The 69,042-nt window shown below is 47.8% G+C and overlaps 1 protein-coding gene across 1 annotated transcript; it reads right to left on the bottom strand.

Annotated features, from left to right (window-relative positions):
- Window positions 1–10,477: 10,477 nt before the first annotated feature.
- Window positions 10,478–65,015, bottom strand: LOC111150803 (immunoglobulin like domain containing receptor 2). The gene is made up of 10 exons (XM_022508413.1): window positions 64,907–65,015; window positions 49,096–49,428; window positions 48,053–48,172; window positions 29,826–29,882; window positions 26,961–27,107; window positions 25,675–25,851; window positions 17,661–17,774; window positions 13,686–13,902; window positions 11,789–12,473; window positions 10,478–10,539 (listed from the first exon to the last, which is right to left on the bottom strand). The coding sequence occupies exons 1-10, from the start codon at window positions 64,950–64,952 to the stop codon at window positions 10,504–10,506; spliced, it is 1,932 nt and encodes a 643-aa protein (XP_022364121.1). The 5' UTR covers window positions 64,953–65,015; the 3' UTR covers window positions 10,478–10,503.
- Window positions 65,016–69,042: the final 4,027 nt, after the last annotated feature.

The following is a 69,042-nucleotide window of genomic DNA, read 5'->3' as shown; positions in this document are numbered from 1 at the left end:
TGTGTGTGTGTGTGTGTGTGTGTGTGTGTACACACAGATATAGATAAAATAGAATATTACTCAGCCATCCAAAAGAATGAAATCTTGCCATTTGCAATGACGTGGATAGAACTAGAGGGCATTATGCTAAGCAAAATAAGTCAATCAGAAAAAGACAAATACGTGATTTCACTCATCTGTGGAATTTAAGAAACCAAACAGATGACCATAAAGGAAGGAAAGGAAAAGTAAAATAAGATGAAAAATGAGAGGGAGGTAAACCATAAGAAATTCTTAGGGAACAAACTGAGGGTTGCTGGAGGGGGAAGTGGGTGGCGGGGATAGGGTGATTGGGGGATGTGCATTAAGGGGGGCACTTGATGTGATGGGCACTGGGTTTTATATACAATTGATGAATCACTAAATTCTACCCCTGAAACTAACAATACACTGTATATTAACTAAATTTAATTTAAAAAGTGAAAGAAAAGAATCTTTTTTGTTTTATTAGTGGATACCTGTTGTTGTTACTGTGTTTTGCCTGCACAACATTGCATATCCCACTCCTATAAGTAGCCCCCTCTCTCCTTTGGAGAAATGTTCTCCCACTCTCTAGTCCTTCAAAGAATCTCACCTTCCTGGTCATAAGTGGACCTGCCATCTTCCTGGCCACAATGATTCGGTCAAAGATGGGCACATGACTCCCTGTGGGTCAGTCACAGCCTTTCCTCATTGTTCTCATGAGTAAGGCCTTTCACCTCTCTTGTCACATAAGCAGGAAAATTGTGACTCCTGGACTGCTAGTGTCTTTATTCCTGCCTTGTCGAGACAGTTTGTCCTCGTGGGGAGAAAAATATATATGTCAAAAATAAGTAGATGTGAGTGATGGACATAGAGAGACTCTGACCACATTAAACCCATATTTTCCCTCAGTTCCTAGAGCTCTTCTTCCAACTTATGAGCTACCCCAGGATCTTTCTAATAAACTACCTTCATCCCCTCTTTTTTTTTTTTTTTCCAGCTAGTCTGAGTTAGCTTTCTGTCATTTGCAACCAAAAGATTTTTGACTAATATCCGTGCCAAAGAAAAACTTCAGCTGGGACTTCATGTCTCTCTGGCATGAAGGAGTGAGAAAAGCCAGTTTCCAGGACCATAGCAGCAACACCAAGAGGCTATGGGGGAGGAGGGATGCTAGTAGATCTATTATAAATGAATTCCACAGAGTTAATAAAAGATCTTTTATAAGAACCATGGTAAACAGAAGTCACCATATCTATCTTTCTGGCTTTGTTCTGCTGGAGACTGATCATCTCCAGAAAAAAACAAAATGAGCCAGGAAGAAAGCATTGTTGCTGGGCTGTTGGGCAAGATATGTAAACAAGATATAAGAACACACCTCCTGAGAGCAAGGGTTGTATTTAAAAATTGTTGTAATATAAGAGACTATAGAGTTTTCTCTGTTTTTGTTTGTTTGTGTTTTTGTTTTGTCTTGTCTTATTTTGCTTTGTTTTAAAGAGAAGGTGGGGAGGGAAGAAGGAAGGGGGAAAGAGAGAGAGAGAGAGATTGATTAATCTTTTTACCACCAAAGGCCAGGGAATGGACTGTTTGGTTGCACATTTCAGTGACATAATATTTGCTCAATAATGAGAAAATGACTTCACTGTATCTCTGTAGTATCAGAGTCTGACCTGACTTCAGAAGAGACTTGTAACTCAATGGTGGTCAGAAGCACACTTTAAAATAGCTTTAAATCAAAGAAGGCATGTGCCTCGTTCTCACTTGGTCCCAAAGAAGAAGCCTGAGATTTTCCCCACATGGTCTGCACAGAAGTCTGCCCTGAAGATGTAATTGGACAAGGTCTGCACTTGAAAAACATACAGGAACACTCAGCACTTCTAAATAAAGATCTCCTAATGCACTTCAATTTGATTTGCCAAAAGTGAATTCATACATGGCTTTTTAAGAAGACACCTCATGAACAATGCGAGGAACACCTCTATCCAATACCTTGAGTCCTGGAAATTTGGTACCAGAGGTATCCCCTTGGATGTGGGCCACGAGATGGCATGTCAGGCCAACACACTGCCCTTCTCAGGAATGGGCCTGCTAGCCATGGCTTTACCTCCTGCCATGTTTTGTGAGTCATCTCAGACCACGTGACAAGCTTTCAGGAAATGCTTAAAACCAAATTCAGCAGAAAATCTTTCTCTTAAATAGTGTGATAAGTATTATTAGGATGTATCTGTCAAGATTTCTCAGAAGCTTTCCGAAAACCTAGTTAAGCCTAGTTCTTTATTTCATGAATTTTGATTTCATGAATTGATTTTGTATATAAAAATATGACTTCTACATTAGACAAATGGGAATCGATAGGGTGCAAACATAAGATAACATTTTCCCCCCACAAGTGCCTAATTCTAATCCATCCTATAGGTTTCATCCTTCTCTGCTTTTTGAATAAAATCTGGATCCATAATTTCTTTGGTCATTTGACTAAATATATGGACTTCTGTTCACTTTTCACCTTCAAATAGGCTTATTTCTAGAATTAAAATAGTGATTCTTTTATAATGATCAAAATATGAACAATAGGGGTGCCTGGGTGGCTCAGTGGGTTAAAGCCTCTGCCTTTGGCTCAGATCGTAATCCCAGGGCCCTGGGATCGAGCCCTGCATCGGGCTCTCTGCTCAGCGGGGAGCCTGCTTCTTCCTCTCTCTCTCTGCCTGCCTCTCCACCTACTTATGATCTCTCTCTCTGTGTCAAATAAGTAAATAAAATCTTAAAAAAAATGAACAATATGTAAAGTTAAATCTTCTTGTTCTCTTTTATCTTAGGCTCATTCTAGTCTGGAAGCTTGCATCAGAGAGAAATGCATGTACCTCTTGGATTTATCCCACTTAGCACTTCCATTCCCTCTTCACTCGATTACTCATTTCTCTTGGGCTTTCCAGAGTTACTGTGTATTTGTGGAGTCATTATGGAGAGACAGAGGACAGGTAAGGATCAACAAAGGTCTTTCTTGACTGGCATCAATGCAATGTGGCATTCTACCAAACATGAGTCCATAAAAAACCAACTACAAAACATATAAGGAAATAAGAAACCACAAATGAGAGTTAGCAAAAGTAACAAACTTCCAAAACCTCTGAAGACTGCACATAGAGTTACTGGGTATAAAGTATAAAATTAGTACACTTAAGGTAGTCAAGAAAATAAGAGGGAATTATCTATAAGAATAAGGAATAGCACAGTATCGACAATGACCATGCAAATCTGCAAAAGAACTAAACTGAGCTTTTAGAAATGAAAAAATTATTAATTAAAATTAAAACTCGAAGAAGGAGATTAGAGCCAATTGAAGAGAAAAATAGTGAACTGGAAGATAAACTTGAAGAAATTACCCAGAATACAGTACAAAAAGACAAAGAGATGAAAAATACAAAAGATAGCTTAAGCAGTATGGAGGATGGAATGGAAAGGCCTAACATATATTTAATTGGAATTCTCAAAAGGAAGCTTAGAGAGGAGACATATTTGACATGTTAATAACTAAGAATTTTCCATTGTTAATGGAAAATCCAATCCATAGGTTCGGGAAGCACAACAAGTTCCAATCTGAATAAGTAGAAAAGAAATCCACACCGTGTAAATTAAACCAAAGAACACTAGAGACAAAAAGAAAATCTTAAAAACAGCCAGAGAGACAAGACAGATTACTTACAAAGGAAGGATAATTAGATTGATAACGGACTTACAAGCAACAATAAAAGCCAGAAGAGAATACACTAATATCTTCAGTGTGCCAAGGGAAAATTGGTTTAAAATGGTTGACTAGTTTAAAATTGTCTACTCAGGGAGCCTGGGTGGCTCAGTGGGTTAAGCCTCTGCCTTTGGCTCAGGTCATGATCTCAGGGTCCTGGGATCAAGTCCCCCATCGGGCTCTCTGCTCAGCAGGGAGCCTGCTTCCCTTCCTCTCTCTCTGCCAGGCTCTCTGCCTAGTTGTGATCTCTGTGAAATAAATAAATAAGATCTTAAAAAATAAATAAAATTGTCTACTCAGTGAAATTATCTTTCAAAAACAAGAATGATGTAAAGACTGTTATAGATAAACAAAAATGGATAGAGTATCCTACCAAAAAACCACACTAGAGAAAACTTCCTTCAGGAAGAGGGGGAAAGATGTCAAAAGATGACCTGAAATGCAAAAAGAAGAGATGTGTAGAAAAAACAGGTAGGTGATTCTAAACACTTTATAAATTGATCTTTTATTTTTCTAAGCACAGTATTTTATAAAGCTGAAAAAGCAAGATAAAATTAAAACAAGGGACGAAATAGCAGCAAGTCAAAAGGAAGTAATCAGAATTATACTGTTTTGGAGTCTATCTTTAAGTTAAATCTACACATGAACATTTTTAAGTTCACTACTAAGAGAACTGAGTCCAGATGCTTCAAGCAAGTGGACAGGCTTTGTATTCAAGTTGGACTCTAAAATATAAGATTCCCTTGATAGGGCCTGGCTAGTAAGAAAGGAGTAATACATCCCTGAAGTACTTATCTCTTTTGCTAACAAAGGTTTTAAGTGGCCTTCTCTGAATTACGATGCTGTAGAATTTTTCAGATCTCTTCGGAACTTAAAATATCCTCCCACAGCTTTCTTCCCTCCTTTCCCCAAGTGCTGTTTCTAGCAAGCAAATACTTGTGCCCTTCTTGAAATGAGCTAGGTCCCATCACATTGTCCACCATCCTTCCTACTCCTCATTTCTCCCGAATGTTACGGTGTGGAAAGTAGTGAGTGTGGCAACAGAAACCCAGCCAGGCCGCAGCTTATGAAAGTCTGTGAAACCTACTTAGGGTCCCCTGCAATCCCACGGTATTTAACTCTCTGTTACAGTACTTAAAACAACCAGAGGCAGTCCTGTGTGATTTTTTTTCCTGCTGAGGTCATTTAATATCAGATCACGATTAAACATCGCCATGTTAATTATGAGTTCTTGATAACAAATGTAGGTGAAATACTTTATTTGGATTACAACATGACAGGCAAATTCACTTTATCTGACACTGAAAAAAAATCACGGGCAAGAGTGATACAACATTTTAGTTTTGATGCCACAGACAAGGCACAAGTAACTGGGCAGGTGACTCTCGTGACACAGATTTCTGACCCCTTTGTCTTGTTGCTCCTTCTGTTCCCCTCTTGTGTGTTCCCAAAGGGAAGGTTCTCATTGGAGAGTGTCTAATCCCTAAATGCAGTGAAGGAGCCGGATGGTTCACTTCGAAGCAGGTTACCCCGAACCCCGGCATCCCGAGTCTAGACGAGTTTGTAGTTTGGCTCAGAAATGCCTCCTCAGAAAGGGACCTGAAGCAGCTTGTTGTCAAAGCCTTTTCCCCTCGCAGCACAGCTAGTGAAAGAGAAACCGTCCTGGAGGGGGGCTGGCTCCCACGCAGAGCTCCGCTGGAGGAGGGGTGCTAGGCTGCCCAAGTTCACCGCCTGGAGGCGCTGGTGGGCGTGAGACTGAGCGCGGGGTCCAGGGCTGTCTGCACCAGGGACGGATCAGCCGGGTACCCGTCCCGGGGGTGTGGCAGCAGTCGTGGGGGAAGAACCCTAGACAGGCAGAGGGCCTGGCTGGACAACTTTAAAGACCTTTGGACTATGGGCAAATCGCTCAGCTTTTCTCGAGGAGACCACAGCATCCCCCTGGCCGCGGTCGCAGGAGGGTGTTAGGATCAAAGGATACAATGCCCGTGGAAGTGCTCTGTAAACAGTAATGCACCATGAGAACAACACAAATGCTGTCCATATTGAACTTATCGCCCTCGGGCAGGGCCAGAACTCAGGATGCTGCTTTAAGCAGCTCAACATTATGTCTGTTCCACTCTGATGGTAAACGCCTCTCCTGTCAGCTCCGCGGACCAGCCTCCCGGGTGACGAGGAGGTAGGACCCTAGCAGGAAAAAAACAGGCACTATTTTCCTCCAGGACTTTAAGTACCTGGGGCCCTATTTTGGTGAATTTGGATCTCCACATCCTATAAATCAAATTTTGAACTCTAGCGAGATTTTGGCAGTATCTAAATCTGATGTCGGAAGGAGGGTATATGATGTAGATTTTCTTATTCCTGCCCACCCCGCTTGGGTCGTTAAGTGGAGGTGGGAGTCGACCAGCCAGGCTGATCAACTTCAAAATATTTTTGAACACTTCAAAAAATGATTTGCCATTTCCCCAGTGGTCTCTTTTCTTTCTACTCATGATCTAAGTTTTGCTCAGCATGACATCAAGGGAATGAGAAAATTACCTGTAATTCCTGTTGTCAGATCTGAGATTGTCACAATAGATCATTATTCTAGGATTAGAAACATCTAGAACCGGCTCCTGGGGGGTATTTCCAGCCTTCCTTTCTCTCTGCCTCACAGAGTTCTCCTACCTCTGGACCCTGGTGAGCCAGTCACCACGCGGCAGCCAGACTGCTGGGCGCCGCACCACTGCCAGCCCCGGGGGAGTACGAGGACCTCTGCGGACGTCCCCCGAGCCCCAGGGAGCCTGAGGACCAGCTGCTCGGGGCACACCACAGGTATGACCCATCTAGTGCTGCATTCCCCAAATGCATCTGATCACAGGGCTCTGCTGAAGTATTTTTTTAAAAGAACCCATACTCACTCCGGACCCACCTAATCGATCTCCAGGGTGGGTGGGGCCCAGCAGTATTATTTTTAACAGCAATCGCGGAATTTGTATGGTTAGGAAATTTGGGGAAACACTGGAGATCTATAGGCTTGGAATCCAAAGGCCTAATGAGATTTGCAACTTCACTAATAGCAATTCGGGTTTATTTCTCCGTCTATAAAGAGAAGGGATGGATCAACAACATCTGATACGTCAGCCTCTGACCGTCATCAGGTAACCTAGTCAGCTCACCTGTGTGCTGTCTTTCAGAGTATTTAGAAATACTTACAGACAGGGCTAGGCGTTCTCCGCATGGACTGCCTCAGGCTAGAGGGGCAGGGCCCCCAGGTGCCCAGTGAGGATGACGTGAAGGGAGACGAGAGGCCCGTTATCTCTGCCAGACTTTCTTTGCGCTGGGGAGGGTGGCCAGCAGCACTCGCGGCGGCAGAACTGAGCCCCCGGAAAAGCAGATGCCGAGTTCCGCGGGAGTGAGCCTGGGAGGATCGGCTGACACGTACCCTCAGGTCCGGGGAAAACATTCCCAGCTTCCTAGTGAACCTATGCATGGCCTAAAGGAAGCTGTTCTAGGGGACACCTCTTGCCACCTGCGTCCACACCCCCTTCTCCAACACATCCCTGACTCAGCTGTGACTCAACAGGCACACAGCAGCTCCGGCATCATCGCTCCGGGCCCTCTGCCTCCTACCGCTCCCCATCCTAATCCATCTCTTCCAGTCAGATCTTTTTTTAAGACTGGCTTTTCAGAACATTGAGCTTATCTTTAAACACAATGGATAGACGAACACACACAACATTTAAATATCAAAATATACCCATTTAAATTTAAAAACTTTAATTCTCTGGGTTTGTTGTTATCCATAGCAATATCTCACATTATGTGCATAAAATCTCCTACTTCCTTCTTGGGCATGTCTTATTTCCGCTAGTCAACTGCCCGGTCCCAATGGACAGAGATCGCATCTTATGCAAGACATTCTGTACCCCCAGTAAAAGCTAGGAAGGAAGGTAATATTTATAAGCCCTTCCTCTGTGGGAAACACTATTCAGGGAAGAAAATAAAGGACCCACTGGGAAAAGCCGGGGTGCCGAGGATGGCCAGCTTTGCCTTTACTTGTCCAGCCAGTTCTTGTCTCTATCCTCCTACCCAGAAACAATAGTGTTCTCTCTCTCTCTGCAAGTTTCAGGGATTTATGCAGCCCTACAGGGGACAACCTGGTCCCATCTCCCCAGGTTATTTCAGGAGCCTGTTGTCTTCGTGTTTTCTTATTGTATGGTCTATAGTTTTGTTCTCTTTGGAATTGCAGGTTTCCAATTTTAGTAATTCTTTCTCTATGACTCCCTGAACCATCTCCAAAATCCTACATGCCCTCGGCTAACAAAAGCAATATGTCTGGTCTCTGCAGCTGGTGCTATGGGGCTCTTTGGTGGAGAGAAGCCTGACACAGTGCTCAGTTGAAGAGATAATAGCTCTGCAGCTACCCAATATTCTCCAGGATTGCCTGAGCAAGTTGGAATCCAAAGCTGGTGACTAAGAAATGATGATGTTTAGTCATCTTTCCCATCTGATGTGGGGCCCAAACAGATGGGACCTAGGCTCTCAGAGGCCGGGGACACCAGCAAGTCTAACACTCAGCACCAGGTTATGGCACGTGTCTTCCTGCCCTTGGAAGTGCCAGCACTGGGCTGAGCTGTCCCTGGTTCCTCTCAGGCCAAAGCCACCGCAAAGTCCTTTGGTAGGCCAGGTCTCCTCCAGGCAAGGATAGCAACTCATCCTCCCGACCTTCACCAGCCACTTCTTAATTTCCTTGCACATGTAGGACTGTTTTGGACAGGCCGCAAAATAAAGATCCCAGTGGAATGGTGCTCTGAGACTAGGGCCCAGCTCCGGTCAGGTGGCTCTGGACAAGACCAAGAAGATGCTGAAGAAGAAACCTTCAGAGGTTGCCCGTGGACTCGAAGATAGAAAGTTGACCACTGCTGGGAGGCCAAGCATCATTGTCTCCCAGTGATTTTTGATCCAACCATGTGTCCCACCATAATGGTGCAGGGTGAAAAGCTTTGGCAGAAGTTTGCCAAAGAAAGTGGAGACTGTGAGACACCTAAGGTTAGATGGAGTCGGGGATTAAGGGACGAACACCGAGACAAAGAGAAACAGCTTGTCCTTGAAGAGAAAGGAATATTTAAAGGGTGCACGCACTTCTCATGCCTTGGGTCGGAAAGAATTTGGGCTGGGCTCAGCTAGGCCGTTGTCCCATCGGGCTTGACGGCTCGCACAGCTGTTTGCAATCAGCTGAGACTTGACAGGCTGTCAGATGGGATGGACGGGGTATTGGGCCCGTTCTTCTCATCATGCGGCGGGACAGCCCAGGCTTGTTTACCTCGTGGCGATTGCAAGAGAAAATAGGCCCCATGCACAAGAATTTTTCAGGACTCTGCTTGTGTTACATTTGTTTTGGGCTACTGGCCAAATCAAATCACTTGGCCCATCCCAGATTGGACGGGTGGAGAAACGGAGCGCACCTCTTGCTGAGAAGGGAAGAAAGTGTGGCCATTTCTTGCAATCTGTACAAACTGCAAAATCCGGAAATAACTAGCTTTGGGATTTAGGCAAAATCTATCATTTAGGCCAGGGTGGGACCAGGAAGTGCTCCTTCCTGAGAGAACAAGATCCCTCGTTTCCCAACGCATCTGGAGCAGCAGCCTGGTGAGGCGAAGGGACGCACGTTCCACCCATCCCTGGGGTCCTGGAATGACAGAGCTGGGACGGCAGGAACAACTCATGGCCAATGAAGTATAAAACCAGAGAAGACTGGGGTCTGAATTTGTGGGGAAAATGGCCCACGTTCAAAATAGAGTGAGATCACAGATTCTTTTCCTCTTAAATTCTTTTGTCATTCTCTATTTTGCATAACTGCTTTCTCCTTCTTTTTTCCTTCCTCCTCTCTTTCATGTGTGTATTTTAAGCATTTTTCAAAAGGCACCTGATGACAATTTAATCAGAGTGCAGAGGGAAGTGGGGCTCTGTGGGTGGCACCAACATGTGGAAAGTCCAGGAGAAGGGAGGACGAGGAGAGCCCTTAACGTCTAAGACTCGGATGTCACTGTGCACAGCGGAAAGAGAAAAAGCAGTTTAAGTTCTCAGAATGGAAAAAGAAATAGCACTTACACCGCTTTTCAAAAAGGGATACTCTCTTTTGTCTTGTTCTAGCCACTCAAGAGCTGTCATTCAAAACAGCAAATTGAAGTCATTTCTGTGATTGTCCTGCAGGTCACTGTCACTGAGCTCACCAAGGGCCCTCTGATTTTAGTGTAACAATAGTCATTGCCTCATGACTGGGAGGAGATGGGGATAAAAGGTATATTTTGCCTAAAGCTATCTTCTGTTGTCAGTACAAGACCTTCTTCTAATAGTAGTAATGTTTTTCTGTCTCTAAGCACAGCACAGGAGGCATAGAAGAACATACTGGAGGATGAGGCAGTTTCTAGAGATCAGCAGTCCAGAGCTAACTCCCTTTCAGAACTGGAAAAGGAATCCTGGTTCAGCTATGGAAGAACATCAGGCAGGATGAACTCAGTGGGTAAGACACTCCATGTGTGGGAATGTTCTCACACACAGTCATCTTCTTGAGTTTCGCATACTAGTTGGATGTATGCTGAGGTTTGGAATCAGCCTTCCTTAAAGGCTGCCCCCCCCCATCCCTTGCCAAAGCAAAGATCAGCAAATCTTCTGAGGTGGTGGCCAGAGAAGGTCCCGGGCCTGCTGGCTCTTAGGTTTGTGTCTTGTCCCAGTGGTCTGCTTCTGATTTCTAGTCACCCAGAGAAGTGTCTTCAAAACAAACATCAGACCACAAGGGACATCCTGGTTGGAAAGTCACTCTGGAAAAGAGCAGAAAGGGCACAATGTTAAACCACGCAATGGTTAAAGAAACCCAACACAACGTAACAGATGGTTCCCCGGGCAGAGTCCACACCCTGTCCAGAATCTGGCACAGCCTGACTCCGGGCATCTCGTTAGGCTTGTGGTTATGGTTCCGAAGCCTCAGTTGGTGCTGAAGCCAACATACATCTGACAGAACTTAGTTCCACGGCCACAGAATGACTTCCCAGCCCTCTAGGGCTAGCCACAACATTCATGGCTCCACCAGAGCGAGTGTGGATGGAGCACACGAACCCGGCATGACCCGGACGTTCACTCCCTGCTCATGGTACTTCACGGGTCATGTCATTGTTCTCTTTAGAGAACAAAAGAGATCTGTTTTAGAGGGATCAGTACCTTTTTTCCATTTGTATTCTCTCCCCATACTACGTGCTAAAGAAAACGACCCGCTTGAAGTATGAAAAACAAAATGGTGGAAGAGGCAGGGTAACTGAGGAGGGAGCACAAGCACTTGGGCTCGCGGAGTGGCCGCCAAGGCACAGGGGGGAGAGGCACTTTGGCAGCCAGAGTGGACATCTGCGACTGTCCCCCAGCGTTTCTCTGAGCCGCGGAGCTCACATCTGGGGGCTGAGGGACGGACTGGGCTGCTCTTGGCATTTACAGAGACAGCAATCAAAGCTCCATAAGGCCAGTTACAGAAGAGACAGTTAACTGGGCAGCGGCCGAAAGGTTTCCCTCACCTGCTCGGGGCACAATTCACAGTTTACCTTCAGCACAGCGTCAGGGGAGGAGAGCGAGCTGTCCTTCAGACACAGCGGTAGCCCCTGAACTCCTCTGGGACGTGAGCGCTCTGGGAATTTACGCAAGTTATAAACCCTCCCGCAAGGGTGGGAGCTGGGGAGGAAGGCGCAAGAGGCACGCCTAGAACTTTCTGCGCGCAGAGCTCAGACGTCCACCCAGATGTCTGCGGCGGTCACGAGGCCCCGCAGCCTGAGGCTACCTGCTTCTCAGGGCTGGGCTTGGGGACCCGAGACTCCGCACGAAGCACCTGCTCCTTCTGCTTCTCGCCCCCGGCCAGGGCCTCCGCTCACTGCCAGCGGCTGGTGCCGGGCCGGGCGGGGCCGGGCCGGGCCGGGCGGGGCGGGGCGGGCCCCCGAGCGGCCGCGCTCCCCTCCCCGCCCCCCGCCCCCGGCCCCCGCCGCCCCGGACCGAACCCCCCTGCGCGGGAGGCGCCGGGCTGGGCCCCACCGTCTTCTTGGCGGGCTCCTTCTTGCGCTTCTTCTCCGAGTTGCTGTGGTAGGGCAGGTCGCGGCCGCGGTAGGACGGGCCGCGGCTCAGCTCGCGCTCGCTGTAGGGCGGCAGCGGGTCGTCGGCGGAGTCGTCGTCGTCGTCGTCGTCGTCATCGTCCTGCGGCGCGGCCGCCTTGTAGGTGGAGGGCGGCGACCAGGCGTAGTAGGAGGCGCTGCGGCGGCCGAGCTGCGCGCTCAGCCGGGACGGCGTCTCCAGGCTGCCGCCGCGGCTGGCGCCCTCGGGCCGCGCCTGGCGCTCCAGCCCCCCGGCGCGCGGCCCGTGCTCGTACTTGGGCGCGGTGCCCGGCGTGCGGCTCACCAGGCGCGGCAGCGGCGCGTCGTCCGGCCGCCGGCGCGGGGGGCTGGGCGCCCAGGCGCGGCCCGCGTCGCCCAGGGGCTCCCGGCTGCGGCCGCGCGGCCCGTAGTACTCGTCGGGCGAGCCGTCGGGGTAGAAGCCGCCCAGCGCGCGCGCCTCCGAGCGCTCGAAGCGGCCGCCGCCCCGCGCCTCGTGGCTGTCGCCGTCGGCCCGGCGGGAGCGCGCGGCGTACGAGTCGGCGAAGGCGGCCAGCTCGTCCATGGACACGGCGGGCACGCCGGCGGCGAAGTTCTTCCGCGACAGCATCTCGGACTTGGAGCGCTGCTGGCTGCGGGCAGAGAGCGGGGGCGGTTAGCCGCCGAGGCGGGCGCGCGGGGCCGGGCGGGGCAGAGCGGGGTGCCCCGGGCTGGCTGCGCGGTCGCGGGTGGGCACCGCCGTGAAGCGGGGCGACCGGGGCTCTCTCTGGACTCGTGCTAAGGACCAAGACGGAGTGGTGTGGGTAGAACTCCTTTGTGATTCAGACGGTGCCGAGGCGCACAGCGGGGCCTGGTGGTCGTGAGTCTGACTTCTGGTTGACCAGCACAGGCCTCCCTTCTCCCAGCCTCGAAGCCGGGGGCCTGGCGTGGCCGTCGTGACCCGCGTGGCCGGCGACCCAGGGTAACCCTGCAATACTCGGTGATGCAGAGAAGCCTCCTCCTGCCTCAGGGCCCCGTGGCCAACGTATCCCTGCGAGTTACCCGCAGTTGGTAAGTCTGAGAGAAAGGCAGTGTCTACTGTGCTTCAAGATAAAGGCCAGGTGAGTGGTGACCGTGCTATTCAGTGGGGAGCAGCCATACGAAACAGGGTGCACATCTTGGCCTCCCACACCACCGGCCAGGTGACTCTAGGGAACGTCTGTACTTTTCGGTTTCCCCATCTTAAAACGGGACAACAGTCCCCACCTTTTAGAGTCAGGAGAATCAATCAGTGTAACGTCTGGTATTTCACCTTTCACATAACGACGATCAAAAATGGTGGAGGGGCACCTGGGTGGCTCGGTGGGTAAAGCACCTGCCTCTCGGTTTTGGCTCAGGTCAGGACCTCATGGACTGTGAAATCGAGCTGATGCTGGGAGTCTGCTTGAAGAGCCTCTCCTGCCCCTTCTCCCGACTTGCGCGCACGCGCTCTCTCTCTTTCTCGCTCTCTCTCAAATAAATAAATCTCTTAAAAATGGGGGAGATGATGGATGGGAATTTTTAGAGGATGTAGGATAAAATATTATGAGAAAGGCAAGGAAATGTTAATAAGGTTCATTAAGGAGCACAGAGTCCCCATTTCAAAGGGACTTGGCTATGATTGCACATGGTGTCACAGGTGTCCCTTTGCTTAATAAACATGAGAAGGGGATGTTCAACAGCCCAAAGAGAGCTGTGGCAGGACAACCTAGAATGGGAGACAGCGATGCTCTCGGAAAACAGCTGTCTCAGAGCCACGCCTGTCTGCCAGCTCCAGACCCTTCACCCCCGGCCCCACAGCGGCAGCCTGGTGCGGCCACCTTCACCTGTACCTGAAGCTCTCCCGATCCTCCTTGTTATACTCCATGGCCGAGGGCCCCCGGCTGGCCCCGCTGCTGCCTCCCACGACCCCGGACCAGTAGTCAGGATTGCTCTCCAAGTCCCCGGACACCGGGAACTGCTTGCTTCTCATCTGGTGGTAGGCCTGGCGGAAATTGCTGTCGTCCTCATGCAGGGAGCTGAGCTCGGAGATGGTGTTGTTATCTGCAGGGACAAAACCAGGCATGACAGAGCTTTCTACATATTAGGAAGGGAGCTCTGTTAACGGCTCTGGGGAAACTGCCTCCCGAAGGCTTCAATCCTGTTCTGGTTTAGTTGTAACCTGAACTAACAGTGTCTGTGTTCTTAGCTCAGCAGGAACGGGCTCCGTCCAGAAGCCCACTGGCTTATAGAGAGGGAGGGTTCCTACATGCTCTGTTCTTAAAATAGGAAAATAATTGTTACTGCTCCACCTAAGGCACGTTTCCCAGAACTTGGGCTCTTTGCAGCTGGTTTCCTCCTAAGGCATCATCATCCTTGTTCCAGTGTTTTTCTTCTTGTAGAATTCTGTGAAAGCTACGATGATCCCGGGCATCTTGAGCCAAAAGGGGCAAAATGAGAGAGAACCCACAGGTCACAAAATCTTCCTCACTGGTGGCCGCGTCCCAGTATGGGCCTTCAAAACCAGTGCGGCCCCATGCTTTCGAGGAACCCCATTCCAGCCTCCTTCAGCTGTGCCCTTCGCCCCAGAGCACAGTCCACAGGGGCAAGGGGACTGCACACCTAGTGTCCTATCATCCCCTTTCTGGACGCTCATCCAGGAACGTGGACTATCCTTCCCAATTGGTACCAAGTCCATTTCCAGGGCCCACAAAGACTTCTTTGCCTCCCTAACGAATATTCCAGGTGTGCATGGCCATGGGTGGCTAGGACAGCCGAGTCGAGGTATGGGAAGAGAAGAGGGGCGGCTGCACTCACAGCCTGCTGGCCTCTGCTTGTATTCCTCCTACCAAGAAGAGGGTTGTGGTCACAGTTTTCTCATTTCCTACAAAGTGGCCTAAGTAGCATTTTGCAAAAGCACTTGTGAACAAGACAAGAATCACAGTCTAGAAAGGAAGGGGGGGGGGGGAACCAATAAAAAAAAAAACCACAACCATTTGTTTACAGAACTTTGAAATGGATTGAATATCATTTTACTTAAAAACACATCTAGTGAATCTATTTGTAATGCAATTGGATCCATTTGCTTTCTAAAATCCTTTGGTCAGAACTTCAAAATATTATCAGAATCAACATTTATAAAGTATAAGGCTTGGTTGTTGAGTAGAAGGTAAGCCAAGATGGGATGTGGGCAGCGCAGATCTGTGTCTCAGGTTCCCTCTACTTCTCTGCCCTAGCCCCGAGAGTTCTCGGAGGAGCACTCCCACCCACAGAGGAAAGGAAGGGCCTCCCCTCCCTCCCCCTGTTGCATAAACACAGCCTCCTGGTCCTGTTTTATCAGGGTCTAGGCTTACTGAGAATGCCAATCATTTTGGTCATGTAATCAGTTGGTTTTGAATTATAATTTTTAAACCTTTTCCTCCTCCTGAGGAGAATGGACTAGTGAGTCCCCATTTGAAAGGAAAAGAGCTCAGATGCTACTGATTAATACAATCTAGAACCTTCCTTTTCTCATGATCCCAGTGAATTCTAATCTCCTGGGAGCAGTACAGAAGAGAACTTTAAAATGCCTCAAGTGAAACTATTGAAACATCCCATTGTTGCCTCCGAACTTTCCTTAAACTTCAGGGAACAATGGATCTTTTCCATTTCTCCACATCCTGAGGGCCGTCTCAGTTTCACCATTCATAGCGACGGACTGTCTAGGCTGCGTGCCGTTCTAACGTTTCTGCCACATTGAATGTAAACGTCAACGTCCCTGCTTCACAAACACCTAATAATGTAACTCTAGAACAGGATAGGCAAACTTTCTCTGTACAGAGCCAGATATCAAATATTTTAGTCTTTGCAAGCCACACTGTTAGGATTATTCGACTCGGCCACTGCAGTGTGAAAACAGCCACAGACAACATGTAACGGAACCAGCCTGACTCTGTTCCAGGACAAACTTTCCAAGAACAGGAGATGGAACCTATTGGCCCTGGGAGGTGTCCTCTGCAAGATCACCACGCTGGGGTTCTGGACTAAAAATAGCCCAAGTGCAACCCCCTACTTACCAGGGGCAAGGAAATTAAGGGTCTTACTGGCTAGCAAATTCCCGAACCTGACATTCCCCGTTCATACAGAATCTCGTCACAACCAGAAACCATGAGATCCGTTTTACAATGAAATCTTCAAGACTGTCCCATGTCCATGATCTGTCCCAGGGTTTATTCCGCTCTTCAGAAAGAGAGCCTGGCAAAGTCAAGTGAACTGTATTCCCACTTCACCTCTATGCAATTATGGGACCGTCAACCTGCAGGTTTCAGATCTTGGTTCCAGTTGTGGCATGGGTACCGAGGTGCCAACACTGGGTCTTTTTCCTCTCTGCTTCCTTTCCTACTCTGTAAAATGAAGGAGGTGGAGTCAACCACCTCAGTCTCTTCTGTTCCAACATACTAGAAAGTCCTAGGAGGTAGAAGGCTGGGATCTCTGAACAGAAACAGCCGCTACAGCCACGGAGCCATCAGTCAGCTCAAAAACGTCTTGTGTAAAGAGCACAGGACTGGGAATCAGAAGAGCTGTGTTCTAATCCCGGTCCGGTCAGTCACTTCAGCCCTCTGGGTTTGTTTCCTCATCTGTACACGGTGCAGACTGACCTCGGCCACCACTAAGGTCCCCTTGGGTGTTCAGATGTCATTACCTTCTGACCAGCCAGTCCCTGGAGACCATTTCAATCCAGGTAGACTGGTGATGTCACCTAAATCAGGATCCATTCTTTAGTTTCAACCTCAGGTTTTAACTCTTTCCCTGAGCTGAGAGATTCCCAGATTTCCTCCCCAGGCTCCTTCTACTGGATCGCTGTCTCTGTCCCCTCCCAGGGCTCCATGACAACACATTACAACTAACTTGTCAAGTGCAGTGACATCTGCATTCCTGACATTCCAATCTGGAGATGGTCTTTTTATAGGCAGGCCGGTGGGAGGATGCAGCAAGGAAGGCAGCTCAGACAGGATGAATTTAGCTTTGCAAACTGGGAGGAATATGTTGTCCTTAATCTGAATACAGCGCCTCTAGTCTGGGACTGTTTCCCCAACAGTTCCATCAAGTCTCTCCTCGCTTCCAAGGCAAGGAGGGTTCAAAGAGAGAGAGAGAGAGGTAGTGACCTCACCACCATGCCAGCCAGCACCCTCCAATAATCCGCCCGTCCATGTCAGACCTGCCCTGAGCCGTCTCTTGTCACCGAGGTAATCTGGAGTCCACCCCAGCACTCAGCCGTGTCCGCTGCAGAGTGTCCGACGGCTTGTGAGTGAAGGCTGGGGTCCTGCCACCTACAAGCTCAGGAACTGGAAAGTTCTTTTGATAAGAGGGGCAGCCTCTTTCCTAGCCCTCAGTCTCTGCCGTTGGGCATCTCAGAGGAACACAGCCTCATTTTCTGCTGGTAGACTTGTCCTTCCGCTGCTTGGAGGCCTCCATGTAGCAAGTCGGCAGCTGGACCGTTGCTCAATGGTAGGGGTTTCCATGTTGGGGGAAAAACTTACGTCTTTAGTCATTATTTTGAATAGAAGGGAATGACCCTTTGAAGAAAACATCTGTAACCCCAGCACTGCCTGGGCCCAGCAAAGCAGACTGCCCCACGGAGAGAAACAGCACGAAGCAAGGTGGGAACGACTGTTCTGCCCTTCACACCAGGAGCCCTTTTTCTCCCTTCTGTGCCCTCAGAGCTACTCTCTTCAGGACATCGCCAGCACCCCTGCTAGTCCTAAGCCCCAAGAGCTCAGGGCTGCCCACGTTTGGGAATCCCCAAACCCCCTTTAGCCGTGAAGCCCAGATCACGTGCTCACATCTGCCTCTCATCCTTCTGGCTGGATCAAACTGAGCCAGCTCCTTCTCGACGTAGTACAGGACCTTCATGGAGTCTCTCTCTTTGTCAGCCTGAATCCGGTAACCTTTGCGAACTGTGGAGAAAGGACAGGAAGGGGAGCTGAGGAAAGCCGGAGGTGGCCTCTCTCTACTTTACCAAGTAAAACCCGCAGTTCCTGCTTATGACAACTCTCTTTGAAATCGCCAGAAATAATCATCTATATTTATACTTATGGAACCGTGACTGAGATCCCTTTTATCAGATGGTGGCCCTGGAATGGAAGAACAGCAGTGCACCACCAAGTTCTCTCACAGTAGATTTGGGGTCATTTGTTAACTTCTGCTTCCTACTTTCTGACCTCCTTAGCTCCACTTAAAGCTCGGGGGGGGGGGGGGAAGACAGATTTTCTGGACGGAGGACATAGATCATGCTATAGCACCTGCGGGTCACATCTTCGCTTGGTGGGAGAGCATGTAAATAAAACAGACACCCAAACATCGGGGACCTTGACGAGGGTGGCCTGAATGCCTCTGGTTTCACGGGGGATGGTGCAAAAATCCCCTCACAGGTGGTGCATATGAGCCAGGATGATAGACTACAAGAAGCGTTTGTGCAAAACGAAAACGAGGGGCAAAAATACATGGATTGCTAACTCTGGTTCCACTTTATTTCTTTGACGTTTTCCTTTCGGAAGAGGGAATACCATACTCCAGACACGATTAATTCCACCTGCTGCTGTGTGGTCAGAAGCAGGCGTTATTTTGGGGGGGCTCAATAAAGAACAAGACAAAAGCACGAGAGAGAATACCATCTCCTACGCTCCCATCACTCATACTGTCAGGAACAAAGGCTGTTTAAGCCCCACAGCACTTAGTATCAGTCGAGTCCAATACCAGCCCCAAGGGTGATCAGACACAGGCAAGTCAAATCTTCACAAATACGAGAAACAGAGAGAAGGACCCAACATGCCAGTGGTAAGAGACAGCATGCATTGAGCCTCTCAGTGTGCTAGGTACTGCCCTAATGCTCTGCAGGGACATTTGCTCCTCACAACCCCTAACAAATTTGCTGATAGCCTCAGTTTATGGTCGAGAAAACTTTGGCTCAGAGAGTTTCATGCCCTGCTCGAGAATAATGGACAGCACAGGCAGCACTAGACCTACATAACCTGACTGAAACTCGGGAGCCCAGAAGCGGAGGCAGGAGGGAGCCACCCAAGAGGAAGACAAGAAGGCCCAGAGTAGGAAATGCTCGTAGGTGTGTCATGGGTGGTGTGATGAGGGGCACAGGCCTATCGGTCCTGTCTTCTGGCCAGTCAGGACTACACAACGGGATGGAAGCAAGTAACCCAACTCCCAAAGCGCTCTTCTCCCACCGTAGGGCAAATACCATAAAGAAACCATATGGCCACGTGTGCCTCCAGAAGAGCCTCCGCTGGTCACGTGACCCTGGCTGTGGACAAAGTCCCACGTGTGCACAAACGACGCACACGGAGGATTAAAATACTGTACTGCTAAGTGCTCTCCTCACAGCCCTGGCTTTGAAGACCGAGAGAACGCCCCCACGCCCATTTGCAGGTGCACCGATGTTCTCTATGAGAACATTCTGGGCCCTTCCTATTCACATCCACTTGTGGGATTTCTTAAAAAAAAAAAAAAATCAGTGAATCTCTGCACACGCTTTTCAGGAGCACCTTCTCCTGGAGGTTGGAGCCATAATCCTTAGGCCAAAGCAATTATTAGTAGGAATGATTTTATTTATCAAGCTGCACAGCCTTCCATCTCTGCAGAGGCGTTTACAGAGTTGTACAGACAGTTCAATTAAAAGGCAATTATCCCACGGAAGTGCTATGTCTGTTCAGAGGCAGTGATGTCTGATGGATGAAACACAGGGATCGGAAGGTGGGGAGCCTGGCGTTCGTGGGTACATCTCTGGTTCATTGAGGGACCTCAAATAAATGATGACCTATCCAGGACCCAGTTTTCACATCTATCAAATGCAGCTAATACTTCTCAACCCTTCTCATCGTGAAAAAGACAAATATAGGAAAAAAAATTAAAAAAAAAAAGACAACAAAGACCAAATCACTAGAGTACTTTGAGTTCTTTGTAATTATTAGGGGCAGCTCAAATAGCACCACATCCAAAAAGCTTTCTCTAATTCTCACAGCTAGAAAGTTCTATCTTTCCTCCCTCTCTCTTTCCATCTCATTTCTCTCTTATAAATCATTTACTTGGAACTTTCATTATGACTCTCAATATATTCTAGTTTGTCCCAAATTCTGTGTATAAAGGTCCAATCTTCCCAAAGATTCTTGAAGGAGAAGAATTCTTATTCTAGATGAGTGTAAAGCCCAGGACACTGCTGAGTAGGCATTAATGTCTGTTGGAGCTGAACTGAGCCAGTCTGGGGACGGTGGCGAAGTTCATGATTCCTTCGGAAATAGTATTTTTAGTAGAGTTTCCTTCTCTAGCCTGTCAGCTTCCTGAGGGTAAGGACCAGTTCTCTCTGTTTATCTCTGCATCCCCAGCACTTAGCACAGAGCCTGGCACACTGTAGACTCTCAAAACGTGTATGTGCAGATGGATGGATGGATGGGTGGATGGATGGATGGATATCGGGAATAGAAACTACGAGAACAAGGGAGTACAAGTAAGACCGAAGCAGCCACGTGGTTGCTTTACTGAAGGGTTTTGACCAGGAAGGAGACGACTTGAATGGAAGCTCGAGGGAGCAGCAAGGCGTAGGCAAATTTTGTTGTTATTGTTGATGGTTATTTTTTAAAGGAGAAAACTAGCATTTGATAGGCATCAGGGAACAGGCCTGCTCTACCTGAGCTATGGCTTTATTGGGGTGTTTTTAAGATGTAAAGCTTCTAAGATAAAACATTCAGTCACACTGAGACGGAGCGGAAGGGGCTGTTGCTTTACAGAACAGCGGACCAGCTGTCCTGCGGGCGTCAGAGACCGCGGCCGCTCAGAGACAGCTGGACGCCTCTCAGTTAACTGCAACTCGGACCAAAGCTTAGATTGTTTCCTGTGTCATTATAACAAATTATAATCCTCATTATGAGACAGATTTGGTTATGTATGCGCAGGTTATCATGTCCCTGAGAAGTTATAATAACTACTGACAGCCTTGAATGAAGGTGGTAGGTTCACCTTTCAACACTGGCCTTATACAGGGACTCCAGCAGAAGAGGCATTTTCAGCCTTGACTTCTCAGTCCCTCCAGCGAATGCCTTCAGATATCTAAATCCCTCTCACTGGCCAAGAAGGACAGAGGCAAAGCATGGATATTTAGACTTTAGAGGTAACATCATTTGGTTTCAGTAGCCTAAAAGCTATGCAATTCTCCCAGTAAAAGGTGTTGGTTTTGGTTTTGGTTTTGATTTTAGATTCGTAATTTGTCTGAAAACCAGAGAACTCTGATGTATGGTGATATTTTAATAAGATGTGTCCTTGACTACTGGCCGAAGTCCAGCACTTTTTTGGAAAATGACCCCCCCCCCCGGGATGTTTCAGTTTAGGGCCCATGGATGATTTATCTTTCTCAAGTTCTGTCCAGTCCAAGTCCTCTGGTTGGTGTGGCCCCTCTAACTTACTAGCCTTGGCGCCTTTGGTTTCAGTGGGGAGGGGTGGGGAGGGGACTGGGCTATTCTTTTGATGCCGAACTATAACTTCAAAAATGTGTATTGTTAAGTGGTTGAGCAGATATTTTTGACCCAGTTAATTGAAATTAACTATTTTTCAGCTAATTTCTCCTTCACAGCCAAATCTAACTTATAAAACTTGCAAAAAAAAAAAGTCTCTAAGGCAGATACCTATGGATATAGCCTTGTTTTTCCTGTCCTATCTTAATGAGCTAAATCAGGCTGTTTATGGATGATGGAACAGCTGCCAGATTCCACCCCCAGGGTGAGAGCAGCTCAGTTGTGGGAGAAGTGATGCTTAAAATTTGCATATTCTCTGTATACATACAGTAGGCATATATATAGACACACATCCTTATTAGTTTTGAAAATGACATTTCAAAACCCTACTTGCCTACTCAATTCTTTTGTAAGAAGGATGAGTGGGGACCAGGTAGATGGGAAAATGACTTAGAGCCAGGCAAGAGAAGCTGTGGAAAGCTGAGGCAGGAGAGCATTACATTAATCAAGGAGGGAGATGATGGTAGAAAGGACCAGGATAGTATAATAGAGACGGAGTAAAGTAAATGGATTCAAGGTTATTTTGAGTACAGTCTGAAGGACTTGGTGACAAATCAGATGAGGGAAGTGAGGAAGAGATAAGGATGAGGTCCCCGCTTCTAGTTTGGGCTGCTAGGTGGACAATAGTGCCATCCACTACGATAAGAAATGTGGGAGTTCATTTGAAGTCTAAAAACAGCAGATTAATTCCATTTCCTAGAGTTTAAGTTCGAAATGCCTGTGAGATGTCCAGAAAGCAATTTGATATATGGGACTGGGGAGCAGAGGAGAGGCTGAAGATGGTGACTGGGAGTCATAAGCATGGAGAAGATGACAGAGCCATTGGAGTAGGTAAGATTTCCCAGGGAGAGGACCTTGGACAAAACAAGAACACAGCATCTGGGGTGTGGGCAGTGGAAGGAGAGCCAGCAAATAGCAAAACAGGTAGGGAAAATGACTAAGTGATATAGGAGGTAAATGCTTTTGAGAAGTCAAGGGTTGTAAGAATTGAGAAGCATCCATTAAATCTAGTGGTAGGACAGTCATCACAAGCACTGGTGTCTGGAGTAGGGAAAGTGATAGCCAGATGGAAGTTAGCTGAGAAGTTGGTGAAAAGCAGAGGAAATGGAGACAAGAACTACTCGAAATGCTGAAGGAGTTGGGCTATGAAGAGGAGAAAAGGAACAGGGAAGTAACACCAGAGGACTATGGGGGTTTCGCAGATTGTTATATCTTAATGGGCGAGATTTAAGCATGGTTTGAATGCTGCTAGGATGGAGACAGGGAGAAGGAAAGGCTGGTGATGAGAGCCAATCTTCCGACTGGATGGAGTGTGGCTGCTCCGTAAAGACAGAACCTTGACAAAGAGGAAGAGGCTGCATCCAGAGAAGGACAGGAGACGGTCTTCTTCTGTTGGAACAGAGATCGCAAATGAAGGTCGGGAAAAGGAATCAAGGTGACTCTTGTCGTTCCCATTTGGTAACCTTGCCTCTTCAACTACCGAGAGGGTCCAAAGGGGTGTTGTGTACAAATGTAATCTGAAAAAAAATCACTGTTGCTACATGATTACCCTAAAATCCCTAAAATTAAAGTAGCATATAAATATAAAATAGGCTAAATTTACATCTTTTCAGTCAGCATTTCCTAACATCTCTAACATTCTTTCAAAAATAAGCTACATGAAACATTGGCTTAAGCCACCTTTTTCTTAAAGGACACATAGCCAAATGCCATCAGTAAGTCTGGCCATGGGACCATGAGTACAGAAATGTGTCCATTGAGGGATCGTGAAGAATTCCTTCCTGACTCGAACCAGATAATGACACCCTGGGCCAGACCGGCTGTGGCCGACATCGGCTGTGCAGCTTCCCTTTTCCCCGCTAACGGAACCCTGATTTTGTTCATTTCCAAGATGAAAAGTGTTCCAGCCTAAGAGATGAGTCTTGATTAGTTCAAACCAATCAGGTATAGAAATGGGTTCGAGACACAATTCTTGCCAATAAAATTGCTAGGAGATGTCTGTTGGAAGGGGAGGGGCTTCTGGAAGAGGTATCCTCACTCTTGAAAAAAGCAGCACAAGGAAAAAGGATATGTTTTTCCATCTCTGAACGCATTTAGTGCCTGGAACTACGGCAGTCGTCATCGGATCACGAGGGGAGCCAGCTCAGAAGCACAGAACAAAAGATGGAGAGAACCAGGTCCTTCAGTGTTGCCACGTGAACTGATCCATCAACCAACCCCAGAGCCATCTTTCTTTGGGATTTCTTGCTATGCAAAATAAGAAAAGTTCCTATTTTTCAAGCCACCTTTTTCTTCTTTTTTAAAGATTTATTTATTTTGAGAGAGAGAGAGAGAGAGAGCATGCAGGGGGAAAGGGCAGAAGTAGAGGGACCCCAGCAGGGACCCACAACCCTGCGGAGTGTGGAGCCCGGCATGGGGCTCGATGTCATCAGCCTAAGATCATGACCTGAGCTGAAATCAAGAGTCGGATGCTCAACCGACTGAGTCACCCAGGCGCCCCCAAGCCACTCCTAGGTGCAGTTGGTTAGCACGGCAGGACGGGGCCGGAATGACAGAAGTGCGACAAGCAGGAACTAGAAAAAGGTTGAAATCAGGAGAGGAAGTATTTGTCATCCTATGAATAAGAATCATTTCATTATAGGACGCTGTTTAAAAAAAAAAAAGTAAGAGGGAATGGGTTCTGGTGGGAAGGAAGGATGAAAAGCCTGGAAAATGGGGAAGCTGCAAAGAATATATGAGACAAGTGCCATTAATGTCCCCTGGCCCCTCCACCGTTGGGGAAACGAACTGTATTGTCTGTATCTCTCTAATCCCCTGTGTGTCCTTGATCATTAACTTTTACTTCTCAGTCTGTGACTCATTCTCAGGCTCTGATGTCAGAATTCTACCAACTGTTCCAGGGAGAGAAAAAAAACACAAATACCAATTACTCACTGATGACATCCACTCCTTCCAGGGTCAAGCACTGACAGTTCATTCAGTGGGTAAGACACTCTTCCCTGCTCCCACCAGAAGAAGTCCAGACAGCTCCGGGGGGACATGCCTGTTTTACCAACCCTACTAGCTCATCCACACCTGGGAATTAAACAGTCATCTCCTAAAGATACTTCACGCACGTCTAACCTTCCTACTCTGTAATCCTGTTCAAGCATCTCCACGGAAGCTCCATTTGAATGCCCCCCCCGCCCCTCTGTCCCTCTGCCTTTGCCAATAACCACGAATTCATCCTGCTCTAACACACCATGGTGCATCTCCACCCAAATACGCTCTCCTTACCCATTACTAATTCTCTCTATGATGTGCATCACTGGACAGCCTGGGCTCATCTGAAGCCTCCCTTTCCTTCATTCCCAAAGTCTCATTTTGAAGTATCTCTCAGATTGACCTACTCATGTCAATTCCTGTGGCCTCTCTTGTGGCCCAACCGCTCTCACAGCCCCTGAATGGCTTCATTTTCATCTCAGCTCAGTATCTCTGATCCCACTCTCTTCCACTGCCACTCGCCTCATTGGCGTGTCACCTTTCCAAGAACTCAGGAACCTTCCAGTGGCTCCCACTCACTTATGGCACTGAACCTCGGGCTCTCCTGGGTGGGTTTCAGGGCCTTCCCTAATCTGGGTGAGGCTCCATCAAAGCCCTCCACTTCCTTCCAATGTCCAACACCCCCCCCTCCTTTTCTTCCAGTTCCAGGCTCCTACCACGTGTCCTTCCTGGGGGGTGCTCAGCACCTCCCTCTCTGTTCTCCTATTTCTTTGTGTTCCTCTAGGCCCAGCTCAAACCCACCTCTTTCCTGAACCCTCTGTAACCGCTCCAGCTCCTTCTCCTTTGAACGCCCAGCACCACACTCTTTGCAGCATCCAATCGTCCTAATAAAAATCCATTCTCTCTCCCTGGCTGGGCCATAGTGCTTCCTACACAAATCATGTCCTATACTTCTTAGTGTTCCTCACGGTGCCTTTGACAGTCCTGAACACTAGGTAGGGATGAGATAACTATTTATGAACTGGATGGTCAACATTCAAGGGGTACCTTGCCTCTTTTCCTCATCACTTCAGTTATCGGGGAGCTTGGGAAGGGAGCAGGGACAGCGAAATCCTGCGGTCCTTGGAAAGCCTGACATGCACTCCAGATGATACCTGGTACAGCTGGAGGGATCCCATATCTGGAATGGAGACCGTCATTTTCCAAAGAAGCATCACCGAGCTGACGGTTCCCATCAGTAAGGAACCAGAGCAGAAGCCAGAGAGGAGCATGGGGCAGGGCGGTCTGGAACTACATTTACCACTGTGGCTGCCTCCCGTGGAGTCACTTGGTGCCAGGGGGGGCGGGTGCGGCTTGTCCATCAGCATGCCGGCTGGGGGGTTTCCTCCCAGGGGGACAGAGGGGATGGAGTAAGGGCCGGGGACACCGGAGACAGAGGGAGGGTACCCGGCCTTTGCTGCTTTCCCTGCTTCATACACTGTGGAGGGAGATGAAGAGCAAAAGAGATTATATTATCGTCCCACCCTCCACAACCCTCACACCAAAACTGCCTGAGGATGCGCTTAAGGGAGCTCCTGGACGTGTGTGTGTGCATGTACGCGAGCGTGTGCGTGTGTTCTCCTAGGCCTGAACTGATTCATCAGAACCTCTCTCCCCCACTCCCTTGGACTCCTCTGGCTCCACCAAAAGGCAATGACATAAGGAGTTACAGGGTTCAGTAGCTGGCAACGGAGTCAGTAAGTGGTCCTAGGAGCGGCCATGGCGGCCTCCCCAGTGCCAGCAGCAGCCCACCCTTCACCACGCAGTCTGTAGGCTGCCTCAGGCCCCTGCAGGAAGCCTAGCGCCAGGCCACCCGGGGCTACTTCCGGGAGGATCCTAAGCCTCTTCTAGAGAGGCCGGGCAGGCACTGAGCTCGCACGTGGTTCTGCTCTGGGATCTCAAAGGCAGAGCAGATCACGGGACCCCTCCTGGAAGCTGCTTCATGCCTAAGGACACTGAAGATGCATGTATGTCTTTCCCCTTCAGGACGTGTCTGGTTTCTGGCATGGGGCGCCCAGCTTAGTGGCTGCACGGGCTCGGCCCTTATGGTACAACTGTGCATCCCCCGATGAGGACTGGTTTGGTGGGCCACGTTGTCTCAGGCATAAATAAGATTCCTCCCCGGCCGGGTGGTACGCCGAGCCTGCCGTCTGCTCGCTCTGCTTGTAGAAAGCGGAGTTCTCTGCCTTTGAGAGGCACGACCAGAGACGCTTTCCTCTAGCTTGAGTGCCTGAAGAGAGGGCAGAAGCCTGACCCACAGCCTGACCATCGGGAACCTGCCCTTCCCTCCGTGGGCTGCGCCAGTGTGAAATGCAGATGCGGGGGGACGGGTGTGGATAAGAAGTAGGAGAACTGCATGCAGGTGAGGAGGCGAACAGGGACGGGCAGCTCAGGGAGCCGGGGGCTCCCGGCAGAGGAGTGAGCCTGGAACAACCAGCTCCGGAGGTGGAAGGAAAGGGGGAGAAGAAAGTCGGGGCACACAGCTCTCTGACGGAGACGTGACCTCTCCTCCGGTCGCTCTGTCTCCCCGCCGGGCACTTTACTCACAGGCCTGAGGGCAGCAGCAGGACTCCGGACAACAAGGGCAGCGGATGTAGCAGCAGCAGCTGTGCGGGCAGCACTGGCACCAGCAGATCCCCACCAGCACGAAGAAGAGGAAGACTCCCAGGATCACCAGGCCGACGAACACCCACTCTGGAAGGACGCACAGAGAAACCCACGCTGGGGGCGGCCCGCCGCACGGACCGGGACGCTCTCCTCGCTGTCTCCTGTCAGAGGAGTGGGTAGTGGGGGCAGGGGGTCCCGGGGAAGGAAGCATCATGACAGGGCACAGAGCGCCCCCCAGCTCAGGGGGAACTCTGAGAGCGAGAAGTGTAGGCCTGATGGGGTGCGGGTATGGAGAGGAGGGAGGAAGGGTCCCTAGGGTCCTACTGAGCACAGTGTAATGACCAGCATGGAGTGGTGGCGGAGTTTGGGGCCCTTCCTGGGCAAAGGGCTTACCATATCCACTGTAGTGTCTGAACAAGGACGGGACAGGATCAGAAAGACTCCTGGCTGGGGAGCGGAATCTTGGTAGCTGAGCTAGGAAGTGGTGGGTTCTGTGAATATGGCCCTTTTGTGGGCAAGTTATTCTTACCTCTAAAAACATGAGTTCTGAGACAAAGTTCTGTGTCACACAGTCTCAAGATATTTAGGTGGTCCGGGTCTCTCCCTGCTGACCACCCCTGTAACCCCTTTCCTGTCCTCAGCATCAAAGCTGAGATCAAAGCCTTTTGCTTCTATCTGTGGAACAAACCAGGGAGAAAACTAGAGACAAAGACTCGAGGAGACAATGTGCTGTCCCCACGCCCCAGGAGTGGCTTGGTTTGGTCACACTCAGGCCGGCTGTGCTAAACAGCCAGCAGGCCCACAGCTACAATGGCTCCGGGCTCTGACGACTGTACCAGCTGTTAACTTCTGCTGTTTTCACACCTCTGCCAGGGGCCAAACACAACTTCTGGTTCATTTGCTTGTCCACAAGATTCAAGAAAGGAAACAAATTCCATCTGGCTTACATAAAAATGGCGTGACCCTCCAGTGACTCTAAGTCACGCTTTCAGGACTTGGCTATAGGACCCAGCTTCCCACTGGAGGTCTGGGATGGACTGGATGAGCCAGGATTGCCTTTGAAAGTCCAAAGATTAAAGTGATTCATTTTGACGGAAGGCCACCTACCAGAAGTCCCTTTACAATGAACTTTAAGTATATATTGTTTTTATTGAATTTTGGTTGTTAAATATTCCTTCAATTAAATGGACATTCAGTTGGAGCTTGAAAATAGGATATTTTTGTTATATAAAGGGTTTTGTCTTAATGCTAAAATTATCTTTGTTTAGAACATGACTTCCTCTGGACAAGAACAAGCAACTTATGTTTCCTGAATGTCCGTCCTCACTCTCCCTCTGAAATACACTCAAATTAACCAGGTCACCATCTCTTCAGTGAGGAAATGAGAAGGTCTCGGGTCTGGTGAGAATGGTCTGGAGAGCATTCCTGCTGAGGACAATAGGTAGCTGAGGGCTTTGTCCCAGTCCTCAGCTACAACACAATAACATTATATAGCCTGAGACAGACAGGAGCCCCGAGGAACAGAGCGGTGGTGTGGCTCAGCGGCTACAATGAGGCTCAGGCAGTCAAGGATAAAGACTGGCAGTTTTATCTCAGAGAAACAAAAGAATGCTCTCCATGAAAGGATTCTTGGGAGCCAAAAGGGAGGGATATTCAACAGACAAGGACCAGATATGAAAAATACAGTAACTCTTTCTTGGGACCGGGAGATAAAACATCTAGTTTGAAGTAATGCTTTGTAACGTTGTTTGTGGGTGTGATGAACAAATGGGTACAAGCAGACACAACTCTGGATAAGGGGGAGTCACAAAGAGGTGTCTTCATGTGTCCCTGGGATCAACATTTATATGAAGAATGTCCGTATTTGGGATGGCCAGCTAACGGCAAAACAGGAGAATTCATGGAAGAATAATTAGTGAAACTCAACTGTAAAGACTTCAGATGTTTTAAAACCTGAACAAAGTCAAAACCAATGGCCAGGAATATTCCGTATCTCTCTGTTGCTCCCAACACTTAGGCAGCTCTTAACCCTTCGCTAGAAGCCGTCTAAAGCAAGTCGGAATCATAGTCTTTCCCATTCCCTGAGTTTGCATATGTCCCTTCCCATAGCTCATTCTTATTTCTCTCCGAACCCGCTTCCATTATGGACTCTGGGGCTGCGGCGAGCTGAGGCTGGCTGGTTTCGGCTGGTGCGTTCAACTGAAGCTACAGAAAACGACAGGGTGCACATTTGGGTGTTTCCCTGACATATGGTCTATGGATCCCAGGAACTTAGGGGGCCCAAGAAGCTCCTGGAATTGCAAAGCAATGTAGGTGTTCACATGTGTACTTCTCAAGGGAGGTGGGGTGTGTTACTTTCATAAGGCTTGGAAATATGTTTTGATCAAGTTATGAAAGGTAGTTCGGAGCAACACGATTGTACCCTAATGAACAGATAAACATTTAATTTAGGGAATAAGGAAATGCGATAAATAGTAACTCCGCTAGGGATACTTATAGCTGTCTAGGCACAGCAGAGGTACTGAATGGTTCCGAAGATTGCCAAAGAGCCTGCAAGGCCCAACACTGAAGGGGCAGGTCCCCGTTGCAGCCCATTTTAATTATCATGATTCTTTTAGGGCCTGGTGACAGAAGAAACACAATCTAAAAGTCTTTTCCACTGGGCTTAGTTCATCCTGGAAAAGACCACAGAAACGTACAGACAAATGTGCAAATAAGTTAAAGGAGCAATTAGCAACTAATGCAGAAGCAAGACAGACAGAGTGACAGCAAATTAAGCAAATAAAGAGTGAAATGACTGAGTACCTGGCATAATTTCCACAGCAAAACTGGGCAAGAGGTCAGCAAGCAGCCCTGTCCTGCCTGGAGGAGGTAGAAGGAAAAGAAGAAGGGAAGAGGTTACTCCAAGGACAAACACAGCCTGAAGCCTGGCGCCATTGGCCCCGTCCCTCCTCTCTGTGGTAGGAAGGGGCAAGTCCCAGAGGCTGAGCTCAGTCAAGAGAAAAGCTTTCTCCATCCCTCTTCGGCAGCCACCTAAGTGAACTTTGCACGGAAACCAGATGGAAGCACAAACAGAACTTTCTCTCCAACTATTTATAGAAGGAGGAAATCTCTGCTTCCCATATGAAAAGCCCTGCTCGAGCAGACTGACATACGCCGTCTCCATTCATGTACACAGTCTTCTCCACACATGTGATCAGAGAGTCAAACCCATCTGTATCCAAATGTGCAATTTTCATACACATTTTCATACATCCATTCACAGTCCCGTGTCCATATCAAAGCACAAGTCCGTATCTGGTTTTAACCCGGAATGGTCTCACTACGTGACTCTATTTATAGCCTAAAGATGCTTCAGTGATTAAAATTCTCAAAGGCAAGGGGAAGCTGAAGCTAGATGACTGGCATGCTCCTCTACACCCCTTCTGGTTTCAGAAATACTCTCTACATATGTATCTGGTGCAGCTTTTCCATATGGGACCTGAAGCTGGCCTCGTATGAACCCAAGTGCCTTCTGTGTGGGACAGCCCGTGAGCTGATGGGCTGGTGTCAGAACAGGTGCCCGTCAGGGCTCTGGAAGGCGAAGAGCTGCGCAGGAGCCAAGACTGTGGAAGACGTGGGGGATCCGGAGGTTCGTCCTTTTAACCACTAGCCTGATGTATGGGAAGAAGCACCGAATGCTTTTGCCACGTTCTCCTATCACGCTAAACGTAAAGACACTGATACGACTTTCGCACTCGTCCCAGATGTTTCTACCACACTGAAGCCTTGCTAACGAGCAAGCTGCCCTACGAAGCACCCCTCCGGTTGCCTCCTTCAGACCCCTAAGGCAAAAAGTCACTGGCGTACCACTCAAGCATGAACTGAACCTTATGACTTCACTTATGTGCCTAACATACTCCCCCAGAATGGCTCTGTCCAACAGAAATATAATGTGAGCGACACGTTAACTTTAGCTTTTTTAGTAATCACATTAAAGAGTAAAAAAAAAAAAAAAAAGAAAGAAATTTAATACTATTTTTTTACTTATACCAATGAAGCCTAACTGTTAACCCTTCAAAGGCTCAGGAGCCTACTGAATACAGTTTGAGGGCGTCTGTTTCATGCATATGGAGTTGGTTCATTTAGAAAACAACGTAAGTTTGCTGAGTTGCGTTAGAGGAAAAAGTTACCTGTGTGTGGTTCATTTTTTGGATCTTAAGATAGGTCATGATTGCTCACTGATCCCCTCCTCTCTCAAACCACTCCATTGAAAAGAAGCACTGATCAAAGTCAAAGAAAAAGCAGCTCCTCTGGGACATTTACTTTTTCTTGGCTCTCCCTAACTAGACAAGGCCAATGTGGTAAAACGTGTCCTGCTTGCGCGTCCTGCGTGGGTAACGGCCCCTCATTTGAAAAATTAATTGGGACCACAAGACATTCCAAGGGACAAGAAGTATAGAACGAGGGACTTAGGCTCACTCTGTTCTAGGTTTTGGCGAGAAGGGCTTCTTTCTGTCTTTCTTTTATCTTGTGCAGCTAACGTGCCAAGGATAGCCTGCTGTTTGCAGGGTCTACTGGAAGAACATGCAGGATCCAAGTGGAACACTGGAAAAAGGCATCCTGGAGGAGAATCCGTATGCGAGCCTTTGGCCTAAGCCTTCCTGAAATGCCAAGAGGAGCCACTGAGGCTCACAGCAGTCCCATCCCGTTCCTGGGACGGAATACCAGACAGAGATTTGGGACCAGAGTCTGAGCCAGTGATAAGTGCAGGCATTGGTCTCATCTGGAGTGTTCTGCGCACAAATGCCTCTTGGAAACTCTACAAGGGAACAACCGGGCAAGGACTGGGGAGTTGGGGATGTTGGCCATCTCTTAAAGACATAATTCACACTAACTACCAGCCAACAGTCAATGACGTCTCTTGTTCCAGCAAGCTAGTTGTCAGAGAGTCACTTAATGGTGATTTTTTAAAAATCCAGACAATTAGCACTTCTGAATGCATCTCTTATTGTAGCCAGTGAAATGAAAAAGCTTTTCTTGCATCTACCTTTGAGATCTCAAACCTACCAATGTTTTAAACATCTCTAGATATGTGGTAGCCCATAATTAACCACCTTCATAATTGAAATATTATTGATGATATAAACTGCAGATCTGTACACCCTCACAGGGTATTAGCCATGTGATAATTATGAACTATAAAAAAATCCATGTATTTAGGTGCCTGGGTAGTTCAGATGGTTGAGCACCTGCCTTCAGCTCAGGTCATGATCCCAGGGTCCTGGGATCAAGTCCCACATCAGGCTCCTTGCTCAGCAGGAAGCTTGCTTCTCCCTCTCCCTCTTCTGCTCCCCTTGCTTGTGCTCTCTCGCTCTCTTTGTCAATAAATAAATAAAATCTTTAAAAAAAAAAAAGAAAAAATCCATATATTCAAGGAAAATATGGAGCTCATATATATGATAGAGATGACATTATACTGGAGAAAGCAGTGGACTGGGAGGCAGGGTACTGGGAGTCAACTCTGTCCTTTGTTTGCTTGGTGAGTGCCACAGGCAATCCTCTTTCTAGGTCTCCATTTTCTCCCTAGTCAAGTGAAGAGATTGAATAAAGTGATCTACAAAGAGGGAGACCATATGTCCGGGTGTGTGCCTGCTGTCCTGGTGTAAATATTAATAGCACTACTTTTAACTCTCAAGGTGTCCTATTTTGGACAATTAATTATATGGTCACCCTATCTATAATATTTTTGGCTCTCAAATCTGGTGCTTAATGGTTAGAGTTGCAAACTCAGCTGTTTACAGGGAGAGCAGGTAAGGCACATAAATGCAGCTAGCCGAGGGTAACGCATCAGGGAGCATTTAGGGGCGAAGCGAATGGCCGATTACGTGTCTCTGGGGCTACTGCTGTTCACCTCTAGCCAACCACTGCCTGACGGGACTCTGTCTCCCGAGTTGCAGGTCTTCCTGTTTCTCAAGATTAGCCAGACCACAGACTTTTTGTGCAAAATATCCTGATTTTCAAATGTTGGCAACTGATTCATAGATTTTTTTAAAACACTGGACAAGCCATACAAAATATATTTGGGGGCTGTGTAGGGCCCAGAGATCACATACTTGGAACCACTGACAGGTATAAACAGACCAAGATATTTGTGAGCACATAAAACACAAAAGGTGGATTTCCCCACAGGCTGTTTAGATCACTTTGCTGGTCTTCTGACATTGTTTCTACACACAACAGAACATCCGTGAGTGTGAGCTCTAAGAACCTATGTTCGAATGAAAATCTGAAAGCAAGAGTATTATACACCAAATTGTTGGCTCCTTATTTCTGGAGAGCTGGAATGGGCATCATGGAAGAACAATGAAGGGATTTTCATTTCTAGATTATATGTTTGCATTTGTAATTTAAAAACTTGAGGATAGGGTGGTATCAAAAATATGGACAGGAGATCCACAAAGCTTGTCACTCCGACAGAGAGACATACATCAATCTTCTCATTCTCCCTCAAGCAACAGTCAGTAGCTGATGCTTCAGGGAGAGATGACGTTTTCCCATAATGCACCTGTGTAGTGCTGGCCCTAGGATGGGCGACAGGATCTTGCCATATGGTGGGTGAAATGTAATGTCTTCAGACTTCAGGACCCTGAAGGGGTTTGGGGATAGCAGACAACATGACTATATCATGTCAGCAGCGAGAGAGTGCAAATCTCTATGGCTTTTATACCACAATTTATATTTTCCTGGGGCTAAGGACATTTTTAAAAGTAGATTTATGCTGGAGTCATATATTTCTGAAAATAATTTTGCTTCCAGCTTCTTGACGAACAGTTCCTAAGAAATGCTGTTGCCGGCTGGAAAGACTCTATCTTTTCTTCCTATTCTAACACATCCAATGAAGGTCTGATCTTAGAAAGTCCAAACAATTCCAGTAAATCCTTTCCAGCTTTCAGTAGCACTTTACCAACACTTGTGAATCATTGCCATTCTTCCAGGATTCAGCTTAAGAGGGGCAATTACAAGTCACTTTCATGTCTGAGAAAAGGGTAGAGAACAGACCTGCGAACAGAAGGCCACATCTATGCTTTTCAAACCACAGCTCAAACTATCAGTAGAAAATACCGGTCTTATGTAAGCACTCAAAACAGTTTTCCCCAAACCTTGCAGAATCCATTACTTTTAAGACATTTCCACATGAATAGACCAAACAAATTAGGCATACTAATAGTTTGCACATGTACACACAAACACAAGCGCCTGCTTCCTACAATCACCATCACAAACTCTGCAGCCAAAAACATCCTCATACGTGGGGTTGAACGATCAGGGCAGAAACATGCGTTGTGACCCAAACAACCTGTATCTTAGCTATGCAAGTCCCTATGTCAGCTATTTCCTGCCACTGGCACACTGAAGTGACCCCCACCTGGACTCTTCGGACATATTCCTGAAAACCACTTCTGGAAAACTCCCTCTGGAATGTCTCCAACTCAACTCGTTCATCATTCGGTCAACAAAGAAAGGTGGGCTGTGCCGGTGGACACGAACAGGAGAACGGCGGGAAGCCCGTGCCTGAGAGGCTCGCTGTCCAGCCCCAGCAGCCTGCCCAGCAATGTGGGCCTAAGAGTCGTAGTTACTGGCTGCTCTTCCGCAAACTTTCTAAGGCCAAAGGACTTTCCTCCTGCCAAATCCAATTATCATCAGCTTTTTTCTTTTTTTCATTTCTTTTCTTTTTCTTGACGTCCCATTCCACCTGGTCCAGAGGCCTTTCCCCAAAGACACAGTCCTTGCCTGGTTTCCCACTTCTCCTCTCCTCGGGGCCTTATCTTTGCACATTTCACAAGCCACATCCTGGTGGGACTTCCCCAAGGTTCCGATGCTGTTTTCTTGGTAGGCCAGGCTCCTCAAGGCAGGAATTACTTACCCTCTTTACTAATAACACCAGCTAATACATCTCTCAGTCTCCTGCTTTGCTCAAATCCTTACCACGCACACTCTCCAGTCCATTCTGGTAGAGCCCTGGAAGGAGGCTGCCCTGAGAGGGTGCTCCCTCCTCGGTGCTCCTGAGCACCCCGTACACAGCTTCACGAGGGCGCTTATCTCTCCGCTGTCACAGCCATTTTACATGGACCTCCACTAGCAGGACGGAAACCCCTCTGGGGCAGGGGCTGTAAGCCGTGCTCGGCATCCCCAGTGGCCCACCTCACCCAACGGGACCTTGAAGGGTTTCCAGTAGCAAATCCCCACCGTCTGGTGTGCTGAACTTCTGGCTGGACTTCTGGTTTCATAGTTCACTTTTTATCCCAGGCGGAAACAGGCTCTTATTAAGAACATGAAAGAGACATTCATTCATTCATTCAGTGCTGTTCTATGTACTGGACTCCGGGCTCACTGCCAGGAGCATCCTCTAGTCCTTGCAACAGCTTGCTATCTAGGGGAATGGAAGCACCACTCCACCCTACTCCCCACAAGTTACAAACTACCAGGCTATGGTGTTATTAAGGCAGACATTATGGAGAGAGACAGGAAGCCTACAACATTCAGCCAAAAAAGTTGTTTTTGTCACTACTCTTAAAACTTAAGTCTGAGCTCTGATTACTAGTCCAAACCTTCAAAGTGCAATGGAAACTACAGAAATCCTACTTTAGGACAAACTTGTTCTCAGATCCCAGATCTGTTAGTCACTTACTTGCTGAGAACAGACACCAAATTATTTAAGGCCCGGGAACTCACAAAAAGGAGAAAAAAAACAATACTTCCTTCATACTTATGATGTCACCACCACTAATAGCATTGTTATCTCCATTCATTTCTTTGGGTGACCTTGGAGTCCTCCTCAGGTTTGCCAATATTCATACTGGTGACCTTTCTGTTCAGGATGATCAGATGTTCAGAAGGGTTTTCTTCCCCAGTTCCTTGCAATTCCCCTCTTCTCCCTTCTGTTTAATGCACATCTGGGCTTCATCCCACTTCCAAGCTTTCCTAACATGTCCTATATCCATTTTCAGGGATGTACTGTACCCACCCCCTGGTCTCTCAGCTCCTAACCATCCAAAATGTTTCTCTCCTAAGTCTTTTAGGAGAGCAGATGGTTTTCTCTGGCCCCCTTGAGTATAAAGTTGTTTCTATGGCTATTTGGAATCCCAAATAGCCTGGAAATTTCCCAAGTGCACACACATCCCTGTTTTTATTCTATATTCCCATAGCAACCATGCATTCAATAAATATAATTTATGATTATCCATCACAAATGTGGATATAGCTTCCCTTTCTTTTACATATATTTATAAAGTGTATTTAAGCATTTCACGTGTGTACTTTTTTCTTTTTATATCTTTTACATTTTAGGTCACTTTATAGTGAATAATTCTGACAGTGAATTCTCTCCACAAAATGACTAGTATTGTACCATCTGCAATTAACTATTAATAAGTGCTTTAGGCTTTTGGGCAGTGATTATATGCTTGGCCTAAGGCACTGACTTCTTCTTCCTTTTTTTTTTTTTTTTTTTAAAGTAGGCTCCAAACCCAGCCTGGAGCCCCGCGCAGGGCTTGAACTCATGATCTTCCGATCAAGACCTGAGCTGAGATCAAGAGTTGGACACTTAAGCAACTGAGCCCCCCAGACACCCCAGCACTGACTTCTTTTATTCACATAGAATTTCAGGATTCGATTTTATAGCTAGAAAGAATCTCAGAGGTCATCTAATCCATAACCCACCCATATTTTCCAGAAATCTGAGGCTCAGAGAGATTAAGGCTCTTACACAGTCACACAGTGAATAATCAAACCAGGAGTAAAACCTGGGTTTACTCACCCCCATTCCGGTATTTTTTCCCCCAATATCTTAATCCCCCTCAAGATTTGCTTATCCTTAATTTAGAAATGTGCAGCAACAGCTTTCTAGTTTCCTAATATTTGCAGAGAGCAACTCTGAAATTTATGTTTGTGGCATTATTGCTCTACTTATATAATTAACGTATAATTTTGGGATGTATGAAATGTTAGAGATGGTTGAAATTTTCAGCAGCTTTTGAAGTTGTGACCAGAAAATGATTACTGAATCCATCACAACACAGTATGAGCTAATTAAAAGACATTCACCATGCTACTACAAACTAATAAACAATAATGTAAATGATTGCAAAGTACTCTGCAAAGTGCTGTAGTGAACCAACTCCCTGCCCCCAGAGAGAGAAGAGATGCCAAGTCTTAGTAGGCGTCCAACATGTAAAACTTGGCCTGCGAGGAAACGCTGAAGACAGCTAGATTTCACTCCGAAATGACACGGAGGAAGGCGGGATTTAATGGAAGGAGGAAATGGACTTTCTGGGGACCCAGTGTGATTTCCTGAGCCCACTCTGCTCCATTCAACAGATTGGCACCTACGACTGCAACTTAAACACAAAGATACCAAGAACGGCTACTTAACCCCAAAATGCCTGGTGGCTGGAGGCAGACACCGAAGGGGTCACTGCTTGTAGGTCTTGGATTGTCAAGCGTCCCTGCCCTTTCCTCCCTCTCCGTGCGAGGGGCTTCCACCAGGACCGCAGTCGGGGGCACCGCCCCCGTGTGAACGCGACCCCGCACCCTTGGAGGGCGGCAGCCGGCTTTGGAGGAAAAGGGATTGACTGTTTCCTGCCAGGCTTTCAAGGGCCGCAGTTCTTTCTTCCCAGGGCTGAGCCGATTTCTCGGTGACACCTACTCTCCCGGGGCCCCCGGGGCCTCCCCCTGTGCGAGCGCGTCCCCCCAACCGCCTTCCCGCGCCCGGCCCGGGACCACAATGGAGCTGGCGGGCTGACCCAGCTGCTCCGGCTCGCGCCCGCGTAACCACGGCAACCGCGGGCTGCAGGAATGCGCGCTAATTGAAGGCCAAGCTTCCTCCCACGGCGATGAGCAACAAGTGAAGCAAAAATAGTGAGGCGGGATGAAGGCTGCGAGGGGGCAGGGGGGCGGAGGGGAGAGCGGGCGGCGCGCGGGACCGGCCGGCTGGGGATCAGGAAGGCAAAGAGCGCCTTCAAGACCTCGTCTGTTCTCGCAACGACCCAGGGTCGTGAAGAGCTCAATGGACATCCTTTGCCCTCCAGACATCTTGGTGCGAAATCTCCCAGGGGACCACGAAGGCAAACCACGTCTCTCTGCTGGGCCTCTGCGCGTTTCTAGTAAATGAATGGAGACGTGCCCATCCCCAGGTCTCCACGGCTTAAACAGCTGCCGGCCGCAGGAGTCAGCCGGGGAGGGCAGGAGCGGACACGAATTCGCCCCCAGCTTCTCTGGATGTTCTGCTCTCTTCAAACCAAAGGAGAACCTCCAAGGTGGTCCCGTCTATGGGCTGACCGTCACACCGGTTTGACTGGACAAGTACAAGTTTATGCCTGTTGTCTTGACATAAATTATTAAAAGTTTTCCCTTTTCACCCTGAGGTATCCTGGTTTGGACGGTAAATCAGAAAGTCACCCTAGCTAAAGTCTTTCCGGGGCCATCCAGATCCTAAACCAAGTCAGGGGTTCCCCAAGCCCCTCCAGACTTCGTCAAATGGCCTGGGTGATGGAATGCTTGTATCTAGGCACTGACCACCCTGTAATTAACTAAGGGCCATGGGCTGAGAAAGGGGGACTTCCAACAGCAACCAAAATATAGTAACCAACACACAGCATGCTGGGACAGAATGTCCTGAAACCCACCAGCAGGAAAAGTCCCACAGGGCTGATTAGGGTCACCACTGGCAAGGCAGCGCACAGATGTCACTGAGAAAACGTGCATCTATTAGTAATAGGATTGCCGATTCGCAGATGGCTCGTTAAAGCCTCTGCCTATGGAACAGGCTGAAGGGAAATCTGCTTGCTAGCAGGATTCCCAGAACCCAGGATTCTCTAAAGAGGGTTCCCTCAGATTAAGGATGCCACACTAGCAATGAAGTGTGGGGGATGGGAACTGGTGGGAGTTCTTATGATGGGCCGTTTCATCCTCGCAATCAGGCTTCCACGTAACCTTTGTGGCGCCTTCCCCACTGCTACAGATAACGACACCGAGGCCCATCAACAACCACTCCCGCTAGGCCACATCGCTGCCCTGAGCCCAGCGGTATCTCACCCCAGAGCGCATACACTTCACAGAAGACTTTGTCCGGTATCGAGATGGACCTTTGGTCAAGATCAGGGTTTTGCAACATTGGCACTATTGACATTTGGGGCCAGATAATTCTTTGCTGGGCATAAAAGTGCTGTCCTGTGCACTGTAGAAAGTCTACCACTTGCCTCGGCCCCTTTGGCACCCCACAAGTTGTGACGACCAAAAATATTTCTAGACATTGCCAAATGTCTCCTAGAGGGGAGAGGGAGGGCAAAATAGCCCCCTCTTGAGAACCAATAGCCCTGATACTTAATATCAAACACAGTCTTAATCTTTTCTTGTACTCTCTAATTGCTTCAGAAATATAACATTTATCTTTACCAAAAGACAGTAATTTTTATAGGACAAGATAGTGTCACTTATTTTGTATCTTCACTGTGCTGGGGACATAGTATGCAAAAAAGATGAGTTAAATGTAAATCATAGTTTAAATGTAAAGCACACTTGAAGCAGAACTGACTATCATGGTGCCCCATCAAAGAGCAAGGTTGCAATTAAGCAGAGAGGCCTGAAGGCCACAGGAGACCTCCTGTGAAGACTAAAAGGCCTGATCCCAAGTCTCTGGAGCAGTCACACGCCCCAGCCCATGGCTCACACCATAGAATGCTCGTCACTGACAGTCACTAACCAGAATCACATTCCAGTTGCTGCCTGGCTGGCTTTCTAGTTCCTCCAACAGAGGACTCTACGCAAGCAGAGCAGGCCAGGCGCGGGAGAGAGGACTGGGAGGATAGGTGACAGTGTCGAAGCCTAAAGAGCTCAAGCCTTATTAGTCCTCTCTCTCCTGGCACGGAGTCAGCATGGTTGTCTTGGCTTCTCCGGAAATCTGAAGGCCCAGGTGTCTACTGAAGACAGAAAGGATGGTTCCGCCCTCTTAGTGGAATCAAACCTAGTTAAGGTCTTTCACATGGGGCCCAGATCTCTGAGGTATAATTGAGTCTACAAATGAAAATATGAAAATCCAAAGATGGTCCAAAGGTGTAAACCCCAGATTTATGGCTAGAGCGTGGCTCTGTCATTAATTCCTTCTCTCCTTTCTGTCCGGAGTAAACTTCTTCTTTCTTCTCCCCCAATCTTCTTCTGTTTGTAAATCTTGGAGAGAAACAGCAGCAGCCACTCTGAGAGATCAAAGTTTTAGCAAGCAACAAAGACCTCCAAGGAGGCTGTTGCCATGGGAACTCTAGGAGCTGAAGCCCTTTTAATCGGCAAATCTCCTTGGTTAGCAGCAGCACCACCGGGCTGGCGCTGGCAAAGACGGAGAGAAGGAGGAGGAGGAGCCTGGGCGACAAGTAGCCTTTCTGAACAGCCAGAACTAATGTTGGGGGGGTGGGGGGGAGCATGCAGCACTGACAAGGGGTGAGTGCCAGAGCATTCCTGCTCAGCCTCCGAAATACGCACCTGTCAAAAATCCCCAAAGTTCTGAACCCTCCCAAGAGTTCCCTGATTTCTGACTGTGTTCTTAATGGCTTCTTAATACTAATGGGCTGAACGATGTATTTTCGACCACAGTAGCAATTTCAGGCCCAGTGTTGTGAACGTGATTTTATGAAAATCCATGCATGTCTGTGCCTCCATCCCATGCCCAGGTGCTTCTGGGTGAATCACAAGAGGAGACTGCAGGGAAAGCTAGAAGCACGACAGGAAAACCAAGGTGTCTCTGAGGCATCACTGTCACAGGAAGAACCAATCCTGACTTAGCGCCTACTCACAAGGACCTGCTGGGAGCAAACCTGTTTCTGGCTTCCTGGAATAGCGTTGCATTTGGGCCTATAAAGAAACACAAATGGATGAGATCCACAAAATATTAACAGTGTTTGTTTTTGCCTGCCTTCTTCATTTGGAAACAACGGCCCAACTTCCCTTTAGGAAGCTACTCCTTTTCCTTTTTCCCTTCAGTTCGTGCGGTTCAACGGGGGCTGTTGGCGTACTTGCCCTCCTGTCCCAAAGCACGGCCTACCCCCAACACTGGACTTCTGCCGACACCATGGAGAAAGGCAACTATCCTCCTGAGAGGGAAGGCACTAAAATAAAGACCATGGAAATCTAGAACTGCTGGGGGCTACTTTTGCCCCAGATGGGGAGCCTGACTGAGAATTAAGCTAACACAGAAGAAACAAATTCTTTAAAATATAATCTGAACACTAGGACTCAGACACGCTTGAGCCTGGATTTACCAGTTCCCTAAGCCAAAAATTTCCCTAAGCCAGATTAAGCGTCTAGCCCTTGCAACTGGGAGAGTTCAGAAGAATACAGTCATTGGGTCTGGATGGCAAGATTTTAGGAGATATTTTCTTCTTTTGTACATTTCTGTTCTGCTTGAAATGTTTATAATACACATGCATCATTTTTTTCTAAAACAATATCAAAGCAAAACAAAACAGCAGTATTTTAGGCATCACCCTATAGAGAGAATTAATTCTGCAATTGGTGGGTCTTCTAAGTAAAGTCAAAATCATAGAAAGGACTCTGAAAGCGATCTTGTTTATCCTAATATCTTAGACAACAGAACCTGTTCCATGTTGAAAGCTCATCGGAGAGGAAGTTTCTCTAATTCCCCCCAAGAACCATGATTTCTAAAAAGTGTTATTTACCATTAGGAAAGCCTTCCTCCTTCGCTTTAATCTAAACACCCCTTGGGTCATGTCCTCTTACTCTGTTCTCAGTCCAGAATCAGGAGTGTTCACCCAGCCATGTTCCCACCTGGGCCCTTTCCCTCATTTTTCTACTTGAAGGCCCTTAAAAAACAAGCTACCATATGGGACATCAGACAGAACAGGTCAGCCCTCATATTGCACATGGGAAGACGTAAGAACAAGGCGAGCTGCTTTTAGATTTTAAAATAATAACTTCTCTGCTGGAGCCTTCCTGAATGGTGAAGTCCTTTTCCTGCCAGCTGGAGCTGCCCAAGGGAACTTTCCTCCTATCCAAACAGTGGCATGTTTCCAGGTTATAAACATCCTGTCCTTGCCACAGATCTCAGACCAACATCTAATCTCAGGGTGGCAGATTTCTGGACACTCCTTTCTTCTGTCTAATGGTATGGCTCTATGATCCCAAACATCTAAATGTTTCTAAGGTACCTGTCACAGTCCTCTCAAAGTACCCAAAACACCAAGTGTATCTCTAACTTTGGCATGACTTTACCGTCTGAATCATCAAAAAGAGATTAAAGAATGTTCAGTATACTTTTTGTGTTTAATGTTGAATCAGCAGTTGTCCTCCCATTTCTCTGAATCACTTGTCTTCAGATATTTCTGAAACCTCTGAAAGAAGCATCCATCGTGATTTGTAGATGGTTCAGATGTCTGGGGTCATGCTCAGTGGGGGAGGTATGCAATCCGGGCAAAAACAACTCTGCCTTTGAAGTAAGGGCCTAGGTCAATGGTATGGGCAGTTTCCCTAAGAAATAAAGTGAAAATACTAAAGCAAATCTGGGACAAGTAAAATTATTACCCACGACCTCAAGCAGCAACCACAATTTTTAAAACATGGCTTATAGGGCGCCTGGGTGGCTCCATAGGTTAAGCCTCTGACTCTTGATTTCGACTCAGGTCATGATCTCAGGGTCATGAGATCAAGCCCCGAGTCGGGTTCAGTGCTGAGCAAGAATCCTGCTCAAGATTCTCTCTCCCTTTCCCTCTGCCCCTCCTCTCCTACCCCCTCTCCACTTGTGCTCGCACTCTACATAAATAAATAAACAAATAAGTCTTCTGCAGAGGAGTATTCTATAGCTTCTTAATGTAGACAGGGCCTGTAGTATCGTGGAAAGAGATGAGGCTAGGAACCAAGACATTTGAGTTTGGTCATCATCACTGCTTTCTTTTTTTTTTTTTAAACAGGGATAACTATTATAAAACTTGAACATTAATTTCTTCATTTGGAACGCAAGGAAAATAATGCCTCCTCTCCTACCTTACATGGTTCTTACAGAAAAAAATTATGAACTACAACTTATTAGCAGTGTACTTTATGAATAGCAGACATAGTAATGGTATCCCTTTGGAGGACATTAATTGCTTTTCCTTTTCCTTCTTCTTTTTTTTTTTTTTTTTTTTTTTTTTTGCCTCTCACATCCATTCTTCCTTTTTTTAGGTAAGAGTGCCCCAATTTACTCTGGGGAGATGATTTTCCTCCACATCTTGGACTAGCCACGAAGAGCCCTTGATCTCCCAAGGCTAAGCAGCGGACGCATGTCCAAACTGGGCCAACTTGACTCACTCACCTGAGTCTGACTTGAGTGGAAAAATGAAGAAAAAAAACCAAAAAACCAGAAAAAACAGTTAAATTGATTTTTTCTGGCTATGGAGTCTTAAAGACATTGTTTACTAATTCTTGCTACATAGACCCTACAGGATCTCTGACACATCAAGGACTGTGCTGTGTTCATCAAAACATCTTCACTTTTTTTCCCTGGGGAAATACAAAATAACAGCAGAAGTGACCCATGTCACTGCCAGACCTGGTCCCTAAAAAGTCCCACATGACGTTTCTCACTCTCTCTTTCTGAGCAGGTGGGAGCAAATGTCTGCGGGCCAGCTGAGCCAAACAATGGAGAAGTTTAGACCCCTCCTCCAGCACCTGGAAGAGAATACCCAGATAAGCCTCCTAGCTCATATCTGACTGGGACGAGAGGAAGTAAGAGATTTCTACTACATGTAGTAAGTCACTGAGACTTGGGGGATGTTTTTACAAAAGCTAACAAGCATTACCTTAGCATACTATCCTCTTCAGAGATCGATTGTCCAGCCTTCCTTTCGATCATGACACCCTTCCAACAACTGAGTTTCCTGCTGAAGTTAGCCACCTTCTCTGGTGGGTGAAGTTACCCACCAACTCTGTTGCTTCCAACCACAGTCCTGGATGGACCTACCACCAGTAATAATTGAAAGAGCCAGATAAAGAATTGTAGCCCAGTGAGATGAAACCATGTTACCTCACTTGAGACTGTAGACATCTATGGTACTGACCCTTTGTAAGTCAACAAATATATATTTAGCACTTGCCAACATTTAAGGGGCATAAAATATTAGTTATAGATGCTATCTATTTATCATTTTTTAAAAAACATTCACACTGGCCTCTTTATGCTCAACAGGCATTACAGATGTAAAGACAAATGAGCATTAGTCCTTTACTCTGAAGAGCATGTGGTCCAGTGCTATGGAGAAGCCTCCAGTGTTGTGGGAGAAATCAAGACAAGTACCGATGCAGTACCACGGGAAACCACTCCCATGAAGCAAGCCAGGATATAAGACTGACAGGTTCTGCCCTTGGCCCTTTCCACTTTATAGAAACTTCCTGGGTGACTCATCTATTCTTTCATGGCTGTACCACTAAGGATTCTCAAATCTATTATGTCTGATCCTTGCTTCTCCACTGGGTTCCAGACCTCCATTTCCAGTTGTCAGCAGGACATCCCTACCTTGGGTTCCCACACGCCTCCCATATTCAACATGTCAAGAACCAAAGTCATCCTGCCTCCCCAACCTGCTTTCCAACCTGTATCCTCTCTTGGTTGATGGAACAGCTGGCTACCCAGCTAGCTAGAAATCATGGTGTCCTTTTGACTCATCCCTCTCTCTCATTTCGTTTTTTTTTTACATTAGTCACCAAGATCCATCCCTTCCGTCTCTGAAATGTTTCTGTGTTGTCGCTTCTCAAGCCACTGGTCTGGTTCAGAATCTCACAGGCTTTCACCCACACTGCTGCAGCAGCCTAACAGCCCAGGCCTCTGTTCTTGCATTCTTTTGCATGGTCTACCCTGCAGCTAAGTAGTGTTTTGACCCTGAGATCGCACTTCATTCCTCTGTTGGTGAGTCTGTACTGGCTCCCCATAGTCTTCAGGACAAAGTCCAAATTTCTTAATCTGACTTATAAGATACTTCACCATCTTGTTCTGTCAACATTTCGTCTTCACCTTTCTATGATGGCAAAAAAATAAATTCTTAACTTCTTCTCTAATTTATCCCTTTAACTCGCCTTTCCTTACTAATTGGCCAGCTGAAATTCCAACCAGTTTTCTGCTCCCCACTTCGTGATCATCTTCAAGAAGAGCTACGCTCAGCTCCTTCCAGCCACCATCAACAGTTTCTTTTCATCCTTGTGGGATTATTCCTTTTAACTCTGACCTACAGCAAAAGGCCATAGTCTATTCTCTCTGGCTTCCTTGTGAATCAATGTCACCCTGTACATTCTTGTAACCAACCTGTAACCCCTTCTATCTCTGTCACGAGGACTTAAGTCCTGGGAGGTCATTTTCTTGTTTGTCAAGGTAGTCACACCCCTTATGTTCCTCAACTTTTCAATCCCCAAATTCTGAAATTGAAATGGATCTCAGAAGTAAGCTAAACACCTTTTCTTATATGGAAATGTCTCATTTATAATAACTCCCAAGATTTTTTTCCACCCTCCTGGGACAAAGAAGTCACTACTCCTGGGAAGGCTTATTCCATCTTCAGTTGGCTCCAATTGTTAAGTTATTTCTTCATTTTGAGATGGACTCCTGCCCCTTATAACCTGTACTCCTGGTTCTAGTTCTACACAGCCACACAGGCAGAGTAAGTTTCTAGGCCCTCTTCTGTACAATTTCAACTGGAGATACTTCCCAAGTCCTCCTTCACTAGATCAAACCTTCCCAGCCCCTCTAACCATTCCTGATGTAATATTCAATGACGAGGCAGTGGCTCATGGAGGTTGCAATTAGCAGACTGTTGACTCAGTTATGTGCCCCGAGGTCTTCATCTCCTTGAGGTTGACCTCAGACATCAGGCTGCTCTTTTGGCCTCACATGAAAGGAATACCTAACCATTGGGCCTGTAGGATATAACAACCAAACAGTTAGAATTTTAAAAACTGTGACGATATTTTGAAACATTCTACGAAGGTTATCAAGACAAAGAAGACTCAGAAGTTTGCATCTGGGAAGTAAATACAGTCCTTCCTGTGTCCCAAAAATTTTCATTGATTTCAAACTCACTTCTTTAAATAAATAGCACAAGTAGTGTTGCCCTAAAAAGTTCACATGGCAAATATATCATGCTCCGAACATTTCTAATTAATGTGGAACACAGAGGAGTGATGTTTCTCCTCCCCAAGAACGCTAGCATGTACCTCCTCATCTCACAGACATGCTTCTTCTGTGATGAGTTGATTTGCAGCCCCCCCCTCCCCGTTTTCCTTTACCATTCTTTTTAGAGTGACAGTGGTTTCTGTTCTTCATCTCTTCTCCCATCGTTGGTGACCGTCTTCATCTGAGCCTTTCTTTCACCCACCTCTCTTTGCCCCAAGGATGGTGTCTTCCCCCAATGACTACAAGTTTGGATCCAGGGGAATGCCCTTCCCGCATGTCAGCACATCCTCAGCGGACAAGGCTCTCCCTCTATTCATTTTCCCACATTTGCAGAATTGGGAACAAATTATTTAAAGTGGTTTTTACCTGGCATCCTTTTCCCCCGCACAGGCAATTACTCCTCTGCAAATGTCTGCACTGGCCAGATAATTGTGTCCACAATTAGCTAATTGCAGGCTCAATGAGCCACTTGTTCCTTCAAACTTGGCCATGAGAGTTGTGTGATTGGGCAGAAATTTATCTTTTTATTCCCTTCTGATTTACAGAGTCACTGCAGATCCCAAATCTGATTTCTCTGCATTCTTCCACAATGTCAGTATAAGCCTTTTTACTTTTTTACCTCCTTTTGTATGTCTGTCCTACTTCCCATTTTTTACAAATCACGGCAGCTATGCTTCACATGTTAGACCCAAGGAATATGTATTTGAATTAAGTCAGCCCTCTAATAAAGGTTAACTATTATTAATCAAAGTGTTAGTTATTAATAAATAATTACCTTAATACATCTTATAAACCATAAAAGTAAGGCAGCAGAATACTTGATTTGCTAAAGGCACACAGTCATCATAGAGTAAAACTAAAAATCCTAAATAGCAAATTCCACTTTCTCCCTGGGCCCTGAGTTTCCCACATAGGGTAAAAGTAACCTTCAACCTCATTTGCCTTTAAAAGAAACATTCCTCCAAATTGTTATCACCTGGCTTCTTGGAAACTACAAAAAAAAAAAAAAAGGTCATTTCATCTAAAAAATGGCCTCAAGCATTTACCTTTCTCCTACAACTAATGCAGTTTCTTTTCTTAATTTCTGTATATTTTATTCTAATTTTGTTGTACAACCAACGTTCTATAGAACATGAAATATGTGCTCAATTTTCAGTTCCATACACGGAAGTCATTTCCCACTGACACTTCTCCAATCTGCAAAAGAGGACACGTGGCCAAAAATAATGAATTTTCCTTTACAAAGAAATTAATAAAGATTAGATCTATTTGCTTTGAGAATGACTCAGAAGCTTTTAGGTTTCAAGGCATTTGCCTTCCAACTAAACCCTAGCAGACTCTCCAATAGTTCTTTCCATCAAGCACGTTTGACGATTAAATCCTCCAGCTGACAGCCACCCTTCCTCGGGACCGTCTTACATGTAGGTAACTGAATGGAAAAAGATTCCTGACATCTTGGGAGATTCCTCACTCAGCAATGAATTCTTATCTCTCAGTTGTCTCTACTCTGCTTCAAAGGCGTCTGGCATTTTCTTCAACACTTAGCACACAAAAAGAGAAGTAAAGCCTAAGAGCAGAGAGAAATCAGGGTTAAGGGGACACAAGCGGAAAAGAGGGAGAAAAACAACCCTGAGAGAGCAGAAGAGACATCAGGACTGTGCCAAAAAGGGCCTCCAAGAAACCAGGTGCAATAAATATGGCTATTGCTCATGAGGAGTTTCTAAAGCCCGTTTGTGCACAAGAAATAAAGCCCGGTGTATGCACGCCGCTGGGTCACGCGGGGAACAGTGAGCGGAGGGAGCAGCGCGAGGGGTCTAAGACGGCCAAGCTGCCGATGGCTTTCACTTACCCAACACCAGCAGCTCGGCCAAGTCCTCGTTTTTGCCCTCCAGGTCATCGGGGGTGGTGATGATACAGTAATAGAGTCCGCTGTCTCCCCACATGAGTTTTCCAATTTGAAGATCTGCATCTGTTACCATAAAAAGAAGGTCCAATTCCTAAAATGTCTCCCTGAAAGGAAAGCACTGGACAATGGAGGGTGAGAGGGGGCTGTTCCAGAAGGAATGTCTGCCGTGTTCTACTTCACTGCCTAAATGGTGGTTGACAAGATGTCTGCTTTACTTCCAATGAACAAATAAACAAACAGATAAAAACCCGATAGCAAATACTAGCATCCCTAAGGTGAAAGACTTAGGGCGTTCCCAGAAACTGGTCTAGTTCTAGTCCAGTTTTGGGAATAGAAGACTGCTTTCAACTAACCAGGTCTGCAGAAGTCCTTGAAAGCCAGGTCATTCCAGAATTACTTTGGACTCCTGGAAATGAGATGGCTTCACAGGAGTTCTTTGAAATTCAAATGATCAAATAGATCAGGTCAGCCTCGTAGGCCCTTTTCTTGTCCAATACTTTAGGGAGCAGAAGAAAGGGTAGAAGTGATACAGAACCACACGGGGCTCAGGCCGAGGCATCTACCTGGCTCTGGACGGTGTATACGTACATCCCTTCTCCCAGCAGAGGAACTTCTTAGGGAAGTCTGCTCTCTGACTTTGGGAAAGGGCCATAAAGGCTGATGTCAAAGTGTATTTGAGAACATTCTTTGACGAGAACCTCTTTCAATTCAGTTCTGATAGCAAGATCCTCAGACTAGAGGTCAGGTTTGAGAAAGACCATTTCCAAAGCTCATCTCAGTGTCTGTTCTAGATATTACACCCTTCCCACCCTCCCCCCCACCCCGCTGTCACATTAAGTCATCTGCTAGGCTTCTTGATGCTTCCACATCCCATAAAATCAAAATCTTGAGGGGTTGCAAGGCGGAGAGGCTGACATCCCCCTGTGTTTGGGACAACAGAACTCATCTCCCTTCTATTCCGGGATTCAAAGCAGAGGTGTCATTACCATGCACGATCGTGATCTCTCTGCCCCTGTAGAAATCTCCCAGGGTGACGGTCGAGCCCTGTTTTGAAGCTACCACGCGGACAGTCCTCCTGCTGTCTAAGCAATCCAAGTAGGGGTCCCATTCCAGGTTTCTTTTGCTGAGAGACTGGGCCCGGGTAGAGGACATGCCCAAGGACTCCCCCATGCGATCCTGGCAATAGGATTTGAACTTCCACTGCACGACGGCAGGCTGTCGGGAGGACGTGGAGAAGTGGCAGCGGAGCACGGTAGGCTGAAAGAGCATGGCCACCTTCTTCTTGTCGAGCACCGTGACTTGAAGGCCGTCAGCCATGGCTGCGAGACAGAATGAGTATATCCAATGGTACCCACATCGTGGACCTCACCTCATGCCACACACACACACACCTCTCCATCTCACCTCCCTAACCTGCCCCTTCCCGCCTTCTCCATCACAGTTAATGGCATCAGTATCCATCGGGTGGCGTTGTCTGGACACCTGCCTTCACTCCCAATGTCCAGGCAATCACTAAGCCATATCTGCCTGATCTCTCTCTCTCTCTTTAAGTTTTTATTTATTTGAGAGAGAGAAAGAGACAGCATCAGCAGGGGGAGGTGCAGAGGGAGAGGGAGAGGCCGACTCCTTGCTGAACAGGGAGCCTGACCTGGGGCTCAGTCCCTTGAGATCATGACCTGAGCCAAAGTCAGATGCCACCCAGATGCCCCTCCACCTGATCTCTTAATATCTTTACTATCTTCTCTCCTCTTTGACCTCACCGCCATTGCTTCTGTTGGCGCCCTCTTCATTTCTTACTTGTATTACCATAATCTCTTGTCTGGTATCCCCACCTACAGTTGCCCATCCTTGCTATATAGTTCAGATGATCTTTCTAAATCGGACTGCTATGGCTCAGCTTCTTAAAACCCTTCCCTCAGCCTCCGTAGCCTTCAGGATAGAACCCAAACTTCCTGGGAAGGCACTGAAGGTGCCCCATCGTCGAATCCCTCTTACCTCCTCAGCCTCATTTCTGGTGGCATCTCTCTTTGAGCACCAAGAATAACCAAACAAGTAACAGGTTCCCCAAGCGGGACTTGCTAGCTCACACCTCTAGGTCTTTAGCACGTGATACTCTCAGTTTCTGGAATGCTTTTTTCGTCACTTCTTTCATTGGGAAATTCTTTTCCACCTTTCAAAACCCAGATTAAAGGCTTTCGGTAGGCCTTCTCTGACCCTTAATTCATTACTCACTTCCTCCTTTGTGCCATCAGAACCTCAGCATCCTCTTTTAGAGATTTCTTATAATTACTCTGCAAGTATTTATTTTCATGCCTGTCACCCCTAACAGAGTTGTCAGGTAAGAAATGTGTCTTATGTCGTGGTCCCAGCTTGTGAAGCCCGTAAGTACTCAACAAATATTTGATAAATAAAGACCATGAGGCTGGGAAGTATGACTTCAGGAGAAGTGACTTCCCTTCCAGCTGATAACCAAGCAAAGGGGACAGAGATGAAGGGAAAACGAAAGCTTTAAGAGAAATGAAGACTTTTCTGATCAAAAGCAGTAGACTAAGTTCAAAAGCTTTGAACGGTAATCAAGAAAAAAAAAAGTGAGGAAAAAAATGCTAGAAAGCAGATGAGAAGTTTAAGTGGTGAAAAGATCCAACCTGAGGCCTGGTGTCCAAGAAAGAGGGACATTTCAGTGAATGGCAGACCAGGGGAGTGTTTGAGAGGCAAAAGCTCTCTATTAACTCAATGGTGAGATCTAGAAATTCCAAGCAAAGAGAACTTAACTTTCTCAGTTGGATGGGAGAGTCAAGAGTTTCTAGCTTGATCTGACATTAGAAGCAGAAAGAGAATGATGATGAGAGGCAGAAAAAAGGAATATGGATAGAAAGACACGGTAAAGAGGTTCTGAATTAAATTCAGGAGCCTGCCAAGTCAGCTTCAGGAAGCTTGAGACAGAACATTTCAACCTAGAATTACAGTGGACTTGAGACACACAAGGAAGGACTCGTTTCCTTGGGGTGCCTTCCATCCTTTATCACTGCCAGTGTTCAAAATGACCTTCTGCAAACACACTCACTCTTATGGTTCAAACATACATTTATTTATGAACGTCTCCTATGTTCTAATGCTTCTGGAGAGAAAACAGTTTCTGTGTTCTGCGGAATTAGGAAGTGCGAGTATTTGAGATTTACCAAATCTTAGTTTTTGAACCTACCAGGTATCCTAGAATAAATGAAGGAATGCATGCACATGGTAATAGTCATTACTGTGGAAATTTCTAGAATTTTGTAGAGAAAACCAGTTAAATGTGTCAGAGGTAGCACAATATAGTAAAATAGCACTGGAATCACATAGATAGGGCTTTGAGTCCCATCTGGCCATCCAGTAGCCATGAGACCTTTAGGAGCCTCATAATCCTTACTCACAGGGTTGTAAACAAACAGCTCGCAGGGAGAAGACCCTGGAGCAGCCCCGTGACCATGCCCAGTACTCACGAATCCTCCTTCCTGTTTCCTGCCTTTCCTCTCACCTCCCACACCAAGGCTCCCGAATCTCCATGAACATTCACCACCAACAGGTTTGAATACAGTCAGAATATGCAGATCAGCCCCATCAAGGGGCAAATCATTCCTCTCTGGAAGCTCACTGAAGAACCCCCATTTGTAGGCTCCATTGTTTCCTTCCACCACCCCCCAAATATTGATGTGGTTCATTCCACTGCTCCCTAAGTCACAGAGCTGGATTGGGAAAATAAATTTCTTTACAGTTTCGCCTTAAATTCTATTGCATTAGTTCTTAACTTTGTCATTCTTCTCCAAATCCTTATTCGCACTCCAGTTTTGCAGGTAACAGAAAAGGGACAGAGGGGAAGAGACCAGCTAGCCGTGGTTGAGGCTGGAGAGCCAATCACAGACATCGTTCCCAGTACAACGCTTTGTACTTGACCACACCACCTTTCTTCTCTGCTACCTGTCCAGGCTATACCTGGAAAATCCCATTTCCTAGTCTTTGTAGGATAAATAAAACCAGCAAAGGAGGCAGGTGCTAAATAAAAGTGTTGTAGGGTTTTCTGTTTGTTTTGTTTCACCGGGGGACTTTTTTTGACAGTTAAGCGTGGGGTTTTGCTCATTAGGGGAGTACTAACAATAACCTCCTTCCCAGCTCTGTCCTCTGTTAATGAGATTAGCTGCTTGACCAAGCCACTGGACTCCCTCAATTTAAGAAAGGGAGCAGGAAGGGGCAGAGGGAGAGAGGGAATCTCAAAGAAGCTCCACACCCAGCACGGAACCCAACGTGGGGCTGGATCTCACAACCCGGAGATACGATCTGAGTTGAAATCATGAGCCGGCTCAAGTAACCGAGCCACCCGGGCGGCCTTGGACTATCCTAATTATTAATGGAAGTTCGTTGGTTCTCAGCTTGTTCCATGACATATAATATAAAGTCGTGCTCGCAAAAATAAGGAATAGAGAGTCAGAAATGTCTGCCTTTTTATAATGTGAGAGTTAAAGGCATGGAATTGGGAGCTAACACTAAAGTAGATTCCAAGCTTTACCACTTCGTAGCTGCATGACTGAAGGCAAATTTCTCAACTCACGAGTTCCACTCTCCTCACTGGTGAATATTTCCTCATCGGTACATAAAAATTGTAACTACCTTATGGAGCTCACCGAGGGTTACATGAACATTTAACCTAAGCACTCAGGATAATATGGTATACAGTGGGCACTCAGTAAATGTACTGTGGCTGCTGCCATCAAGAACAGTCTGCTAACTTCTGGTGAAGCTGTGAACCTAGAGCTTGGTGAGCACAGATGCCCGGACAGGAGGTGCTGAATGCGTATAGTGCAGGATGGGCAAGACTGCACGAGAATGTTAGAACGGGTAATGAGGAGTTGCACAGTGATGATGCCCGGGGTGTGCTCCTCACGGCACAAACACGTGTGCACCTCCTGGGAATCAGAAAATGGAGGGTAACCATGTGTACACACGTGCAGGTGTAACGGGACCTTGGGACCGTAAGCTAAGGACAGAGCCGGACAACGGGAGAGGAAAGGACTAGAAACTTCAAGGAAATGCCAGTGTATTGGACCTTTGAGGAAAATAAAAGTAAAGAGTTAAAAGAGAACGCTGAAAATGCCTGTCTCTGCTTTAGCTCTGTGAAGCTGGAGCTCCAGGAGGAGTGCCACCCAATTCTTGAGCCTCCCCTGGCCCTGCCTATTAGGAACCCCATTCCCACTGGAGGGTGGGGTCTGGAGTTGCTCTTCCGGCCCAAGCCCTGAATTCCAGGTAAGGGCTTTGCTTCCTTACACCCACCAAGCAGCATCTCTTTCGCTTAATCTGTGTTTATCTTGGACTGTTTCCTTCTGATTTGCAAACCATGTGTCCAGCTAGGACTGATGCTTACTCTGAGCTCCAGCCTGCTTGCCTGGGCCACAATACCAGCCCCTTCTCTAGAGGATTTGGGACTGTTTCCTATCCCTTACTCATGACTGAATTAAATCCGAAACAGACGTGGCTAACCACCCAACTTCAAAAAATACCTCTCATGGGACCTCCATTCCTACCTCCACATGAGGCCCCTCAGAGACAGTACGTAATTGCAGCAAACACTAAAATGCACGAGCCCGCACGCACGCTGAGATCAGGCCTGGGAACACCCTCCCTCTGCTTCACATTTCCAAGAGATCTTCCCTGGGGTGAGGTTCCTATCCTGAGCTCTGGTCCCAACTCCTAGAGAATTTTTTTCTATTTCACCACTTGTCAGACACCAAAACCTAGTACTTCTTATGCTAGAGTCTCTACAGGCTAATAAGAACATTTTTGTATGCCAGGTAAACGAAATGTCAGCCTCTTCGTGGTGTTCATCTGTGCATTTGATCTAAGAAACCTTATTCCTTCCCACGGTTCCAACTATCACTATGTCTCAGACCCTCACCTCTTTGAGGCCTCATCTGCACATTTTAACAGATGCTTCAAGTTCAACGTGTCTAACTCCAGTCTTGTTCTCTTTTCCCACTCGTTTCTTATAAAGGAATCCCTCCCCCCTGCCTCCCTCTAGCTCCGTTGCCAGTATACCTATATCCTATCACCTCAGACAGAAATCATAGCTTTGGCGATCTCCCGTCTGTCCCTGAGTACATTTGGTTGGTCACTAAATTTCAGCATCTCTCAAATTTGACCCTTCTCGATCTCCACGTCACCTCCTTAAATTAGGGTTCCACTCCTTCTACTAGATACTAATCATGAGATGCTTACTACGTGTCAGAAATTGTGTTAAGCATTATTCATGCAGTATCTTCATGATTTTTTTCCAAAAATTCTATAAAGTATTTTATAGTATTATTATCATACTCATTTTATAGATAAAGACCCTGAACCTCAGAGAATGTGTGTATCTTCCCTACCATCTCAGGGTTAGCAAGTGATGGTATGAACCCAGGCTGCAAAGCCCTTGACCATCCCTCTACACAGAACTTCATTACCTCCTAAGTGGCCTCCGTACTTTCCCCACCAAATCTAGGGTTGCGGGTTTAATCTAATCATGTCCATCCATGCTTTAAGGCCTCCATTGATTCCCCATTGCTTCCAGGGTAAGACCTGAGTGCCTAGAGAGGGCATGTAAGGTCTTCCCTGCGATTTGGCCCCAAGCACACTCCAGACGCACGGAAACAGTTTCCATTCTTTACCTGTCAATCTGTCACTCCTTTTCCCTGGGGAGACCCGAGAGCATGTAACCGAAGGAGGCCCAGCAGCCCAGAGAGAAAGCAGCACTGAGTGTGGGTCCTGCAAGGCTGGGACTGAGTCCAGGCCCTGGTGACGCCGTAAGGGACGTCTGTGTCGATGCCCTTAGAAAGAGACTTACAGAGGTGCGGAGAGAATCTGTGTTTCATCCTACAAACGAAAGCAAGTATTGCAGAACACTGGAGAGAAACGGCCGAGAGAAGTCGGCAAAAGGACAGAAAAGGAAATGAAGCAAAGTAGGGTCATTCCGTAGGCACCTGTAAAAATTAGGATTCCTGACTGAAAGCTGTCCAGACAGCATAGGGAAGGTCGTAAGTGAAGACTGGAGATTCCGTGCTCTTGGGCATTTGCAGGGGAGGGAATCCTCTTTCTCAGACCCCCCCCAGACCATTCCTGTAGTTTTCACTGTGCCCTTGATGCACAGAGAAACTGCCCTTGACTATTAAATTCAAATTCAATCATAATCATATTTCAAAACATTATGTTAAGTTCTGGGAAAATCAGTTTAAGATACCAGTCCCAGATCTTGAGAAATTCAATATAAACTTTACTTCTGACTCTAAGGTCCCTGAGGGCAGGGATCAGGATTCAGCTGACTCTGATCCCCAGGACAGAGCAAAGCCACAGAATACACATGAAGCTCGCACAATCAGGAAGGAATCAAAGAATGGAAGAGTAAATGAAGGATTGAGTCTAAAGGACCTTTCTTAGCAGGTTGCCTGGCACAGAAGGGATTCTGGCAAATTACTAGAAAGACCGCCTGAAAGGAGAGTGGTGACTGACAGCTCAGAGAGCGGCCCCCAGCTCCGCGGGCCACTAGGCCAAGGAAGCTCAGCTCCACGTGAAGACACGGCTTCCCCTCGTGCAGCAAGATAAGGTCCTGCCCCAATTCTCCTGTGAAGAAGAGGATCCCACACTCAAGGAGCTGTGTTCCCGCAAGAACAACAGAAAAGGCATCTAAAGCAAAGCTGTTCTTATTTTTAGCAATATCATTTTTTCCCGAAGCAAGTTCCTTTTCCCCACTCATTAATTGGTAAGCGATTCCTGCCTGCCAACATTTTTGGGAGGGAGACCTAGAAGCACAGCCCCATTTTACCTTATTTTATTTGAAATATTTATTTATTTGAGAGAGAGAATACACACACAAGCGAGGGGGAGGGGCAAAGACAGAGGGAGAAGCTGGCTCCCCGCTGAGCAGGGAGACCAACATGGGACTCGATCCCAGGACCCTGGGATCATGACCTGAGCTGAAGACAAACGTTTAACTGACCGAGCCACCCAGGCGCTCCTCACAGCTCCATTTTATAGAACAAAGATCACTGCTGAAGGTCATGGAAAATCATCATTGTAAAGAGAGGCATCTTCAGAAATTTTGCATATAGCTCCAGCATCTTTTAAGTTTTGAAGTCCCAGAAGTGGGGTTTTGACCTCAGAATCACATGTTTCCCAGGATATCTTGGCCTTCTCACTCCTAAGGTTTCACTTCATTCAGTATGATGGTACAAATCTTCCTTTTCCTGGCTTCAAGTTAGATCTTCTTTAAGACGTTTATCTTTTGTCCTCACACTGTTAACAATTGTCCTAGTTTCTTAAAACACTGCTTAGGGACAACCGATGGGCAGGTTTTCTAAGTGTAGGAGATGAATATGAAGTATCCCATATCTCCTCTGGGTTTGGTCCATGGTCCAGATGAGGAAATAAAGCCTGTCCATCCCCCAGAAGCACTGTCAGGATGGGAGCAAAGTATTTGGAGAAATGTAGGCCGGCAAGATCAAGGTTTAAAGGCAGAGAGAATGCAGATAGGATCTATTTTTCCCCCTAAAAAAAGAGGAACCATTCATCTTCCTATATACCTGGGTTAAGAATAAAATAAAATAAAATAAGATAAAATAAAAAGACTTTAGAAAGAATAGTAGACATTCCCTTGGTATTTGCCTAATATCTAAGCCTGATTATCCAGCTCTCCCATTGGTTCTAGAAGTTAATCGCCTGCCTTCCAGCAAATTCCTTTCCTGCCTAAATTGGCCAGGATCAACTTCTCCTGTTTGCTAACATGACACCTGACTACTCAAGCCATTTTATGGTTAGGGTGACCAGATGTACCATTTGGAGATTTAAAAAAAAAAAAAAAAATGACCGCATTCTTGTATGTTTTCTCCCTATTAGTCCCCAAAGGCAGGACTAGCTCCCCCTCTTCCATGGTGCTATGGTGAATGTCAGTGCTGCCCTTGCCCAAGAAGGCCTTGCTCATGGCCTAGTTCTTATTTGCTGCCCACAACGCTGGTACTTGTGCACACTGTGCTCGCCATTCATTAAGCATATGTCCTGGGTGTCCAACTGAGCCATGCTTTCCCGTTCTCAGCTGCCACTGTACAGATGAAAGCCAGAAGCATATCTCTTTTCTGTCTGGTGGGCCTTGTCTTCCAGAGATCGACATGAGCTCATGAGTAATGTCTAGCCGGCCTACCTACCGTTCCAGTGGGACCAAAGCTGCACTGGAAGAGGTTAGTCCCCGTCCTGCAAGGCAGAGGTCCTTTGGAAACTGTCCTGGTTCACTGGTTCACTGATTCACTGGGTGGGTCAGCTTTCTGGGATGCACCGGCTCTTTGGACAGAGAAAACTCCTGTAAGAAAGTTCTAACCAACCTCTACCACCTCGTTACCTGTGTTTCCAGTTTAGATCTCCCACCTGAGCTCCAGACCCAAATACATGACCTCATTCTCCATGTGGATGGGACACAGACACCTCCAACTTGTCGCTCTGTAGAAGGAGACACTAACTGCCCGCTTCCCTTAGTGAAGGAACTTCTCGGGTTTTAATCCAGCCAGCCAACCCAACCAAACACTATGCCTCCTAGCTTCTCTGTAGTTAGTTGTGATCGAATATTCAGGACGAAGGTACATGAGGAGAAGTGCCTTGCAGCTTCTGGGCCACCTCCCCAGAGCCGCATGACAACCTGCATGCCCTGGGCCTCTGCTCTCCTCGCTCCAGCTGGCTGGGAACGGCTGTCACGGGGGCAGTCTGGGCAGCCGCATGCTGGGAATGGCAGACGCACCCCCAGGACGTCTGAATTGCTACCGGAGAGAGAAGGAAATTATTTTGTGTGAGTTTCTGTATTTTAGAGTTTCTTTGCTGTAGCAACTTAGACCGTACTTTTATAAAATGCAAAATATCAACCTTTATCTCCCTCCCTTATGTGTTTCATCTTCTGTGTTAGTTCATGCCCAAAAATGTCATCTCCAGCAATCCCACGCCACAAGCCTGAAGGGTCTCTGGCACTCCTGCCCCTTCGGTCTGCAGGTCCAACCATGTCACCACTACCCCTCCATCTGCAGTCACTCTGTCCACCTCTCCCATCCCCACTGCACCCTGTGACGTCAGGCTCTTGGTATGCCTTTCCTCTCTTCCCGCACGAGTCTCCCGGGTGCTCTCTGCTGCATGTTTGCCCACACCTATCCCACTCTCCACATTGCGGTGCAAATGATATTTCCAAAATGCACATCTAAGCATGGCACTCCTTTGCTCTGACCCTTTCAAAGTGGCCTTCTAGCCACTTCAGGAGCACAAGGGACAACCGGCCCCCTTTCAGAGAAGGCCGCTCTCTTTCATTCCTCCTGCGGCACTAAATTCCCCAACCATACTAAAATATTTGGAATTTTCAGAGATCATGTCCTCCCTGATTCTTTAAATCTATAAATCCCCCTTCTTCCATCCCACTTTTCCCCTAGTAATTCCTATGTATCCCTCCAAACTCGCTCAGCTATCACTTCCTCCAGAAGTTTCTTCTCGCTCTTACTGTAGTCCCAGCACCCCAGAGAATGACATGGCAGTTGCCTGAGAATTTCCTACCCAGCTCTCTGTCTCTGTCATCAGCAACAAACTCTCCCCAGCAGCCTTTAAAGACTCCGCGGCGTGGTAGGTACTCAGCACATTTGTTGAATGATTTAACCCAGTTAATAGATCAGATTATTTGTTCCCAATTAGTTTTCCCTCCAGACTCTTGCCTTGTTCCCTGTAGGTAGAATGCACTTACCACTCCAAGAACCCTGGGCTCTTCTGCGTGACCTGCATGCCATAAGACGCGTCCAAGGAGAAGCTTAAAAGGCATGTGCCTGCTTTGGCTCTGGTCACTCTAGGCTCTCGCCCTGCCCCTTTGAGCCCTCTGCCACAACACAAGCATGCCCAGACAGTGGCTGACCCTTCGTCCTCGGTCTCAGAAGAAGAAAACATTTGGAACTCAGCCAAGTCTACCAATTCTAGCCAATTCACAGCTGACTTGAAGCTGACTTCAGCTCCCATGTCATATGAGCAAGAACGAGATGTTTGCTCTTGAGAGCGTTTGAGATTTGGAGGCTGCTCAAGGCTATGTCAAAATGCTGACCGATACACCTCTTTGGGGCTCATAGTTCGTATTGAGGGCCTACTGTGTGCCAAACATTGCGCTAGGAGTTTTACATATCTGCTTTAACGATCACAACAACCCTGGCAGGTAAATTAATTTCCCGTGTTTAAAGCCAGAGAAAATAAGGTAAAATATTAAGGTAGAATTCAAACCCAGGTCAGTTTGAATCTAATCCCTCTCCTTGCACGGCCTCTAAGTCTGCCTCCGGATGAGCCAAGGGCATGGGAGGAGTGACAGGGCAGGATCCCAGGCTGAATGCGAGGGTTCGACTCCCAAGGCAGGGCACCACTTCCTGCAGGAGTGCGGACACTGCAGGAGAACAGGGGAAGCAACATATTCTTCTCAGCTCTTCCTTGTTTCTTGGCCCATAAAGAACACTAGTCATCCAAAATGCCTTCTTCTACTTTCAGAGAGCCAAGAGCTATCTTGAAGACCAAAATGTTAAGCATGCACATGCCACAGCTATATCCTGTGTGGCTCCTGGGCACACAGCACCAGCCCCAAGGCCCAGGTGGGCTCTGAGATGCCAGCAGTATCTGCTGTCGCTGGGTCACGTCCTCTGCTCTGCTGGGCCTCACTTCTCATTTACGCCTTGCCTTTGGATCTCAGGGTCTAACTGGAAAAACTAAATGCTATTCTTTCTCACGTTCCCCTGCAACATTTCTCTGAGTTCTGTGAATTCTGAGCCCCTCGACCCAGTGCCCCATAACAGACACCATGTATGTTCACTTAAATCAAGAGTTCTACTTTGACCCACTGTGAGTGGAAAAGAATGTTTCCCTTGGATTCTGGTCCTTGACACAACCAAGTCATATTAAGTCAGTGATACTGTTTCTTGATCTTTTAATCAATAAGATACCATGGACTTGGACAAGTTATTTATCCTCTCTGAGCCTTTGTGTTCTAATGTAGAAGTAGGTAATATTAGTCATTCTTGCTTAGGATGATCAAAAAGCATAATGTATATAAAAGTCCTTTAACATATGGGAAAGCATTATAGCATATAAAGAAGCAAGAACAAACCACCACATCATACCTTTCTTTATATTCTTGATTGGGGAAAAAAGGAGACATAAAAGCTAAAATGTTGGAAGGAGTGAAAAGGTGTGTGCATCCTGAAACCAAAGGGACATCCTGGGGCCATGCTGGCTCTAGTGGGATTCATCCCATCTGGTCCAAAGTGCTCACTTTCCTGTACCAGTCCCCAGCATGACCACATTTCATCGTTCAGAGTGGACCCTCTCCTGTCCACCAAGCACTGAGTGCTATTCCATTTGTTCCTCTGAAAATCCTAACGAGACCTCTCCCTCCCCAGCTGGTGTCTTTCATTCCAATCATTAATGAACAGGGAAGGGCTACAGAAATGGGCTTTTCACTGGGTGAATTATAAAAGGAAGACTGGACCTGTCACTTTTTGGTCATGACTTCCAACTCATCAAAATTAAGTGGAGACAAGATTCTAAACCATAGCATCTTTAGAGCTGAAAGTGACCTCCGAAGTCATCTCATTCAACAGATTATGAGACTCAGATCCCATGGTTATAGAGTCAGTCTATGGGGCAGGAAGGACTAGAACCCAAACCTTAATTCCCAGGTCAGGGTTCCCCCCACCAACCAAGTTCTGGTACTAAAACTATGAACACTGTACTGAGCACTAAGTACTTACCCTAAGACTATAAGCATAGTATTGCCCTAAAACCGCTACTACTACTAATTCCAAGCCTGTAGAAATGAGCCAACCAGCAGAATCATGTGAGTCTAAAATCTAAAGAGTGATACTGAAAACAAGCCCTCTCTCCCGGTCCAGAGAGAAGCATCTGGCTGAGAGAAGGAGGGGAGAGCGGAGGGCTGTGATAATGTTGAAAGAAGGTGCTCGGTAAGAGCAAGGTCTCTTCTGCAGGGAAAAGGAGAACAGAGGAGGGAGAGAAATTAAAAATGTGCAGGACAGGGAAGAAGACAACGGAAGCTGAGGCGTCAGCAGTCTCTGAAAGCGACTCTTCCTTCTCCGGGACTAATATTAACACTTGAATCTCTGCTTCCAAGCCTGTCGGCACACAGTCACCAGGCATCTACCCGAATGTAAACCAGACCAGGTGACAACCACCCCTCAGAAATGTCCTTCCCCCCACAGGGTGGGTTAGGAGCCACCGTGAGGTACCCCCACTGCACTTGGTACAGATCTCCATTATTGCTTGGACACAAGCTACTCCATAACTGTGTCCTGCCACCAGACTGCGAGTGCTAGAAGGCAGGGCCATGTCTAACTGCACCTGGATGTAGGGGTTTACTCAGCCGCTGACGAGGCATGAACACGTGTCTTCCCTCAGCCGCCACCTCTCCTAGGAGTTCCCTTCAGGATGGCTCCATCCCCACTTCAGGCTTGACTTGGGGGTGCCCATGCTCTCCTAGCCCCTCATGTGGCTCTCGCAGCTCTGATTGGAAGACCTTCTGCTTCCCAAAGTCACCAGAAAACCGGGCACCTGGGTGGCTCGGTGGGTTAAAGCCTCTGACTTCGGCTCAGGTCATGATTCCAGGATCCTAGGATCCAGCCCCGAATCGGGCTCTCTGCTCAGCAGGTATCCTGCTTCCTCCTCTCTCTCTCTCTCTCTCTCTCTCTCTCTGCCTACTTGTGATCTCTGTCAAACAAATAAAAATCTTCAAAATCACCAGAAAACTCACTTGAGTCTAGACTGACGGCTCTGTGAGGGGAAGGACTGGGTCTTTGCTCTCTCTTTGCCCTTAGCACCTATCCTAACACTTGGGAAGCACAGGAATTTAGTATGTGCTCGTGGAAGGGATGAATAAATGAATGACTAAAACCGAAAGGCTAACAGAGCAAGCAACCATCATCACAGAGAGACCCAAGAGTCTCCAGGACAACGCAGGGCCTGCTTCCCGCCTGCGAGCGTGTTTGTGGAGTGGACACAGCACCCGCGTTCCTCACAGCCTCTGCTGCCAGCAAGGAGGAGATGCCATCCATCCGCATTCAGGAACAAAGACCGAGTGAACCCTCCTTCAGGTCCTACTGCTGGATGGCACCTGTTGCTAAAATAGCAGCTGAGAAGCGTCGTGTTTGTTCAAAACAACAATTTCGTACAGGAAGCAGCATCACAATGACAATAAGAAATCATGAGGCTAAATATACAGCGGAATTTCGCAATGAAAGACAAGGAAGGAGCTGCCTGAGGCTGAGGGAAAAAACTGAAGTGTTGATTAGAAATTGCTCAGCCTGCTTAAGAGAGACAAACAGGGGAGGGGGAGGGAGGAGAAAGAGAAAGTGGGGGAGGAGAAAGGGAGGGAGAAGGAGAATGAATGTGTGCCCCCGCCCCTGACTCATTTTTAATCTGTCCTTCCCTTTCTCCCTCCCTCTGTACCACCCCCTCAAGAGAGAATCCATTGATTGGGCCGGACTTAAATGTCTTACCTTTTCCTCTCGTGGTTTTTCTGCGAACGAACGAGGAGCCTGAATCCATCTCCTCCGTGACCGCTCCTCTCCCCCACCCCCCAGCCGCCATTGTTAGCTTCTCCACCTTGCTGAGGCTGAGAGGCAAGGGCTTGCGGGACTGATGGTGTGAGGGGGAAGCCGGAGCTGGGATCGGGGGTGCCTGACGTGCTCAGAAGGATCTTGAAAGCCAGCCTCACGTGCAGAGCAGAGAAGCCCCGGTGTCTGACAGCTGAGATGGCCCTAACGAGGACCTGTTGCCGGCCACCAGGCAGGGGGCGGCTTCTCCATGTACCAAGCAAAGAAGGCACGGACAGAGCAGCAACTCCCCTCAAAATAAACACAAAACAGAACTCCCTACGACCAAGAAAACCCAGAGAGGCAGCTTCGAAGAGTGCAAATGGGACGGGCCTGGGGTTCGGGGAACTGGGGTCGAGTCCCTGTCCCACTGCACATCTGCTGTGTGCCCGTCACCTCCCTGGGCCTCCATTTCTAGAAAATGAGGGCTGGCCTAGATGGCCTGTGGCCCCTTCCTCATAAAATGTTGTCAGCCATCTAGCAGGGCTCTGTGTTCCGCTTCTGCTTCCACTCCCTGCAAATACCTCAAGTGCTTTTTCTGGGCACACTCTGGGGTGTCTGGAAGAGCATCTCTGACTTAGAGCCAGGACGCCCAGCTTAGCTCAGGGAGGCGGCGACACAGGTTTCAGGCCCGAGTTCCCCCCTAGTATGGCAACACAGAAGTAGAGGCAAATCAAGGACATTCAGAATCTGTGAGGGTGGAAGTGGAAGGCACTGGGAGGCCAGGGGAGTGGGGAGACATGGATCAGCCAAACCCTGAAATTAGAGATGATTCATATTTGAATAATGTGGGAGGGATGAACTCAGAGCAGCCAAGAGAAGAGGCTAACTCTGCAGACAAGGCCTGCCCACCCCCCTCCCCCAAACCTCAAGCCAGCACAGAGCAGAGCCAGTGCTAGGGTCCTTCATTTGGAACAGGAAAAAAAATGGGGCCATCAATAATCTTATTCTGAAGCTAAGGGAAATAGAGTTTTTGCTTTGCTTCTTAAATACGTTCTACCCTCTTTCAATGACTACCTTAGATGTTTCGAAGTTCCTACTGACTTGATTTTTCCAAATCTTCTGATTGGTGCCCCCAGAGGGGACAGAACTGCATTTTTGGGTGCTGTTTTCTGCTTTCTCTCCTGCCCTGCATGGCCCTCACCCTGTCCTCTCAACCCTTCTGATCCCTTCTCCATCCCTCGGTCTCCACCTTGCTGGGAATCTTTGTCTCTTCCAAACTCCGGGAACCTTCCTGCCCGACCTCACCAGCATCCAAGCTCGGTCACTTCGTGAATGTCTCAGGGCCAGCCACCCTGCCTGGCCACCGGCCCCTCGACCTCGCAGGACCCTGGCGTCAGGCAACAAGAACCTTTCCAGACCTCAGGTGGGTGGGAAGAAAGTTCCCCAAAGGGAGGGAGAACCATGGAGTATGGAGCTAGCGGAAGCGACTCTGGTGCCGGGAGCAGCTCTCCCTTCTGAGTGTCTCTGCGGTTCCTCCTTCCTGGGGGAGGAAGGTTCTGCTCCGCTGTGGGACCACTCCTCCCACGGGCACCGAGCGAGCGAGAGCAGGGCCCGAAACTCCACAACCAATCAGCCCCGGTCCCCATCTTGCTCCTCATCCCGCCCCACCGCAGCCCCGGAGCCCCGGGGAGAGCGCCGCGGGGTCTCCCGCTTCTCCGGGGAAGGAATCGGGGAGACACGCTCCTCCGCCCCTCACCTCCAGCAAACCAGTGCTCTTAATCAATGTCTCCTCCGAGCTTTCTTTTTCCTTTTCTTTTTTTGTTTTTGTTTTTTTTGTTTTTTTCTTTTTTCCCCTAACCAGGCTCTTCCCAGGGCCCACAGCACCACAAAGTCAGGGTGAGACCGAGAAGAACCGTTGTGTGGAAGAGGACATGCCCGAGCTCTCCCGTGAGGAGTCAAACACCTGCCTCTCGGCCGTCTCACTTGTGTCGGGGTCCTCCCCCGCCTCCTCCATCATTCTCGCACACACACACGCACACGCGCGCGCGCACACACACATACACACACGGCCCCTTCCCCCACTCACCGCCGACCTGTGAGCAGCTGGAAGCCCAGCCCCGGGGACCCGGGGGTGGGGTGGGAACGCGGCCCCGAGGGAACGCGCGCAAAGTTGCTCGCCGGGGTCGGGAAGGACGCCCACCTGTTAGCCAGAAGACGGCGGTCCACGCCAGCACGACCCCGTCCATGTTCCCCAACTTCCCATGCGGCTGGAGCAGCGGGCGAAGCGGGGGCCGGCGGCAGCGCGCGGCTCGGGGTAACCGGGCGGCCGCGGCAGCGGCGGGGATGCGGCCGCGCCGCGCGAGCGGGCCCCCGGCGTCCCCCGGCGCCGCCGCCCGCCGGGCCCGCCTCGCCGCTCGCCCGGCGCGCGGGGCCGCGGGCTCCCCGGCTCGGCTCGGCTCGGCTCGGCTCCCGGCTGCGGCGCGGCTCCCGGCTTCGGCGCGGCTCCCCGGCGCGGCTCCCGCACGCCCAGGCAGCGAGCGCGGCGCGGGGTGAGCGCGACGCGGGGCGAGCGCCTCCCGGCCGCAGAGCCCGCCGCGCGGGGGAGCTCGGCCGCCGCCTCCTCCTCCCCGCCGCCCGCCGCCCGCCGCCCCGGGGCTTCCGAAGTTTCTGGGTCACGTGCCGGCCCCGAGGTCGCGCCTGGGAACAAAGTACGCCGCAGCGGAGGGTGCGGGGGAGGCGGCCGAGCGGGCTGGGGGGGCCGGGGGCTGCTCCCAGGGAGGCCAGCGTCCCGGAACCCAGGGAGTGGGAGCTCTGGCAGGGGGAGCGGTGAACGCAGGTGGCTGTGGCCAGCCTGAACCGGGACAGGGACAGACAGACCCAGAGGGGGACCTGTGGGGACTTGGCATAAATTGTCCCCGGACTTCGCCTAGCAGGTCCTCTGGGCAAAGGTGTTGGCTTCTGCTGGGCCCCCCATGCCCCCGGCTGCTTCCCTTCTTGTCAATGCAAGGACACCAGAGGCTCAGAGGTAGGAGGGAGACCAGCGCTGTTACCTTCTGTGGAAACACTGTGAGGCATAGTGAGGGCATGTGGCTCTTTAACAGAAAATATGTAAAACTCGAATGAAATAAACAAGTCTATCACTTACGTGTGTCCGACTCTTAATCACAGATCGGCCTTTTGGCTAAGATCCCATGCATGTGGCCAACACTTTACAGTGTGCACGGTGCATGCACATGGATTGTTTCCCTTTGTTTTTTTTATTTTTAATTTTTTAAATTTCTTTTTAGTGTACTAGAATTCATTGTTTATGCACCACACCCAGTGCTCCATGCAATACGTGCCTTCCTTAATCCCCACCACCAGGCTGGCCCAACTTCCCACCCCTCTGCCCCTTCAAAGTCCTCAGATTGTTTTTCAGAGTCTATAGTCTCTCATGGTTCTCCTCCCCCTTCCAATTTCCCTCAACTCCCTTCTCCTCTCCATCTCCTTATGTCCTCCGTGTTGTTCCTTATGCTCCACAAGTAAGTGAAACCATATGATAATTGACTCTCTCTCTGCTTGACTTATTTCACGCAGCATAATCTCCCAGTCCCATCCATGTTGCTACAAAAGTTGGGTATTCATCCTTTCTGATGGAGGCATCATACTCCATAGTGTATATGGACCTCATCTTCCTTATCCATTCGTCCGTTGAAGGACATCTTGGTTCTTTCCACAGTTTGGTGACCATTGCTGCTATGAACATTGGGGTACAGATGGCCCTTCTTTCACTACATCTATATCTTTGGGGGTAAATACCCAGTAGTGCACTTGCAGGGTCATAGGGAAGCTCTATTTTTAATTTCTTAAGGAATCTCTACACTGTTCTCCAAAGTGGCTGCACCAACTTGCATTCCCACCAACAGTGTAAGAGGGCTCCCCTTTCTCCACAACCTCTCCAACACACATTGTTCCCTGTCTTGTTAATTTTGGCCATTCTAACTGGTGTAAGGTGGTATCTCAATGTAGTTTTGGTTTGAATCTCCGTGATAGCTAGTGATGATGAACATTTTTTCATGTGTCTGTTAGCCATTTGTATGTCTTCATTGGAGAAGTGTCTGTTCATGTCTTCCGCCCATTTTTTGACATGATTATCTGCTTTGTATGTGTTAAGTTTGAGAAGTTCTTTATAGATCCTGGATATCAGCCTTTTGTCTGTACCATCATTTGTCTGTACCGTCTGAACCGTCTTCTCCCATTCCATGGGTTGCCTCTTTGTTTTGTTGACTGTTTCCTTGGCTGTGCAGAAGATTTTGATCTTGATGAAGTCCTAAAAGTTCATTTTCGTTTTTGTTTCCTTTGCCTTTGGAGACATATCTTGAAAGAAGTTGCTGTGGCTGATATCGAAGAGGTTACTGCCTATGCTCTCCTCTAGGATTCTGATGGATTCCTGCCTCATGTTGAGGTCTTTTATCCATTTCGAGTTTATCTTTGTGTATGGTGTAAGAGAATGGTCGAGTTTCATTCTTCTACATATAGCTGTCCAGTTTTCCCAGCACCATTTATTGAAGAGCTTGTTTCCATTTTTTTTAAGATTTTATTTATTTATTTGACAGACAGAGATCACAAGTGGGCAGAGAGGCAGGCAGAGAGAGAGGAGGAAGCAGGCTCCCCACCAGGCAGAGAGCCTGATGCGGGGCTCGATCCCAGGACCCTGGGACCACGACCTGAGCCGAAGGCAGAGGCATAACCCACTGAGCCACCCAGGCGCCCCGCTTGTTTCCATTTTTAAAAGCATCTGTCACATGTATGTAGGAAAGGAGTCGGAACGGACACATTAAGAGACGAGTGCGCAGAACCTTGGGCTTTGGTTGACAAGCCTGTCTTAAGCATCTACTAGGTACTAAGAACCAAGGCTACAATGTAAATGAAGCAGACCTCCTGCCCTTCGAGAGCTTCATCTTGTCCAGGAGAGGGAGGAAGTTTAGGCCATTAAATACATGTTGGTAGTGAAATGGAGCAAAGGTGATAATCGAGACGTAGAGAAAGTACCCTCAGAACACAATGGAAGGAGCGGTCTAGGGATGGGGTGCTGCACCACAAGAAAGAAATGGTAACATCTTCCGTGGCATTTGTAGCCTGGGGAAGATTTGGACTGTACAGGGATTGGCGGTGGAAAGGGGGCAGGATCGGGAATTCTGGAGAGAGAAAAGAAAGGAGACAAGGCAGAAAGGTGTAAAATTGTCTCAGAAACAGAGTAGTTCTAGGTGTGAGGAGAGTTCCTGGAGAGAAAGACTACACACTTGAGACCGAATTTATATGTGAAACAGAGATGAGAGGTGACCATTAGAAATGGCGAGAAAAGACTCTGGACGCCGATCTTTTACGACTGCTTGACATCTGAATTCCCCTCTTATCGAGACAGGGAAACTAAAAGGATGGATGAAGGACTGCATTTTTGCTCTTTTTCCTGCCTTTATTCTTGCTAAGACCCACATCCCCACCTTACACATGTCTTACAGTACAGATAGTGTCTGTCCTCCTTGTACAGGTCAAGGAGTTAATGATTTCTTTGGAGACTTCTTGTGCCATATTTCACATCTATGGAGTGACTGGGTGTGGTTGTCATGTAGACCACTAACTCCAGACATCTTGATGCCAAGACTTCTGCTCTGGGGCATAAGTAACTTATGGAGGACATCTAAGCACTAATCCTGTTTTGACTGGTTCCTGGATGTATGAGAAGACATGCACACCAGACCACAACCCTCAATAAAATATTCAGACCCCAAGCAAAAACAAGACTCATTCTCCTTTTCCTTTCCGAGTCCCTCAGATGCTCTGTCAGTATCTACTCTCTCTGTCATCAGTAAACCCTGTTCTCATTTCCTCTCCACTCATGTTTGATTTCTATCGTATCCTGCACAAAGCCAAGTACCCTCTTGGCTCGTCCTGTGGGACCCCCTCTGGGTCCTCAGACTCAGCCAGCCTACATCATTATTTTTTAGAAACTTCCAACCGTGGAGGCCACAGAATCTAGAACAACCTCCCCAAACACCCCAGCTGGGGTACTGGCCCAGGCCACAGGCATGGCCAGGGACCCTCTCACTCTGGGGCACCCAGTGTTCGGAAGCGGCTGGGACAGAGGTCAGGCCACCAGATTGCTCTGAGGTGCGATTTTGGCTGTGGTCTTGCATGTACAGATCTCTCTGTGTTCCAGCCCATTTTTCTGCACCTGGTTCTCCAGCCTTCCTGGCATTTCTGTGGGCCACCCAATGTCCTTTCATAAATTCCCTCTCTGTGTATTTTGGCCAGAGATGATTTCTGATACTTGCAATTAAGAACCCTAAATAATAT

This window comes from Enhydra lutris, unplaced genomic scaffold (genome assembly GCF_002288905.1).
Source record: "Enhydra lutris kenyoni isolate GAN:26980312 unplaced genomic scaffold, ASM228890v2 scaffoldscaffold24, whole genome shotgun sequence".
NCBI classification, from domain to species: Eukaryota; Metazoa; Chordata; class Mammalia; order Carnivora; family Mustelidae; genus Enhydra; species Enhydra lutris.
This window is presented reverse-complemented; position numbering and strand designations above follow the sequence as displayed.

Excerpts from the sequence above, each read along its gene's own strand:
- LOC111150803 (XM_022508413.1), bottom strand. The coding sequence starts at position 64,952 with ATGGACGGGGTCGTGCTGGCGTGGACCGCCGTCTTCTGGCTAACAG. Across the intron at positions 49,429-64,906 it reads CGCCGTCTTCTGGCTAACAG|CCATGGCTGACGGCCTTCAA; the intron begins GTGGGCGTCCTT and ends TCTGTCTCGCAG. Across the intron at positions 17,775-25,674 it reads CACGGGAGGCAGCCACAGTG|TTCGCAAAGGTTACCGGATT; the intron begins GTAAATGTAGTT and ends CTTTCTCCACAG.